This window comes from Eucalyptus grandis, chromosome 3, assembly GCF_016545825.1.
Source record: "Eucalyptus grandis isolate ANBG69807.140 chromosome 3, ASM1654582v1, whole genome shotgun sequence".
NCBI classification, from domain to species: Eukaryota; Viridiplantae; Streptophyta; class Magnoliopsida; order Myrtales; family Myrtaceae; genus Eucalyptus; species Eucalyptus grandis.
In genome coordinates this window covers 59,572,716-59,632,369 of record NC_052614.1, presented here as the reverse complement: position 1 = coordinate 59,632,369, position 59,654 = coordinate 59,572,716, and the positions used below count along the sequence as shown (strand labels likewise).

The 59,654-nt window shown below is 38.5% G+C and overlaps 5 protein-coding genes, 1 long non-coding RNA gene, 1 other non-coding gene and 2 pseudogenes across 7 annotated transcripts; 5 read left to right on the top strand and 4 right to left on the bottom strand.

Moving 5' to 3' along the window:
• Positions 1–16,600: 16,600 nt before the first annotated feature.
• On the top strand, positions 16,601–17,553 carry LOC104440120 (annotated as a pseudogene).
• A 1,836-nt stretch (positions 17,554–19,389) lies between these two features.
• On the top strand, positions 19,390–22,975 carry LOC120292236 (protein STRICTOSIDINE SYNTHASE-LIKE 4-like). Its single transcript, XM_039310472.1, has 6 exons — positions 19,390–19,709; positions 19,805–20,017; positions 20,113–20,183; positions 21,783–22,019; positions 22,149–22,281; positions 22,470–22,975. The coding sequence occupies exons 1-6, from the start codon at positions 19,536–19,538 to the stop codon at positions 22,734–22,736; spliced, it is 1,095 nt and encodes a 364-aa protein (XP_039166406.1). The 5' UTR covers positions 19,390–19,535; the 3' UTR covers positions 22,737–22,975.
• Positions 22,976–22,985: 10 nt separating this feature from the next.
• On the bottom strand, positions 22,986–25,061 carry LOC104438023 (ATP-dependent DNA helicase Q-like 3). Its single transcript, XM_039310470.1, is given in 8 exon segments — positions 22,986–23,561; positions 23,564–23,607; positions 23,814–23,920; positions 24,141–24,262; positions 24,394–24,488; positions 24,628–24,761; positions 24,860–24,931; positions 25,008–25,061. Coding segments are annotated over 7 exon segments (969 nt in total). The 5' UTR covers positions 25,008–25,061; the 3' UTR covers positions 22,986–23,166.
• Positions 25,062–30,459: 5,398 nt separating this feature from the next.
• On the top strand, positions 30,460–31,411 carry LOC108958735 (annotated as a pseudogene).
• Positions 31,412–33,250: 1,839 nt separating this feature from the next.
• On the top strand, positions 33,251–36,798 carry LOC104438022. The gene is made up of 6 exons (XR_005550018.1): positions 33,251–33,566; positions 33,662–33,874; positions 33,970–34,040; positions 35,638–35,873; positions 36,005–36,137; positions 36,326–36,798. It is a non-coding gene; the product is annotated as a protein STRICTOSIDINE SYNTHASE-LIKE 4 (transcript).
• A 44-nt stretch (positions 36,799–36,842) lies between these two features.
• Positions 36,843–58,531, bottom strand: LOC104438026 (ATP-dependent DNA helicase Q-like 3). Its single transcript, XM_039310469.1, has 20 exons — positions 58,397–58,531; positions 58,138–58,294; positions 57,832–57,939; positions 57,685–57,692; positions 57,512–57,595; positions 57,220–57,360; positions 57,075–57,109; positions 55,979–56,062; positions 54,810–54,898; positions 53,595–53,747; positions 53,421–53,517; positions 53,137–53,140; positions 52,882–53,031; positions 52,711–52,803; positions 52,558–52,629; positions 52,326–52,459; positions 38,253–38,347; positions 38,000–38,121; positions 37,672–37,778; positions 36,843–37,465 (listed from the first exon to the last, which is right to left on the bottom strand). Exons 2-20 carry the CDS (start codon positions 58,292–58,294, stop codon positions 37,024–37,026), a joined length of 2,175 nt encoding a protein of 724 aa, XP_039166403.1. The 5' UTR covers positions 58,397–58,531; the 3' UTR covers positions 36,843–37,023.
• On the bottom strand, positions 38,598–39,657 carry LOC120292237. The gene is made up of 6 exons (XR_005550020.1): positions 39,577–39,657; positions 39,293–39,296; positions 39,109–39,187; positions 38,867–38,959; positions 38,719–38,790; positions 38,598–38,619 (listed from the first exon to the last, which is right to left on the bottom strand). It is a non-coding gene; the product is annotated as an uncharacterized LOC120292237 (long non-coding RNA).
• Positions 47,134–50,605, top strand: LOC104438025 (protein STRICTOSIDINE SYNTHASE-LIKE 4). Its single transcript, XM_010051095.3, has 6 exons — positions 47,134–47,404; positions 47,501–47,713; positions 47,809–47,879; positions 49,458–49,694; positions 49,838–49,970; positions 50,159–50,605. Exons 1-6 carry the CDS (start codon positions 47,231–47,233, stop codon positions 50,423–50,425), a joined length of 1,095 nt encoding a protein of 364 aa, XP_010049397.2. The 5' UTR covers positions 47,134–47,230; the 3' UTR covers positions 50,426–50,605.
• Positions 50,701–52,180, bottom strand: LOC120292235 (ATP-dependent DNA helicase Q-like 3). Its single transcript, XM_039310471.1, has 4 exons — positions 52,093–52,180; positions 51,840–51,961; positions 51,511–51,617; positions 50,701–51,302 (listed from the first exon to the last, which is right to left on the bottom strand). The coding sequence occupies exons 1-4, from the start codon at positions 52,175–52,177 to the stop codon at positions 50,861–50,863; spliced, it is 756 nt and encodes a 251-aa protein (XP_039166405.1). The 5' UTR covers positions 52,178–52,180; the 3' UTR covers positions 50,701–50,860.
• Positions 58,532–59,654: the final 1,123 nt, after the last annotated feature.

Below are 59,654 nucleotides of genomic sequence, written 5' to 3'. Positions count from 1 at the left end.
ACACATTTCCATACAATGTAAATATAGTGACACATATCCTGCTCGACCTGACACATATTACCAAAACACTTCCACATTTAACTCAATCTAAAAAAACTCACACCCAAACTAAGAGGAAAACACGGAGTAAGTAAGCATAAGATTGAGCGCGGACAAGAGCAAGTCATAGCGGTGAATTGATTCTAAGTAAGTTGTGAACTTATTTAACATCATATTATTTTGGGCTTTATCATTCTAAACTTATCCATAACCTATTTACCGAGTATAATAGTTGCGACCCTCTTGATGCAGTCTAAGAATGACAGGTTTAGAGGTAATGCCCAAAATGTGGGTTGATAGCTCTCGATTAGGCACAGGTTCTCCCAAACTCTTACCTTATGCAACGTTGAGATTCATTTTAAGTTCCAAAGATTCTATATGAATTGAGTGTTGATAATTTGTTTTTAAAACAAGCTAAAAGGTGTCTTGTCCCTTATTAAAAAGATGTGAATGTGCATTTAGATCAGATTTGACACTTATCAATACTTATAATTATTTATTTATTAAAATTTGAAATTATAATTATAAAATATCATTTGTATCCTACTGAAATAGTGTGGCTATTTGCAATAGAGTTGCGGTTATTTTTTTATGTATAATTATATTATTATGCCTAAATTTAACAAAAAAGTACAGTGGTTTTGCACATTGACGCCCGACTTAATCTGTGGAATTTTAGTTTGACATCATATGAGTTCGCATACGAAATGACGTATGCAATCTTATCACTTGAATATGTTAGCATCTAATGATCATTGAGAAATTATGCATGTTGACCAAAAAATCGTAAAATTTAGTAATATATCTTTTTTTTTCATTATAAACAAAATTTAGTAATAAGTTGAGCGATCAAAGGTACACAGGACTCAATGAAATCATCGCCATTTGTTTAACCGTGGCCGGAAACTTTGAAGCTGTTAAAACTATTTGTGCATTAAAAAAAATTAGGTCGTCAGAAGATTAATTTAATTAGCATTATAAATATTAGTAGTTCTTATCCATGAGACTGGGACATTACGTAAGAGTGTTATATGGTGCCTTAGGGTGCGTTTGGCTGGCACCTATTTCTGTTCCCAGGAACAGAAATTTCTGTTTTTTTTTGTTCTCGGGAACAAAAAAAAGAAACAGCGTTTGGGTGCGTTTCTGTTCCTTTTTTGTTCTTTTGTTCCAGGAACAAAAAAAAACGTAAAACAAAACTTAGAAACACTTTTTTATTTTTCTTCTTTTTCTTCTTATTTTCTTTCTTTTTCTTTCGCCGGTCGCCGGCCTCGGCCATGGCCGGCGACTAGCCGACGAGGGCGGCGGCCCGCCCAGCACGGCGAGGCTCGCCGCCCCGGCGAGGCCGAGCTCGCCCGCCAGCCCGGCGAGGCTCGGCCTCGCCGGGCCACCGCCCGGCGACGCCGACCGCCGGGCGAGCTCGGCCTCGCCGGATCCGGGCGAGATCGAGCTCGCCCGGCCGGCGAGATGTCGGCGCGTCGGGGCCGGGCGAGCTCGAGCTCGCCCACCCAAGGCGAGGCCGACCTCGCCCGGCTACGGCGAGGCTCGGCCTCGCCGTGCCCGGGCGAGGCTGGCCCTCGTCGGCCGGTCGCCGGCCATGGCCGAGGCCGGCGACCGGCCAAAAGAAAAAAAAAAAAAAAAAAGGAAAAAGAAAAAGAAAAAAAGGAAAAAGGAAAAAGAAAAAAAGGAAAAAATAGAAAAAAATAGAAAAAATAAAAGAAATAAAAAAATTATACAAATTTACCAAATGTGTTTCTATTTATTTTTTGTTCAGGAGAACAAGTTTACCAAACGTGTTTTTTTGTTCGAAATTGTTCCCAGAACGAAACACTTTTTTATTTCGTTCCTGGAACAATTTTTAAACGAAACGCAAACAAACGCACCCTTAGTAAGCAACATTTTATAGTGAATAAGTATTGTGTTCAGTAAAAACAACTCATTCTTTTTTTTTCTATTACTCTAAGATAAAAAAAGGATCAGTAAAATATAATCTATCTATGTTTTTTACTAAAATTATTGGCATAGGTTTACAACAAGGAATTTCTTAAAAGACACCCAAAAAAGAAGAAGATAAAGCTTAAAAATCTTGATACTATAGGGATTATTGATTTTTTATTTAAAATATTGGCATAGTTTTAAAACAAGGATTTTTTTTTTTTTTAAAAAAGGCACCCAGAAAAAAAGATATAGCTTAAAATTGATACCATTCGGATAAAAAAATTTATAAGAATAAATATATTTGTCAGGTTTTCTAAAATTTTGTAAACTGAAAGGTCTTTAAAATGTCAGTTCAGTAAGTAAAAAAAAAAAGTCATAATTAAATGTTAAGTTAATACCAATTACTTATGTTCCGTGTGAAAATTTTAATTTTTCAAAAAAGAAATTAAAGTTCGTCTATATAATCTATGAAGAAAGCGAGAGATAGGACTACAGAACAGATATATTGATTGAGTTATTAGTTGTCTGATTGGATTTTAAAAAATTATTATAATTTTCTCAATTTATATATGTATTAACAAAATTTTCAATATACTATCTTAGGGAAAAGATCATAAAAATTGAAGGCTCACTTCTTATTATACAAAATATTAGTTTTACATATATGCTCGCGCACAAGACTTAAAAAAAAAAAAAAAAAAAAAAAAAAAAAAAAAAAAAAGTGCTGCATTCCAAAAATTTACTTAAACGGATGATATTATTTTAAAAATAATTATTTTATCAGACGCTTCAAATAATCTAACTGTTCTACGCAACAATAAAAGCAAAAGTCAATATCGTCTCGTCTCTTACCAAGTTCGACAATTGGCAATTTTGGTAGAGTATTCTTTTAAATTAAATATATGTAGTTCTCATTTGACTTGGGCGACTACAAATTGTCCGTGAAATAATGCATGTTTGTCGTTTTATTATTCTGAAAATGATAGCTTGCCATTTGTCGAACTTCCCCTTATGCTCACTTTATGCATGTACGTTTTGGCTTCCCATGACCACATCCATAGCATGAACCATTGATGCATAACCATGATTTTATGGATCCCCTTCGACGTTGGGTCCATCCACATTGTCTTAGCTAGAAGATGGGTGAATCATCTCCCCCCCAAAAAAAAAAAGAAGAAGAGAAAATGATACTCCAAATTTGGCACGAATGGTGGATCATTTAAGTATCAACGACAAGAAAATCAGGCCAAAACGCCGACGTGGTGATTTTCCGACAAAGCCTAATATAAAAAGATATTGTTTTGCATATTGATGTAGCTAGATAAGTGCCAAAACGACGTCATTTTACTGCTGACATGGTAAATAATTATTATAAAATTAATTTAATTTAATTTAAAACCAATTTTTCCTCTCTTTTTTAAGGAGGAAGATGAGATAGTAGGCGATGGCTGAGGGCTCAGCCCTCGCTGCCATTGCTACCCCCATTGTCGCCGAGAATGTGGGGAGGGTCGATTGGGGTCGGCGAGCCTTAGCTAGAGGTTGGTGACCATAGTTGATTGGTGAAAAGGGCCTATGAACCCTCGCCCAGATTTGTGGTGAGGTCCCAGCCCTCTCCCAGATTCGATGAGGGTTAGGCGCTGACCCCAACCGACCCTCCCCCCACCTTCTCGGCCATGACAGGCCCTCAACCGTTGCCTACTGTTCATCTTCCTCCTTCCTTCTTCTTCTTCTTAAAATTTTTTAATTTGGTTTTTAATTTAATTTAATTAATTTTTATATTAAGATTCAAATTGTGCCCAAACGACGTCGCTTTTGTGTTTATTTAGAGAGTCAGTTTTCCGGCAAGCCACATAAGCGAGCAAAATTAATAAAAAATTGCAATGTAGGATTTCCGGCGGGATTCGCTGAATGTGACACTCAAGTGTCTCATTAAAAAAAAAATGAATAGTTGAACATGATTGATAAAAAAAGGTTGATAACCTCATGTAATGGACAAAGTTGCAAAAAGTGTGTTGCTAAATCGTTCAACTACAAGATTTAACCAAGACATTTTGAGGTTGATGATCTTGTGCTAAGAAAGGTTTTACCCATTATTCCAAATCATCACTGGAAATTCACTTGGAATTATGAGAGACCTTATTTTGTCAAGAAGGTGCTACCCGGGGGAGCTCTAATTCTCTTAGAAATAGATGGTTGTGAATTGCCAAAACTTGTAAATACCGATGCTATCAAGAAATACTTTCCATTAATAAAGTGAAAGGCCTTTGAGCTGTTTTTGGAATGAATTTGAGCATTTTTTAGGTCATTTGCATCATGCATATCATGCATACATTGTATATTTGCATGTGTTCATTTTGCGAGTATTGGAGAATTCCCGAGGAAGACAATATTGACCTTTCAAGGGAAATACTTCAAAAGGATACAAGTAAAAGAGATCAACTGATAACTGTGATGCTTATAAATGCCATTTCTGTTCAAGAACTCCAAAGATGAACTCTTCATCAAAAGAGTGAATTTTTATCTTGAGAAGTTTTCAAAAGATTTTCAAATCAAAATCATCGATTCATCTCCCCAAAGGAGTCAAAAAATTTGGTATTTTCAAAAGAATTTGGCTAACATTTTTCATGTTTTAGTTTATGCATCTTGCATCAAGATTCCCTATGGAGGAAATTTAATCAAATGATTTGCGAACAACTAAAGTAATATTAAATGTGCCAAGTGGGAGCACCTAAGATGACAAAAGGCAAGCTTTGCCCAAACACTTCCTTATATCCATGTTGAAAGTTGAGTGAAAAGGAATCATGTCTTAGACATAGGATTCATTCGCATTTGATACATGGATCGAAATGATAAAGGCATTTCTTTCTCAATTTTTAATACCGGTTATCCTTTACAAGCTATTTTGAGCCAAATAGGGAGAATTTTTCAAAATAATCTTATCAAGAACAACCCCACATTGAGGCAAAAACTAGAGATAGTTGACAACTATGGAGCAAAAGATCAAGAAAGATTTTATTGCCTTTACTTGCATTAATTTTGTTGTGATACCTTCAAGTGAATTCTTATGAAAGCTTAGAACATCCTGAAATGAGGAAGAACATTCATTTTGCTAACCAAACACAATTACCTATTGTTTAGTTAATTTGAGCCTTATGCAATCATTTCTAAAGCCCGAGCGGTGATTATCTCTCCACACTAGGGCAATGTATGTGATTTACCAACGAAATGTAAAAAATGTTGGTAACTTATATAAAAATAAAAATAAAAAATCCAGAGAGCCCTAGATACTCAAAAGAATATGAATTTAGGGAGTATGAAAAAGTAGTGTGCGTCGTAAAAATAAGACAATTTTTTTTTATCAAAAGCAAGGTCAATGCTCATGAAAAAGTTATTGTGATTCGATATGTCGGGGTTATAATGCCTATTTTTAGCCCTAATTAGGGGTCCCGATGAGTTCTACATAGTTTGAGAGATTTCACTTTTAATCAACTTATTTTTCTTAATGTTGATTTAAATCCGATTTTAATTTTGGCAAACCACATAGGAACCTCTCATTTTGGCAAATTTGGCATATCCAAAGGTTGTGAAATAGGGTCAATATGTTCTGATCAAGCCAATTCGACTTGACCCATTTTAGACTAAGGTTTAATTTCATAAATTACAGTTTAATTTGAATATTGAACTTCAATTTCATTTTGGCATCTAGTTCACATCATCATATTAATGTTGATTTGAATGTGTTAGGCCACCTTGAGTGCAATTAATTGAACTAATTGATATTTTGTTATATTTATTGCATTCAATTTCAATCAATTTTGGTAATTGAGAGTGGGAATTGCGCAAATTGCACAAATTGTTCGGAAAGTCCGAATTCATGTACCCATTAAATTCATGAAAGATTTTTTTTTTTATGTTTGTGAGACGATTGGACCAATTTAATCAATCAAGATGTTGTTAAAAGTGTTTGATTGGTTTAATTTGGACGAATTTGGGCCATTTCACTTCAATTTAGCCAATTTCTCTTTCAATTGGACAGAAATTCTTTACAATTAGACCCCTATAGTACCTAATTGCATAATTTTTGGCCAACGACCGACCAAACTAGTCAAAATCAGCTTAGACCGATTCGACCAGTCTCCGGTGAGGAAATGGCCTATTCGGCTACTTTCCAACGGCTGGCAGAGGTGGCCAAGCCCATGGCGGACCCTTCCATGCCCTTGCTACATTGAAATTACAAAATTGTCCTTTGGGGCAAAGTGACTAAAATGCCCTTGGCTCCCTTTTTTATTAAAAAAGAAATGCAATCTTGGCCGTTCATTTGAGAAATCATTTTAGACTATTGGATGTGCCACATCATCAATTGATGTGATTGAAATATCAACCAATCACAAACTCGATTGGTCTCCAAGTCTCTTTGATCTTATCTTAAAAGATTGAATTTCAATCATTGATCAAATCAATGGTTGGGATTCAATCTTAGCATGACCATATAAGCATTTTCTCTACAAAATTTCAATATTCATCAAAAGCAAAAGAAATGCTTTGCAAAATATATATTAAAAATGCTTTCCAACAAAGTTGATGTCCTTGTTTTATCTCATTCAAAACGTGAAAATCTTTTTTTGAGGACTTGTTTGCAATTATTCAAAACTTGTGTCCTTAGTTGCAAATTTTTAAAGTTCAACCATTTGAAATGCGTTGTTTTCATTTTATTTGATTGGCTATGTTGTTTACATACTTGGATGATTGTAATTGCTTTGAATGAATAAATGACCCTCTTTGGTTCACTTTCTTTGGATGATTGCTCGAGAACCAAAGTCTCGTGGCCTAAGTGCATATTCGTGGGGTAAAAGAAAGGGCTACACTTAGACTTAAATTTAGGAGTGATTCGACCTTGACCATTGCTTATGAACATAATAAATGGCCAAGTATCAACAGCTAAAATCAATCAATTAGTAGACATAGGATGGCTCAATATGCCTGAACCTCAAAGACTAACCCAAAGGCTGTGATTTGTGTCATGAATTGTTTTGAGTTGCTTGAACTTGAGTGGCTGATATTATTGCATTTGGTTGCATTTTTAACGCTAGTTCAGCATTAGTTTATAGCTAGAATGGTCCAAAGGCGATTATTGGAGGAGGTGGCTAAAAAGACTTGAAGACGGAGGAATGATCGATGTCCAATCTAACCTTGTGCATTTGTATTTATTCATTTCCCCCACACATATATCTCAGATTTTCGATTCAATTGTATAAATACATGATGAGTTGTGGGTTTACTTTTTCCTCACACCTAGAATAATTGTCTATATTCTTTATTGAGCGTTTATTTCTTCATATTGCAATTTCATTTACTTATATGTTTTCCTTTATGTTTCAATTAGCTACTTTAGAAATGGCACGAATGAACCATCCATGTATGATCATTTAGCATTAAGATTCAAATTATACAAAAATGTAACAAGACTATTTAAGGCACGTTTGATAACACTTCTATTCCCGGGAATAATTTCTGAACAAAAATGATTCTTTTTTATTCAGTTCCAAAAACAATTTCTAAGTATTTTAAGTCATTTGGTAATTGTCCAAAATTTCAATTCTCGGAATAAAATTACGTTTGGCATTGTCCTCAAAATTTCTACTTCAAATCATTTTCTTTTAATTTTTAAATAATTTTATTACTTTTTTTTTCTTCTTCTTCTTTTTCCTTCTTTTCTTTTTTTTTTTCTTTCCTTACTCCTCTTCTTCTTCAAGGGCTGCCGGTTGCTAGCCATGTGATGATCTGGCGACCGGCCAAATGAGGGCTAGTGACCTTGCTAAAGCATCACCGGCCCTCACCGAGACCGCGTCTCGTCGACCAAGCCTCACCCGGTTAGGCGAGGCTCGCCAATGGCCGAGGGAGGCCCACCTAGCCAGTGGCGAGGCTCGGCCTTGCCAAATCTAGCGAGGCCGAGCCTCACTGGTGGCTGGGTGAGCCTCAAGCAACCTCACCGGACTAGTCATCGGTGACTGGCAGCGGTGGGCGACAGCGACAACAACGGTAGTAGCAACGATTAAAGAAGAGAAGAGAGGGAAAAAGAACAAGAAGAAAAAAAAAAAATTGGGTTGGCTTGATTCTGAAATTGTTCCCGGGAACAAAAAATCAACTTTTTTTTACTTCTCAATTATATGTTAAATCTACTTTCATGAACAAAAAAATAAAAATTTGTTCTCAGGAATAGGGATGTGCAACCAGTCGGGTCAACCCGGTTCCCGGATCGGCTCACCCGAAAAACAGGGTCGGGAACCGGTTCCGTTGAAATCGGTCCGGGAACCGGGTTCCCAAAAATCATACCCTGTTTGAACCGGTCCAGGAACAGGTTCTGAGGGATTACCACCGGGGAACCAGAGCGACCGGACCGGTTTAGGAACCGGTTTGAAGCCCCCAAAACGCACGCAAAAGCAAAACCTAATATGTTTCTTTCTCCTTTCTATCTTTACCTCCCGAAATCGCGAAACACCCAAGCACCGACGCCGCCTGCCGCTCTCATCGCACCCCTTGCGCTCGCACCACCGCCACCATTCCGCCGGTCATCGAAGCTCCACCGAGCCGCCGGCCCCCGCCGAGCTCGCACCCGAGCACCGACGCCACCTCCGTTCGATCTCGTCGTTCCACCTACTGCCGTTGCCTCGCCTACACCCCTGACCCATAAATCTCGCATCCATAAGCCCACCTTGTCTCATTGCGCGTTGTTTCCCGAGCTCCCGCTGCCGATCTACCACCACCCGAACGATGCCCCCTACTCTGCTCGCTGACACCAACTGAAGCCGCGTCGATCCTTGCCACCCTCACCAGCCGTGATACCAGCAGCCCGTCGAAACCACTGCTGTGCTGATCTGCGTCGACCCAACGTCACCGCGTCCCCTTGCCGAACCCCCTGCTGCAACGCCTCGCCTACACTGCCCTCCCCTGCGAAGCCACTGATGCCCTTGCTACTAGGTCCTCCTCTGCTCGACGCCCGACAGATCTGCTCCGAGGTTTACCTCTCTCTTTGCCTGAAATGAAGCTTCTCTATAGCTGTTTCTGTTATTTGGATGACATGGTATGAGATGATTATAATCTTCTTTTTGCAATTAAAAAGTGCTGGAGAGTTTTGAAAGCTCTTGTTGTTTCTTTGGTTGTTTAGATGTTTATTCCCCTACATTGTTAGATTCGTTGAAGCATGAGCAAGCTAAAGATAATACCAATTCATCTCTCATCTTGTCACATTTGGATCAATACATAAGCTATATTTCTAATGAAGGGTTCAGATCTGGTTAACTCTATAACCCTAGTATAACAACAGTTTATTGTTTTAAATAATGAGTTTTATCTCTATACTTTTAGAATATCGATTTTCTATTGAAGCTACAAAAATTCTCAGTTTTAGCCTTTGTTTTGTCTTGGTTTCTTTTAAATAACAATTGTTGTGCTTGTGATACCATTTGACAAAGATGGAGATGTACAAGATAGCATAAGATGTTCGCCCAAAAGAAGCCAAAAAGAACCTGTGTCTATGCTTTCAACAACCTAGAATAAGATTACATTATGAACTGTTCTACATAATATTTGTACTAGGTTACTTGATCGATCTCATCCCTTAACAGGACATTAAATTCATTTTAGATTTGCCATTGACTTCATTGGGAGTGGCATGCCTTGTGTTACCACTTATTGAAACTAATATTATCACACAAACTACCTAAATAGATTACAAAATCAATAACTCTGTCATGGGAAAACCTCCTGCATCAATTTGTATTCCATTAGCCATGGCTTTGGAACTGAGCCCAATGGTGGTAGTAGCAACTCGCTTGATGTCTGGTGACCACACTCATTTGTAGTGATATCTAGCTTGTACTTAAAATCTTACAAAATGACATGTTTCACAATAATCACTTAGCCGGTGTTTCTACTTACTGCATGATTTACCTGAGAATGTTTTTATTTTGACTAAGTTAAATATAATTTGACGGATGAGTTAATTATATTGCAGAGCACCTCTTTTTGAAGTCCAAACTGATAAGTGGGAGTGCTTCTGTTCTGTTTTCTAGGATCCAAGCCATTCTGATTATGCTGTCCATCAAGTAACATTAGTCATTTTTTATTCTTTTTTCACACTAGTATTATTTCTGTCCTTAAATCTGCATCGAGCATGAGATATCTTTGTCAATGCTTTAGTTAGAATGCATTATGCTGTAATTGGCTACTCATCATTTTCATACCTCACAAGTCGTTTCCACTTCAATACCACCTTTGTATTCCATATAATTCCAACTTCTCATTTAATTCGCATGACACCTCAAGCTTAGTCTTTTCTTGGACAGCATTCCTCAGCTTGAATTCAGTCTCTTTCAACTTCAACTTTGTTTTATCCAGATCTTTCCTCATACTCTCCCTTTCTTTTGCCAAGGTGGATGAGGATAAGCATGAAATTTCCTTTTGAAGATTCTGTATTTGGGATAAAAGTTCCATCTTTTCCAATTCAGTTTGCTCCCGAGTTCCTATGTAAAGACCGACGTCTAAGATAATGTTTAGCAATGTACCAAAGCCAAAGCATTACACTAAGAGTCCAAACTTACCACTAAGGCCCTTTCAGAACTTTCAGCATCAGTTTTCAATTCTTGTATTTGCCTCTGGAGACCATCAGAGAAATCTTGCAAAAGAATCTGCATTTCATATTCAGTTGCACAGAAAATAATTTAGATTAACCAAATAGTGACTACCATATTTTCCTAGTGAAGAAGTACAACACCTTCTCACTCTCAAATTTATGAACTTTCTCCTTGCTGAAATCACGCAACCTCCCATGGTGAATGGTAACTAATTTCTGCTTCTGAGATGTCTGACTTGAAAGGGTCTTAATATCCTGCATTCAACGCAACACTTATATATACCGGCCACTGTAGCACAAAAGGGCTTTAATTTTCAGTTAAATCGGATAGGATATATCAATAGAATGCCTAATCCAGATGCCAGGAGATCTAAAAGTTCAGAAGAGTGAGCCAACTCCAAGTGCCAAGAGATCTAAAAGTTCAAGAGAGTAATCTGCCACTATTCAGATTATGGGGTTGAATGCGCACCAATATTTGTAGGTGAGTGACTTAGACATCAGAAAATCTTTCTTTTGGGATGGTAAAATGCAACTAGTACTCACAAGAAGGGTGCTTGACACACTCGAAAAACTCTTGGAAAACTTCATCGACTAGCGAAAAGGCACCATCTACATAATTTTGCAAATTTTGGACTTCCATCATTATATCTTGAACCTCCATTGAAAGCTCGACCAAAGAATCAAAGTTGCCCTCCTGAAGAAGAGACAAAATTTGTTAAGTTCCAGTTTTTGTTTTGAGAACATTGGCGCAGCAAAAGCAATGCAAATATCCCTAGATCACAGAGATAGAAAAGTAGCAACAACATGCATTATTTGATACCAAAGATGCATTGTAAGCATGTCTTTCTTGAGCATTCCTTGCCTCCTTATCAATGTCGTTGATGCATTGTTTGTGATAACTTTTAGACATAAAAGTGTGAAATACATTATAAATCCAACTGCGAATGACTTCTTAGGATGAATGAATTACTTTCTATCTCCAAAGTTATGTTGAGAGATTTGATTTACTATGAAAACTAATATGTTTCTGTGGAATCCTAATGTTATATATATATAATTTATTTTTTTCATTTTTCAGTCAATGGATCAAGACAAAGACATATCAATGGAAGTAGAGGGACATGATGAAATGAGTCCACTCATGGAATTGCCATTACATGGAGCTGATGAAGTGGAATATGCAACCATGGGCACAACAAACAAGGTGAGGGTACCTAACTCTCATACTGCTTCGGGTAAAAAGCGAGCTAATCAATCAGATTGTTGGGATCATTTTTCGAGAATTATAGATGAGAAAACACAGAAAACAGTTAAAGTGAAGTGCATTCATTGCTGGATGGATTATGTGTATAATGCTGATCATGGAACCTCTGCTATGTGGAAGCACTTGAGAAAGTGCAAAAAGTATTCTCGCACAGATAAAAAGCAAATGTTGTTTGCATCACGTGACAAAAGTGTAGTTGGCAAGGTTGGGGAAAATACTACTAGCGATAGTGTCTTAACAACATGGAAGTTTGATCAAGAACGTTGTAGGCATATGCTTGCTCAAATGATTATTATTGATGAGTAGCCATTTTCCATGGTTGAGCGTGTTGGTTTTTGGGATTTTGTTACTGAATTGCAACCTCTTTTCCATCATCTTTCACGATTTACAATGGCAAGAGATTGTATTAAGTTATATCTTAGTGAAAGGGCTTGTTTGAAAGCTTACTTTGGTAAGCTTAAATCTAGGATTGCACTCACAACAAATATGTGGAGTTTCATTCAAAACTTGAACTATTTGTGTCTTACTGCACATTATATTGATGAAAATTGGCAGTTGCAAAAAAGAATAATCAATTTTGTGATGATGCATAGTCACAAGGGTAAGGAGATTGGTAAAATGGTGGGGAAATGCATTTATGGTTGGGGAACAGAAAGGAAGGTGTCCACAATAACAATAAAATAATGCAAGTTCAAATGATGTGGCCGTTAGTTATTTGAAAGAAAAATTTTCAGAAGAATGATTTTTGATTTTGAATGGTGATGCTTTACATATGAGATGCACTGCTCATATACTTAACTTGATAATAAGAGACGGATTGAATGAGATGCGTGATTCTATTGCACGCATCAAAACATGGTTAGGTATGTGAGGAGTTCTTCGGCTAGAGCTAAGACATTCAAAGGTTGCATTGAGAATGAGAGGATTGCATTCAATGGTTCCGTCTGCCTTGATGTTGCCACTAGATAGAACTCCACTTACATGATGCTAGACACCGCCATAAAATTCAAGAAAGCTTTTAAAAGAATGGAAGAAGAAGATTTATATTTCTTAAGGGAAATTGACAATGATTCTCCTGAAGATGAAGATTGGGAAAATGTCATCATTCTTTCTAAATTTCTGAGACGGTTTTATGATGCAACCAAACTGATGTCGGATAGTTCATATGTTACTTCAAACCATTATTTTGAGGAGATAGCTAAGTTGTACAAGTATTTGAATAATGCGGCGAATTCTTTAGACCCAAAGCTTCAAGCTATGGGTTTAAAAATGAAAAAGAAGTTTGACAAGTATTATGGGAGTTTGAATAAAGTTAATATGACGGCATTGATTGCGGTTGCATTGGATCCTACAAAGAAGTTGAATTATGTAAAGTTCTGTTTTGAACAAATTTATGATGATGAAGCAAAAATTGATGAGATGCATAATAAAGTGAAGGTCGCATTGGAGAATTTGTATAAATCTTATGAGCGATCTTTTGTTGGCTCTTCTAGTAAAGGAAATTTGGTGATTCAAGTGTGAGTAACAATAGTAGTGCTTCTAATGTTGATATTGATGACAATGATTGTGAATTCGATGCTTGGCACAAAAGCTTTCTCCATGTGAAGAAAAAAGTGTTGGATGAAAACAAATTTGAGCTTGATCGGTATCTTGAAGCTGAAAGTGAAGATATCCTTAATATTGATCTTTTGATGTGGTGGAAGAGTACTGGATCAAAGTATGAAATCGTATCTTTGATAGCTCGAGATGTTTTGTCTATTCCCGTGACTACCAATGCTTCAAAGTCGGCTTTTAGTACATCGGGACGTATACTTGATGGCTTTCGAAGTTCCTTGACTCCCAGAGTAGTGGAAAGTTTAATTTGTACGCAAGATTGGTTAAGAGTTGTTCGCGTGCCAATTAATGTTGAAGAATGCATCGAGAATGCGGAACAATTTGAGGCGGGTAAGTTATATATATATTTCTTTGTATCTTGTAATTCATTTGCATAACTATCTATTAAGCGCATGCCTTATTTAATCTCTCTTTTTTTCCCTTTTCTTTTTTATAGATTTGGATTATCTTACCAAGGACATTATTATTGGAAAATAAACTTCATTTTGTCGAAACTCCAATTTTGTGGTAGGTAAATAGACTTTATCAAATCCTAGAGTATGGATTCTTGTTGATTTTTCTTTATATATGAATTTTAGGTTTTTGTCAGAGATTTTGTACCACGTGGAATGCAAGGCCGAAGAAGGAGAACAAGATCGAGCACATGAAGGACAAGGTTGATATGTGATCAGCCAAAAATTGTACTACAACTGGTTAATTGGCTAAATTGCTAGCTTGTATATTACTAGAATATGAGAAATTCAATGTATCTTGTGGGATATGGGGATGCGAGATGGTCGAATTATATACTTGGTTGTTTTTTTCAAGGGGAGTCCAAATTTTATACATGTTGCCAATGAGTTTGGTCGAAAGATGTGCTTGGTCCGACCTTTTTGTTTCAGCAGATAACTCATCTAGACTTGCTTCTCTAAGGTTAATTTTTATGCAAAACAGATTCCAATATAAATAGGGTCAACCCTGTTCCCGGATCGGAAAAACAGGGTGGGCCGGGAACAGGGTCCAATGCAAACAAGGTAGGGAACATGGTTCAAAAAAGGATAACCGGTTATAATAGGGTAGGGAACAGGGTCCAGGTCTAGACCCTACCCACCCTGGACCCGCTCACCCCTACTCAGGAATAAAAGTTTTACCAAACGAATTTCTGTTCCAAATCTACTCCTTGGAAGAAAAGAACATAAATTGTTACTATTTAGCAAGTTGCCAAACACACCCTTAACCACCCCAACTCATAGGCATCGAAAGAGCGCTAATAGACATCCTTAGTGTAACCCAAGTCCCCGAACCCACGAAATCTCTGGTTCCATGAAAATCAAGGGAGATCTCCTGACCCTTGATTGGGTTTCTAGCTAACCCTCAACAAATAGGCTAGTGGTGACTTCTATATAATGTTTTCAAGTTGTCTAAAAACTGAAAATGAACCACTGTCATGCGAGGTACGGATTTGAGAGAACCCACGTTCTCAATTGATGGACCTCTTGGACGAACATTAAAGATGATGCTTTTGAGCCTTCTTTCTGTGATGTGCCTTGGGGACTACCACTTGAATAAGTATCTCTAAATCTATTTCTAGGGATTAAAGGCCCGAATGGGTAGGTCACGACATTTGTAAGTATCCAGATAACAACAAAGGTGTTGCAGTCATGTTTGTTGTTCTTTTCTCGATCGATTTGCATGGTTCTGAGATTTTTCTCGACCTCATCCTTACAAAGAGAAGGGAACAAGGGACCAGATGCGTGAAGGAATGCACGAGGCTGTGCATCATTATCTAATGAACTCCTTTTACTTGGACTTATAATTATTCAAGACATTCGAGTACTTTCGATTATAAGAATTTGGAAAGTTAATAAGGACAAAAAAGAGTTGACCTCTATTTAAATTTTGGCTAACATGTTATATAATATATAATATTAGCAGGTATTCTTAGGAAAAAATATCATGGGATTTTACTTGTTAAAATGAGTTATCCTATCATGGAAAAGACAAAAATGGCTGATTTTGCAATTAGACGAAATTACATTGTTCTTTAAAAAAAAAAAAAAAGGAAAGAAAAGAGTGCTGGGGATTTGTGAGAATAGATTGTCTTGTCCTCCTATTCCTACAAAAAAAAAAAAATCATGGGATTTTACTTATTAAAATGAGTTATCATGTCATGGAAAAGACAAAAATGGCTGAGTTTGCACTTAGGACAGCATTACATTGTTCTCAAATTAAGAAAAAGAAAAAAAAAAAAAGGAAGAAAAGAGTGTCGGGATTTGTGAGAATAGATTGTCTTGTCCTTGTATTCCTACAAAGGAAAAAATTCATGGGATTTTACTCATTAAAATGAGTAATTGTGTCATGGAAAAGATACAAATGGCTGAGTTTGCAATTAGGACGGCATTACATTGTTCTCAAATTAAGAAAAATAAAAAAGAAGAGAAAGGAAAGAGTGTCAGGATTTGTGAGAATAGATTGTCTTCGTATTCCTACAAAGGAAAAAATTCATGGGATTTTACTTGATAAAATGAGTTATCATGTCATGGAAAAGACAAAAATGGTTGAGTTTGCTATTAGGACGGCATTTTATTGTTCTCAAATTAAAAAAAAAAAAAAAAAAGGAATGCCGGGGATTTGTGAGAATAGATTGTTTTGTCCTCATATTACTACAACAATAATGTTGAAGATACCAAGAAAGTTTAGTAGCTCATGAGTAAATTATATGCTAAATTAGAGTTTGTCAGATTCTTTAGTAGACTAATTCCCAGAATATTACGTATACGTGATGTTGCTATATCTATAAATCCTGCATAATATGCTAGATGGTGCGGAATCATGAAACACTAGCAATTAGACTTGATCGACCAAACACAAATCGCACCTCAGGTAAAAAAATTATTTGCCCTAGTAATTGATAGGTTTAGAAAACCTTGGTAGATCATCAAGTTTGGCCAGAAATAGGCTAAGGTTGGAGGCTCACGGTGGACTTGAGCCCATGAGACTCCTTTTGTCATGAACATGTCTACCTAAGGGCAGCATGTTTATCTCAAAGCACACAAATTGACATAAGCATAAGGAGCGAGTTTTTCACAAAACCACACAAAATTAATGTATTTACTATTATTGCTACATATAGATTCATGGATGATGTCATTGAAGCATCAAATGGGAGTTTATATTTTAGCATAGCCAGCACCAATTTCGACCTCCACAATTGGTACTTGGACCTCCCTGAGGCGGAACCCCGTGACCAGCTTCTCAAATTCGACCCTTCATCATCACAAATTTTGATTGCTCTTGACGATTTATGTTTCGCCAATGGTGTTGCTCTCTCCAGGGACGGAGATTTTCTCATTATCTATGAAACTTGGAGGTGAGTATATCCCCCGATGCGCAATTTATAGAGCTCATACATTGGAATTTTCTCTTGAAAACAAAGCATCTTAGCACAGTTTAGCAGAAAGACAGGAAAAAATGCGGTGCAATTCTGCTTATGTGCATGTGTCTGTTTCGCAAATTTAGGTGTTTGAAGCATCAGCTAAAGGGAGATGAGGCAACGAAAATATAGATTTTCATTGACAATCTTCCGGATGGACCCGACAACTTCAATCTTGCCCCCGAAGAATCTTTCTGGATTGCCCTACAGCAGGTATATTTGCAAGATTTTCGCGAGATAACAACTGAAAATCTAAACCCAATGTGATTGGTGCTCTTAAGGAGACAATAGTGCCCCTGATTTTGGACAAAAATTGCATACATGCCATCGCGAAGGTTTCGACTTCTTTCGGACCATGTTTTGCGGAAGCTCCATCACTGCTCTTTTGCAAATTGATGCAGTTGATATGTGAAGGGTGGAGTTCGTGCACGCCTCCAAGGCAGCCAAGCACTTGATAGCAACATACCCTAGTTTGATCAAGAAAGCGAGTGGAGTGTACAGAAGAGCAAGTGTTTTGCATGTGGGAGCTGATGGCAAAATAATCAAGAAGCTCGACGATCCTGACGGGAAAGTCATCTCCTTTGTTACCTCAGCATTTGAGTTTGAGGGTCATCAAGTCTCAACTCCAACTTCATTGGAAAATTGCCCCTCATCTGATGAATATGCCTAGTGTAACGTTCACTCTAATTGTGTTACGCTGATATCGGTAGACGGGAGTAGTTCACATGGGGAGGTAGTTGAGCTTTTACATGTATTATCGCATCAATTGCTTCACTGGTTTTGAACTGCGAAACTTCAATGATTTCAAGAGGCAGATTCCATAACAATTTCAAGAAATTGTTGAGTAGACTGAATTTACCCGATGGTCATGCTTTAAGCAAACTATCATTTGAAAAGTATGAAAGACCTAAGGTGCCACTATGAAACTGAAAACAGAACCATAGACAAAATGAGGGAAAATTATTAGAAAAGTTTCAAATCTATTGTAATTATACCAATTTTGTTATAAATTATCTACATTTGTATCAGTTTAGTCCAACCAGCCAATTTAGCTAGCCAGCATTGACGTGGACCGGGAAAATTGTCCAAAAAGTCATAAACCTATTATAATTTTGCCAATTGAGTCCTAAACCTTTCAACCTTGCCGATTGAATCCTAAACCTTTTGTCAATTTGCCAATTGAGTCCATCCAGCCAATTTTTTACCGGAAAATGCTGACGTGGACGCCGGTGGTGCCACGTAGGACGGCCGAAGCTAACGTAGACAATTTTTAATAATATTTTAATATTTTAAAAAATTGATTTTTTTTTTTTTCTGATTTTTTTTCCTTTTTTATTCTTTTTTATTTTCCTTTTTGGCTTTTTCCTTGGCCTTTTCGGTGGCTGGCCACCAACCATAGGCGACGGCTGGTCACCAGCCACAACCCACCGGCTGGCCTCGCCCGCCACAGGCGAGGCCCGATCGAGCGACGGTGACGTCGGGCGAGGCCGCCCTAGCCCCGGCAAGGGCTGGCCTCACCGAGATCTAGCGAGGGAGCCCTCGCCTGGGGGTTGCCCTTGCCCGGGCGAGCGTCGGCCTTGCCCCCTGGCCGGGCGGGCGACGGCTGGCCATCGGCCACAAGCCGACACTCGGCCGGCTAGGCGAGGGCCCTCGCCGGGATCCGGGCAGGCGAGGGCAAGCCTTGGCGAGGGCTCCCCTCACCAAATCTGGCAAGGTCGGCCCTCGCCAGGCTGGCTGGCCTCGCCAACGGGTTGTGGCCAATGGTCGATTGTCGCCTATGGCCGGTGGTTGGCCACCGTAAAAGGCCAAGGAAAAAAAAAGAAATATATATAGTGGAAAAATATTAAAAAAAAATATTAAAATATTATTAAAAATCGTTCACGCGCCCAGCGAGTGGTATCGCCGGTATCCACATCAACATTTTCCGACCAAAATTGGCCAAATGGACTCAATTGGCAAACTGACAAAAGGTTTAGGATTCAATCGGCAAGATTGAAAAGTTTAGCACTCAATTGGCAAGAAACCGCAATAGATTTATGACTTTTGGACAATTTTTTCGATGTGGACCTAACCATCCAACCAATGATGACATGAACAATTTTTAATATTTTTTTTCTTTCTATCCTCCTTTCTTTAATTGATCGCTATTGGGGCCGATTAGCGGCAAGAGTTGGTGAGGCTCACTGGTCAATGATGAGGCTCCCCCTCACTAGCCACTAGTGAGGGTGCGGTCAAGCCTCGCCAAATCTCGCGAGGCCTTTTCCAACGATGGCTAGCTTGGCCTTGCCATGGCTAGGCAAGGCCAACCTCATCAACGGTGGCATAGGGGCCAAAGATGAAACAAATCTAGATATTATTCTTTTCCACTTCAAATAGAAACAAATCCCCATGCCTCCAAAAGGAATTCTAATCCAATTAAAACTTTTGGATTTATGTCCTAACCTATCTACATCGTTCAACCGGATCAAGTTTTGTATACGATTCAAATTCGAGTAATAATTGAACAATTTTCTTCATCTCCGCCGAAAACTCAGACCCGTCTTCTATTACGGTTCTCTCACAATAAGTGGACTTGTATTCCCGTCAAAAACATTTCTTCTTCTAGATTTCATCCTTGTCACTCTTTCCCTCTTATCACAATGGCTCTATTCGGCTTCTTGAGCCGCTTTTTGCCACCATTCTCGGGCTTCGTTTTGGCTTGTGTCCTCGCCGTAGTGCTTCAAATCTTTATCTTTTCGCCGATATCTCCCGACTTGCTCCATTTACCGCAACCATCGTCTTTAGCTTCTCTTCCCACAAACACCAACTTGCAGGTAATTGAAAAGCTTCGTCATACAGAAGGTTCCAACTATCATTTCTTTCATTTCTCGGTTCTTCATTCATGTGAAAAGCTTTCTGGTTCACGCAGGGTGTGGGTAAAGTTGGAGAGGGTGTAGTGAAAGACCCAGAGGACGTATTGGTAGACGAAAATGGCGTGCTCCACACTGCGACTAGAGATGGTTGGATCAAGAGGTTGCACCGAGACGGGTCCTGGGAAAATTGGACCATGTTGAACAGTCAGACCCTTCTGGGGATTACAGCGACCAGGAGAGGTGGTATCATTGTGTGTGATGCTGAAAAGGTATGCATGATATGATAAAGAGATGATGATCTTGGTTTATGAAATGAATTGTGAAGCGTTTATGGGTAAGCTCTCGATGATTGTGATTTGGCTAGGGCTTGATCTGGGTCGATGAAGATGGTCATCCGAAGGTCCTCTTATCGCATGTTAATGGATCTGAATTAAGGTAATGTTCTTAATCATCGTGATCAACAATAGTTCTTTTTAATTTCAACCTATTCCTCGGACACTCTTTCCACTCGCACCAGTAATTCCTGAAAACACGCACATCTATTCTCTTGGGTGGCCCCAAGAGCACACAATGAGCAAAGTACTAAACATGACAACTTATGAGATTTTATGGGACTATAAGCAACTGTTTTAAAAGCTTAAATTATTAAATGAATGCGTGATTATCATTCAAATATTATAACATTTTCACTTTAGTAAACTATTTTAAAAACTTAAATTGTTAGATTGAGTAATTTATCATATGTATATTATAACATTTCCTTTCACACTTAATTTGGTATTTTGTCTAGTATTAAGAATGAAAATTTAATTAATGAAGCAAATGAAGCCTGATAAAATTTGAATTTGAGATTTTATAGAACTACCGTCAATCATTTTAAAAATTTAAATTATTAGATGAATACGTAATTTATTATTTAAATATTATAACAAAATTCGAAACCAAGCCATGCGGAAGCATTTGCGGGAGATAACTTAGAAGAAAGGCGGCAGCTTTTCATTGGTATATGTGCTATGTGTGGCTGAGCTTTAGGAATCTCCCCCTTTTCTTCCTCACTTTGTCATTGACAACGACGTATGATGGGTGTTTGTTTGTAAGTAACCGGACAACAACAGAGATGCTGCAGTCGTGTAAGCTGTTCTTTTGTCTATCGATTTGCGTGGCTCTGAGATTTTCTCGAAGGGAAGTGGACAAGGGACCACAGTCTGTGAAGGGACGTACAAGGCTGCACATCCTTATCTGATGAACTCCTCCAACTTGAACTCATAATTAATTTAGACATTCGAGTGCTTTCGATTATAAGAATTTGGAAAGTTTATAAGGACAAAAAAGAGTTGAGCTCTAATTAAATTTATATGTAAGATTAGCGGGTATTCTTATGACAAAATTTCATGGGATTTACTTGTTAAAATGAGTTGTCTTGTCCTGGAAAAGACAAATGGCTGAGTTCGCAATTAGGATAGCATTACGTTGTTATCAAATGAGAAAAAGAAAAGAAAAGGACATATTGTTGGGATATGTGAGAATAGATTGTCTTGTCCTAGAATAGATTGTATTGTCCTCATATTCCTCCAACAACAATGTTGAAGATACCAAGAAGGTTTAATAGGTCATAAGTAACTCTCTTATATGCTAAATTAGAGTTTGTCAGATTATTTAGTAGACTAATTCCTAAAATATTACGTACATTTGATGTTGCTATCTCTATATATATACTGCATAATATGCTAGATGGAGCAAATTCACGAAACACTAGCAATTAGACCTGATCCGGGACCAAACTCAGACCGCATTTTGGGTAAAAAATTAATTGCCATAATGATTGATAGGTTTAGACAACCTTGGTAGATCAAATGCAATTATATTCATCTTGGTGGATCGAGCATGACACCGAATACCATCAAGTCTGGCCGGAAATAGGCCAAGGTTGGAGGATTATGGTGGACTTGCACACGAATTGACATAAGCACAAGGAGCAAATTTATCACAAAAACCGTCAAAATTTAATGTTTTTACTATGATTGCGACATATAGATTCGCAGACGACGTCATTGAAGCATTAGACGGGAGTCTATATTTCAGCGTAGCCAGCACCAAGTTCTCCCTCCACAATTGGTACTTGGATGTCCTCGAGGCGAAACCTCATGGCCAGCTTCTCAAATTCAACCCTTCATCGTCACAAACTTCCATTGTTCTTGATGACTTGTGCTTCGCCAATGGTGTTGCTCTCTCTAGGGATGAAGATTTTCTCATTGTCTGTGAGACTTGGAAGTGAGTATATCCCTCAATTCACAATTTATAGAGCTCATACATTGGAATTTCTCTTGGAAAATAAAGCATCTTAGGGTAAGACAGGAAAAAAAGTGGTGCAATTCTGCTTATGGCATGTGTGTTTCGTAGATTTAGGTGTTTAAGGTATTGGCTGAAGGGAGATGAGGCAGGGAAAACAGAGATTTTCATTGACAATCTTCCGGGCGGCCCTGACAACATCAATCTTGCCCCCGACGGATCTTTTTGGATTGCCCTATTGCAGGTATATCCGCAAGCTTTTCTCAAAACGATAACTAAAGATCTAAACCCAAAGAGATTAGTGCTCTCAAGGAGATAATAATGCCCCTGATTTTGGGCAGAACTACGTGCATGCCACTGCGAGGGGTTCAGCTTCTTTCGGACCTTGTGTTTTCGTACGCTCTGTCACTGCTCATTGCAAATTTGGTGCAGGTGACATCTGAAGGGTGGGAATTCGTGCACACCTCCAAGGCAGCCAAGCACTTGATAGCAACGTACCCAAGTATGATCAAGAAAGTGAATGGAGCGTACAGAAAAGCAAGCGTTTTGCATGTGGGAGCTGATGGCAAAATAATCGAGAAGCTTGACGATCCTGACGGGAAAGTCAACTCCTTTGTTACCTCAGCATTCGAGTTTGAGGGACATCTTTACCTGGGAAGTCTCAACGCCAACTTCATTGGAAAATTGCCCCTCATCTGATGATCTTACCTAATGTAACGTTCACTTCAATTGGCATCTCATGCAATACCAGTTCGCCAATCTCGGTAGAGGCGAGTATTTCACAAGGAGGCAGCTGAGCTTACATGTATCATGGCATCATTTGCTTCACGGTTCTGAATTATAGAACTTCGATGCTTCCAGGAGGCAGATTCAAGAAATTGTAGAATAGACTGTATTTCTCTGATGGTTAAGCATTTAGCAAACTATTTTTAGAAAAACCAAGAGATCTAAGGCACAACTATGAAACTCGAATGGAACCGCGGACAAAATGAGGTTTCCTCACATAATGACAGTTTTGGCAATCAAACCGTACGTATAATTCAATAAACAGAATTGCCATATAGTTGATAGCAAATGCTTCTAAGCTCAAGGAGGCAATTGATATGAGCAAAATTCATGAACAGAGATCCTACTGCAACCTCATTCTTTTCTCTATATTCTTCTCAGCTGTCTCCGGCAATTTATCAACTGCTCTATCCTTTGCCTTCCTGCTTTTCATAAACTCAGAGAAGGAATGAATTGCTGGCAGACTTGCGGCAGTAGTAGTAGAACTTTGCCCCGAGGAAACACAAGCAGAACTGATGACACTAGGACCTTCTTCATTTATGGCCTCCATTATTACCTGGTTGACTGAAGATGGAGCTGAGCCTGAAGGTTCTTGTTTAGGTGGCATAATCTCTGAAGGCGAGTTATCACTGATTCTGAGCCGATTTGTCAGATCTGTAGAATTGGTTGTTGAGAGCCACCTTACAGTGTTTGCCACTTGGGAAAGATAAAATGACTTCCTGCTCTTTCCATATTTTTGTAGCAGTCGTTCTCGAGGGAAGAAGCCGACTCTTCAATTTCATTCCTGCAAATAAAGTTTGATGAGAAAAGACTTCATTAATCCATTTCTACGGCTTGGGTGTTTCTTAAGACATTTTTATATTACACATCAGACTGAAGATTCAACCAGACAAAGCTCTTTTTGCAACCTTAAACTAGCAGTGAAATATACTGAGAAAAACGAAGTGGTGGTGAAATAATTGTGACAAGAATCAGAAATGAGTAATATACATTAAAGAGCCAAGACGTTGCTGAGCCAGCCTCAAGGCTTTGAACAATCTTTGCTTGCTAGTTTCTCTCAGCTCTTCCGATACTTCATTCTTGTCCACTTTATTCATCTGCAAGAAGTCATCATAGTATTTTAGTAACCGACCACAAGCTCAACTTCTTTCATAATAGAGGACAAAGTTGCAACAGTGACCCATCTGTTTCCCATTTCACTGATGCGTAGTTTTTGGTTTGTCAACAGCAGAAAAAGGAACGGCATTATTCACAAGTCACTATTACAACAGATAACAGCTAAATCCCTTGAACATGAAAAGACATACCATGGCCTACCTTTCTATCTAAGCCTTGCTTCTGGTTGTAGTTTTCCTCAGCATGCTCCCAGAAATCAATTTTGTCTTTTACTCCTGATTTGAATTTTGAGATAGTTGAGCTCTTCCTAACATCGATGCCATCTGCATTAGAATCTTCACACATCAGAGAACGTGACAACATCAGCCAGATCAGCCTGGAAAAGATTTACACCGACTATTTCTTCAAACATAATTGGATAGGTATCAGGTAAATATTGCCATGCACATATTACCATCGGAGTCAGAAATGTCTTCCTCCGAACAACTCGCTTCATCATCACGATTCCAAAATTCAGAATACTGTCCTTCATCACTCATATCTACCGCGCTGATCGATTAGAAAATGCATAAGAATTAGCATTGAACCTTATGAATAATGTCACTTCTAGCAACATAAAACTGAAAAGGTTGGATGCACGCTAAATTACTGAGGAGCTTCAAACAAAACGAAAAGCACAAAACAAAACCTGTGCATCAGGATTCTGGAGAACTGGTTTCTCTGACGAGAAACACAAGTAGTTGAAAGCTCCTCCAACTGCCTGGCAACCTGGTTTGGATGTTTGCATGTATCGCACGAGTTTTTACAGAGGGATGCAGGTACCTAAATTATGCATTGACACGACTTATGATTCAATTCAAAATTTAGCAAGCTCTAAAAACACATTAGCACCAGTTACATTATGAAGCACAAAATGTTACCAAAACCTGTTCACCAAAACTCTCAAGAATCTTTCTGCGCCGACACCCAGATCCTTCACAATATTCAACCATCTGCGCACCAATTGGTAACTAAAATCAGCATATACCTGGACAAGGTACATATACAACATCAATAGCTATGGATCACCTGATTGAAGTCAGCTAGTAACTTTTTGAGCAACCCATCCTGTGAACTGGAGCTTTGTGGTTCTTATCCTTAGCCTTGCTTAGAATAAATTCCTGAAAGAATGTGTGAGCTCATCAAGAAATTCCATTGACACATATAACAAATCAAAATCAAGAAGCCGAGACCTGACCATTCTCTTGCGATCATCGATCCCATAATACAATATACTTGTAGAGGGCAATTGATCGCGGCCGGCTCTACCTGATTCTTGATAAAATGCTTCCATTGATTTTGGAATGTTAAAGTGGCAAACAATCCTCACATCCTTTCTGTCAATACCCTGCGAGTATAGACCACATTCAACGATAGACAGGCATCAGCTGAACAGTCATGCAGGGTGATGAAACTAGAGTTAATTTGAGTGGATAGCCTCGCATTATCTTACCATCCTGAAGAAATATCAGAAGCAGAGTAACTGTGCATGCAGCAGAACAGCTCCCAAGTGGAACAACACAACCAAAATAAATAGTTACATCATATTCCTGATTGATTGAAGATTGTAAATCAAGGAGAAGCAAGAAAGCATCTCAAGAATGAAAACATTGAAAAATAGGAAAAGTAGTCAAGTACCTTCCTGACAAAATTCATCCATTGCAAACAAATGGTCATGTTGAATGAGCATAAAATTAAAAAATTTGAATAGTTGAAGCTATCAAGCGCTCTCTTACACAAAAGCCACTGTGGCCACAACAACTTGTATCTTAGAAGAAAGCCAATCATCTAAGATGGAACTCCGCAGCTTGTCATTCTGCCCCGCGTGGTAAGCTGAGAAGTAGAAACAGGATAGATATCAATGGCCACCTGACAATCCTGTACAGACTTATGAAAGAAAGTACAATTACCAGCACATGATATTCCATTTTCTGAAAGGTAAGCAGACAGGTTATCACACATTGTGCGTTCCAGGCAGTAAATAATCGAGCAAACAGCACCAGAACTTTTGTAGGCATACGCTTGCTCAAATGATTATTATTGTTGAGTAGCCATTTTCCATGGTTGAGCGTGTTGGTTTTTGGGATTTTGTTCTGAATTGCAACCTCTTTTCCATCATCTTTCACGATTTACAATGGCAAGATATTGTATGAAGTTATATCTTAGTGAAATGACTTGTTTGAAAGCTTACTTTGGTAAGCTTAAATCTAGGATTACACTCACAACGGATATGTGGAGTTCCATTCAAAACTTGAACTATTTGTGTCTTACTGTACATTATATTTGATGAAAATTGGTAGTTGCAAAAAAGAATAATCAATTTTGTGATGATGCATAGTCACAAGGGTAAGGAGATTGGTAAAATTGTGGGGAAATGCATTTATGATTGGAGAATAGAAAGGAAGGTGTCCACAATAACAGTGGATAATGCAAGTTCAAATGATGTGGCCGTTAGTTATTTGAAAGAAAAATTTTCAGAAGAATGATTTTTGATTTTGAATGGTGATGCTTTACATATGAGATGCACTGCTCATATACTTAACTTGATAATAAGAGACGGATTGAATGAGATGCGTGATTCTATTGCACGCATCCGAAACATGGTTAGGTATGTGAGGAGTTCTCCGGCTAGAGCTAAGACATTCAAAGGTTGCATTGAGAGTGAGAGGATTGCATACAATGGTTCGGTCTGTCTTGATGTTGCCACTAGATGGAACTCCACTTACATGATGCTAGACACCGCCATAAAGTTCAAGAAAGCTTTTAAAAGAATGGAAGAAGAAGATTTATATTTCTTAAGGGAAATTGACAATGATCCTCCCGAAGATGAAGATTGGGAAAATGTCATCATTTTTTCAAATTTCTGAGACGGTTTTATGATGCAACCAAAAAATGTCGGGTAGTTCATATGTTACTTCAAATCATTATTTTGAGGAGATAGCTAAGTTATACAAGTATTTGAATAATGCGGCGAATTCTTTAGACCCAAAGCTTCAAGCTATGGGTTTAAAAATGAAAAAGAAGTTTGACAAGTATTATGGGAGTTTGGATAAAGTTAATATGATGGCATTGATTGCGGTTGCATTGGATCCTACAAAGAAGTTGAATTATGTAAAGTTCTGTTTTGAACAAATCTATGATGATGAAGCAAAAATTGATGAGATGCATGATAAAGTGAAGGTCACCTTGGAGAATTTGTATAAATCTTATGAGCGATCTTTTGTTGGCTCTTCTAGTAAAGGAAAATTTGGTGATTCAAGTGTGAGTGATAGTAGTAGTGCTTCTAATGTTGATATTGATGACAATGATTGTGAATTCGATGCTTGGCACAAAAGCTTTCTCCATGTGAAGAAAAAGTGTTGGATGAAAACAAATTTGAGCTTGATCGGTATCTTGAAACTGAAAGTGAAGATATCCTTAATATTGATCTTTTGATGTGGTGGAAGAGTACTTGGATCAAAGTATGAAATCGTATCTTTGATAGCTCGAGATGTTTTGTCTATTCCCGTGACTACCAATGCTTCAAAGTCGGCTTTTAGTACATCGGGACGTATACTTGATGGCTTTCGAAGTTCTTTGACTCCCAGAGTAGTGGAAGGTTTAATTTGTACGCAAGATTGGTTAAGAGTTGTTCGCGTGCCAATTAATGTTGAAGAATGCATCGAGAATGCGGAACAATTTGAGGCGGGTAAGTTATATATATATATTTCTTTGTATCTTGTAATTCATTCGCATAACTATCTATTAAGCGCATGCCTTATTTAATCTCTCTTTTTTTTTCCTTTTTCTTTTTTATAGATTTGGATTGTCTTACCAAGGACATTATCATTGGAAAATAAACTTCATTTTGTCGAAACTCCAATTTTGTGGTAAGTAAATAGACTTTATTAAATCCTAGAGTATGGATTCTTGTTGATTTTTCTTTATATATGAATTTTAGGTTTTTGTCGAGATTTTGTACCATGTGGAACGCAAGGCCGAAGAAGGAGAAGAAGATCGAGCACATGAAGGACAAGGTTGATATGTGATCAACCAAAAATTGTACTACAATTAGTTAATTGGCTAAATTGCTAGCTTGTATATTACTGGAATATGAGAAACTCGATATATCTTGTGGGATATGGGGATGCGAGATGGTCAAATTATATACTTGGTTATTTTTTTTCAATGGGAGTCCAAATTTTATACATGTTGCCAATGAATTTGGTCGAAAGATGTGCTTGGTCTAGCCTTTTTGTTTCAGCAGATAACTCATCTAGACTTGCTTCTCTAAGGTTACTTTTTATGCAAAACAGGTTCCAATATAAATAGGGTCAACCCTGTTCCGGACCGAAAAAAAAACAGGGTAGGCCGAGAACAGGGTCCAATGCAAACAGGGTAGGGAACAAGGTTCAAAAAAGGATAACCGGTTATAATAGGGTAGGGAACAGGGTCCAGGTCTAGACCCTACCCACCCTGGACCCGCTCACCCCTACTCAGGAATAAAAGTTTTACCAAACGAATTTCTGTTCCAAATCTACTCCTTGGAAGAAAAGAACATAAATTGTTACTATTTAGCAAGTTGCCTAACACACCCTTAACCACCCCAACTCATAGGCATCGAAAGAGCGCTAATAGACATCCTTAGTGTAACCCAAGTCCCTGAACCCACGAAATCTCTGGTTCCGTGAAAATCAAGGGAGGTCTCCTGACCCTTGATTGGGTTTCTAGCTGACCCTCAACAAATAGGCTATTGGTGACTTCTATATAATGTTTTCAAGTTGTCTAAAAACTAAAATTGAACCCTTTGTCATGCGAGGTACGGATTTGAGAGAACCCACGTTCTCAATTGATGGACCTCTTGGACGAACATTAAAGATGATGCTTTTGAGCCTTCTTTCTGTGATGTGCCTTGGGGACTACCACTTGAATAAGTATCTCTAAATCTATTTCTAGGGATTAAAGGCCCGAATGGGTAGGTCACGACATTTGTAAGTATCCGGATAACAACAAAGATGTTGCAGTCATGTTTGTTGTTCTTTTCTCGATCGATTTGCATGGTTCTGAGATTTTCTCGACCTCATCCTTACAAAGAGAAGGAACAAGGGACCAGATGCGTGAAGGAATGCACGAGGCTGTGCATCATTATCTAATGAACTCCTTTTACTTGGACTTATAATTATTCAAGACATTCGAGTACTTTCGATTAAAAGAATTTGGAAAGTTAATAAGGACAAAAAAGAGTTGACCTCTATTTAAATTTTGGCTAACATGTTATATAATATATAATATTAGCAGGTATTCTTAGGAAAAAAAATCATGGGATTTTACTTGTTAAAATGAGTTATCCTGTCATGGAAAAGACAAAAATGGCTGATTTTGCAATTAGGACGGCATTACATTGTTCTAAAAAAAAAAAAAAAACAAGGAAAGAAAAGAGTGTTGGGGATTTGTGAGAATAGATTGTCTTGTCCTCCTATTCCTACAAAGGAAAAAAATCATGGGATTTTACTTATTAAAATGAGTTATCATGTCATGGAAAAGACAAAAATGGCTGAGTTTGCACTTAGGACAGCATTACATTGTTCTCAAATTAAGAAAAAAGAAAAAAGAAAAGGAAGCAAAAGAGTGTCGGGGATTTGTGAGAATAGATTGTCTTGTCCTTGTATTCCTATAAAGGAAAAAATTCATGGGATTTTACTCACTAAAATGAGTAATTATGTCATGGAAAAGATACAAATGGCTGAGTTTGCAATTAGGACGGCATTACATTGTTCTCAAATTAAGAAAAATAAAAAGAAGAGAAAGAAAAGAGTGTCAGGGATTTGTGAGAATAGATTGTCTTCGTATTCCTACAAAGGAAAAAATTCATGGGATTTTACTTGTTAAAATGAGTTATCATGTCATGGAAAAGACAAAAATGGTTGAGTTTGCTATTAGGACGGCATTTTATTGTTCTCAAATTAAACATAAAAAAAAAATGAATGCCGGGGATTTGTGAGAATAGATTGTTTTGTCCTCATATTACTACAACAATAATGTTGAAGATACCAAGAAAGTTAAGTAGCTCATAAGTAAATTATATGCTAAATTAGAGTTTGTCAGATTCTTTAGTAGACTAATTCCCAGAATATTACGTATACGTGATGTTGCTATATCTATAAATCCTGCATAATATGCTAGATGGTGCGGAATCATGAAACACTAGCAATTAGACTTGATCGACCAAACACAAATCGCACCTCAGGTAAAAAAAATTATTTGCCCTAGTAATTGATAGGTTTAGAAAACCTTGGTAGATCATCAAGTTTGGCCAGAAATAGGCTAAGGTTGGAGGCTCACGGTGGACTTGAGCCCATGAGACTCCTTTTGTCATGAACATGTCTACCTAAGGGCAGCATGTTTATCTCAAAGCACACAAATTGACATAAGCATAAGGAGCGAGTTTTTCACAAAACCACACAAAATTAATGTATTTACTATTATTGCTACATATAGATTCATGGATGATGTCATTGAAGCATCAAATGGGAGTTTATATTTTAGGGTAGCCAGCACCAACTTCGACCTCCACAATTGGTACTTGGACCTTCCTGAGGCGGAACCCCATGGCCAGCTTCTCAAATTCGACCCTTCATCATCACAAATTTTGATTGCTCTTGACGATTTATGTTTCGCCAATGGTGTTGCTCTCTCCAGGGACGGAGATTTTCTCATTATCTATGAAACTTGGAGGTGAGTATATCCCCGATGCGCAATTTATAGAGCTCATACATTGGAATTTTCTCTTGAAAACAAAGCATCTTAGCACAGTTTAGCAGAAAGACAGGAAAAAATGCGGTGCAATTCTGCTTATGTGCATGTGTCTGTTTCGCAAATTTAGGTGTTTGAAGCATCAGCTAAAGGGAGATGAGGCAACGAAAATATAGATTTTCATTGACAATCTTCCGGATGGACCCGACAACTTCAATCTTGCCCCGAAGAATCTTTCTGGATTGCCCTACAGCAGGTATATTTGCAAGATTTTCGCGAGATAACAACTGAAAATCTAAACCCAATGTGATTGGTGCTCTTAAGGAGACAATAGTGCCCCTGATTTTGGACAAAAATTGCATACATGCCATCGCGAAGGTTTCGACTTCTTTCGGACCATGTTTTGCGGAAGCTCCATCACTGCTCTTTTGCAAATTGATGCAGTTGATATGTGAAGGGTGGGAGTTCGTGCACGCCTCCAAGGCAGCCAAGCACTTGATAGCAACATACCCTAGTTTGATCAAGAAAGCGAGTGGAGTGTACAGAAGAGCAAGTGTTTTGCATGTGGGAGCTGATGGCAAAATAATCAAGAAGCTCGACGATCCTGACGGGAAAGTCATCTCCTTTGTTACCTCAGCATTTGAGTTTGAGGGTCATCAAGTCTCAACTCCAACTTCATTGGAAAATTGCCCCTCATCTGATGAATATGCCTAGTGTAACGTTCACTCTAATTGTGTTACGCAGATATCGGTAGACGGGAGTAGTTCACATGGGGAGGTAGTTGAGCTTTTACATGTATTATCGCATCAATTGCTTCACTGGTTTTGAACTGCGAAACTTCAATGATTTCAAGAGGCAGATTCCATAACAATTTCAAGAAATTGTTGAGTAGACTGAATTTACCCGATGGTCATGCTTTAAGCAAACTATCATTTGAAAAGTATGAAAGACCTAAGGTGCCACTATGAAACTGAAAACAGAACCATAGACAAAATGAGGGAAAATTATTAGAAAAGTTTCAAATCTATTGTAATTATACCAATTTTGTTATAAATTATCTACATTTGTATCAGTTTAGTCCAACCAGCCAATTTAGCTAGCCAGCATTGACGTGGACCGGGAAAATTGTCCAAAAAGTCATAAACCTATTATAATTTTGCCAATTGAGTCCTAAACCTTTCAACCTTGCCGATTGAATCCTAAACCTTTGTCAATTTGCCAATTGAGTCCATCCACCAATTTTTGCCGGAAAATGCGCGTGGACGCCGGTGGTGCCACGTAGGACGGCCGAAGCTAACGTAGACAATTTTTAATAATATTTTAATATTTTAAAAAAATTGATTTTTTATTTTCTGATTTTTTTTTTTCCTTTTTTATTCTTTTTTTATTTTCCTTTTTGGCTTTTTCCTTGGCCTTTTCTGGTGGCTGGCCACCAACCATAGGCAACGGCTGGTCACCAGCCACAACCCACCCGGGCGGCCTCGCCCGCCACGGGCGAGCCCGATCGAGCGAGCGGTGACGTCGGGCGAGGCCGCCCTAGCCCGCAAGGGTGGCCTCACCAGATCTAGCGAGGAGCCCTCGCCGGGGGTTGCCCTTGCCCGGGCGAGCGTCGGCCTCGCCCCTGGCCGGGCGGGCGACGGCTGGCCATCGGCCACAAGCCGACACTCGGCCGGCTAGGCGAGGGCCGGCCTCGCCAGATCCGGGTCCGGGCGAGGGCAAGCCTTGGCGAGGGCTCCCCTCACCAACCGGCAAGGTCGGCCCTCGCCGGGGTGGCTGGCCTCGCCAACGAGTTGTGGCCAATGGTCGATTGTCGCCTATGGCCGGTGGTTGGCCACCGAAAAGGCCAAGGAAAAAAAAAGAAATATATATAGTGGAAAAAATATTTAAAAAAAAATATATTAAAATATTATTAAAAATCGTTCAAAAATATTAAAATATTATTGGTATCGCCGGTATCCACATCAACATTTTCCGACCAAAATGGCCAAATGGACTCAATTAAGCAAGCGACAAAGGTTTAGGATTCAATCGAAAGATTGAAAAGTTTAGCACTCAATTGGCAAAACTGCAATAGATTTATGACTTTTTGGACAATTTTCTCGATGTGGACCTAACCATCCAACCAATGATGACATGAACAATTTTTAATATTTTTTTTTTCTTTCTATCCTCCTTTCTTTAATTGATCGCCATTGGGGCCAGTTAGAGGCAAGAGTTGGTGAGGCTTACTAGTCAATGATGAGGCTCCCCCTCACAAGCCACTAGTGAGGTGCAGTCAAGCCTCGCCAAATCTGGCAAGGCCTTTCCCAACCATGGCTAGCTTGGCCTTGCCATGGCTGGGCAAGGCCAACCTCATCAACGGTGGCATAGGAGCCAAAGATGAAACAAATCTAGATATTATTCTTTTCCACTTCAAATAGAAACAAATCCCCATGCCTCCAAAAGGAATTCTAATCCAATTAAAACTTTTGGATTTATGTCCTAACCTATCTACATCGTTCAACCGGATCAAGTTTGTATACGATTCAAATTCGAGTAATAATTGAACAATTTTCTTCATCTCCGCCGAAAACTCAGACCCGTCTTCTATTACGGTTCTCTCACAATAAGTGGACTTGTATTCCCGTCAAAAACATTTCTTCTTCTAGATTTCATCCTTGTCACTCTTTCCCTCTTATCACAATGGCTCTATTCGGCTTCTTGAGCCGCTTTTTGCCACCATTCTCGGGCTTCGTTTTGGCTTGTGTCCTCGCCGTAGTGCTTCAAATCTTTATCTTTTCGCCGATATCTCCCGACTTGCTCCATTTACCGCAACCATCGTCTTTAGCTTCTCTTCCCACAAACACCCACTTGCAGGTAATTGAAAAGCTTCGTCATACAGAAGGTTCCAACTATCATTTCTTTCATTTCTCGGTTCTTCATTCATGTGAAAAGCTTTCTGGTTCACGCAGGGTGTGGGTAAAGTTGGAGAGGGTGTAGTGAAAGACCCAGAGGACGTATTGGTAGACGAAAATGGCGTGCTCCACACTGCGACTAGAGATGGTTGGATCAAGAGGTTGCACCGAGACGGGTCCTGGGAAAATTGGACCATGTTGAACAGTCAGACCCTTCTGGGGATTACAGCGACCAGGAGAGGTGGTATCATTGTGTGTGATGCTGAAAAGGTATGCATGATATGATAAAGAGATGATGATCTTGGTTTATGAAATGAATTGTGAAGCGTTTATGGGTAAGCTCTCGATGATTGTGATTTGGCTAGGGCTTGATCTGGGTCGATGAAGATGGTCATCCGAAGGTCCTCTTATCGCATGTTAATGGATCTGAATTAAGGTAATGTTCTTAATCATCGTGATCAACAATAGTTCTTTTTAATTTCAACCTATTCCTCGGACACTCTTTCCACTCGCACCAGTAATTCCTGAAAACACGCACATCTATTCTCTTGGGTGGCCCCAAGAGCACACAATGAGCAAAGTACTAAACATGACAACTCATGAGATTTTATGGGACTATAAGCAACTGTTTTAAAAGCTTAAATTATTAAATGAATGCGTGATTATCATTCAAATATTATAATATTTTCACTTTAGTAAACTATTTTAAAACTTAAATTGTTAGATTGAGTAATTTATCATATGTATATTATAACATTTCCTTTCACACTTAATTTGGTATTTTGTCTAGTATTAAGAATGAAAATTTAATTAATGAAGCAAATGAAGCCTGATAAAATTTGAATTTGAGATTTTATAGAACTACCGTCAATCATTTTAAAAATTTAAATTATTAGATGAATACGTAATTTATTATTTAAATATTATAACAAAACTCGAAACCAAGCCATGCGGAAGCATTTGCGGGAGATAACTTAGAAGAAAGGCGGCAGCTTTTCATTGGTATATGTGCTATGTGTGGCTGAGCTTTAGGAATCTCCCCTTTTCTTCCTCACTTTGTCATTGACAACGACGTATGATGGGTGTTTGTTTGTAAGTAACCGGACAACAACAGAGATGCTGCAGTCGTGTAAGCTGTTCTTTTGTCTATCGATTTGCGTGGCTCTGAGATTTTCTCGAAGGGAAGTGGACAAGGGACCACAGTCTGTGAAGGGACGTACAAGGCTGCACATCCTTATCTGATGAACTCCTCCAACTTGAACTCATAATTAATTTAGACATTCGAGTGCTTTCGATTATAAGAATTTGGAAAGTTTATAAGGACAAAAAAGAGTTGAGCTCTAATTAAATTTATATGTAAGATTAGCGGGTATTCTTATGACAAAATTTCATGGGATTTACTTGTTAAAATGAGTTGTCTTGTCCTGGAAAAGACAAATGGCTGAGTTCGCAATTAGGATAGCATTACGTTGTTATCAAATGAGAAAAAGAAAAGAAAAGGACATATTGTTGGGATATGTGAGAATAGATTGTCTTGTCCTAGAATAGATTGTATTGTCCTCATATTCCTCCAACAACAATGTTGAAGATACCAAGAAGGTTTAATAGGTCATAAGTAACTCTCTTATATGCTAAATTAGAGTTTGTCAGATTATTTAGTAGACTAATTCCTAAAATATTACGTACATTTGATGTTGCTATCTCTATATATATACTGCATAATATGCTAGATGGAGCAAATTCACGAAACACTAGCAATTAGACCTGATCCGGGACCAAACTCAGACCACATTTTGGGTAAAAAATTAATTGCCATAATGATTGATAGGTTTAGACAACCTTGGTAGATCAAATGCAATTATATTCATCTTGGTGGATCGAGCATGACACCGAATACCATCAAGTCTGGCCGGAAATAGGCCAAGGTTGGAGGATTATGGTGGACTTGCACACGAATTGACATAAGCACAAGGAGCAAATTTATCACAAAAACCGTCAAAATTTAATGTTTTTACTATGATTGCCACATATAGATTCGCAGACGACGTCATTGAAGCATTAGACGGAGTCTATATTTCAGCGTAGCCAGCACCAAGTTCTCCCTCCACAATTGGTACTTGGATGTCCTCGAGGCGAAACCTCATGGCCAGCTTCTCAAATTCAACCCTTCATCGTCACAAACTTCCATTGTTCTTGATGACTTGTGCTTCGCCAATGGTGTTGCTCTCTCTAGGGATGAAGATTTTCTCATTGTCTGTGAGACTTGGAAGTGAGTATATCCCTCAATTCACAATTTATAGAGCTCATACATTGGAATTTCTCTTGGAAAATAAAGCATCTTAGGGTAAGACAGGAAAAAAAGTGGTGCAATTCTGCTTATGGCATGTGTGTGTTTCGTAGATTTAGGTGTTTAAGGCATTGGCTGAAGGGAGATGAGGCAGGGAAAACAGAGATTTTCATTGACAATCTTCCGGGCGGACCTGACAACATCAATCTTGCCCCCGACGGATCTTTTTGGATTGCCCTACCGCAGGTATATCCGCAAGCTTTTCTCAAAACGATAACTAAAGATCTAAACCCAGAGAGATTAGTGCTCTCAAGGAGATAATAATGCCCCTGATTTTGGGCAAAACTACGTGCATGCCACTGCGAGGGGTTCAGCTTCTTTCGGACCTTGTGTTTTCGTACGCTCTGTCACTGCTCATTGCAAATTTGGTGCAGGTGACATCTGAAGGGTGGGAATTCGTGCACACCTCCAAGGCAGCCAAGCACTTGATAGCAACGTACCCAAGTATGATCAAGAAAGTGAATGGAGCGTACAGAAAAGCAAGCGTTTTGCATGTGGGAGCTGATGGCAAAATAATCGAGAAGCTTGACGATCCTGACGGGAAAGTCAACTCCTTTGTTACCTCAGCATTCGAGTTTGAGGGACATCTTTACCTGGGAAGTCTCAACGCCAACTTCATTGGAAAATTGCCCCTCATCTGATGATCTTACCTAATGTAACGTTCACTTCAATTGGCATCTCATGCAATACCAGTTCGCCAATCTCGGTAGAGGCGAGTATTTCACAAGGGAGGCAGCTGAGCTTACATGTATCATGGCATCATTTGCTTCACGGTTCTGAATTATAGAACTTCGATGCTTCCAGGAGGCAGATTCAAGAAATTGTAGAATAGACTGTATTTCTCTGATGGTTAAGCATTTAGCAAACTATTTTTAGAAAAACCAAGAGATCTAAGGCACAACTATGAAACTCGAATGGAACCGCGGACAAAATGAGGTTTCCTCACATAATGACAGTTTTGGCAATCAAACCGTACGTATAATTCAATAAACAGAATTGCCATATAGTTGATAGCAAATGCTTCTAAGCTCAAGGAGGCAATTGATATGAGCAAAATTCATGAACAGAGATCCTACTGCAACCTCATTCTTTTCTCTATATTCTTCTCAGCTGTCTCCGGCAATTTATCAACTGCTCTATCCTTTGCCTTCCTGCTTTTCATAAACTCAGAGAAGGAATGAATTGCTGGCAGACTTGCGGCAGTAGTAGTAGAACTTTGCCCCGAGGAAACACAAGCAGAACTGATGACACTAGGACCTTCTTCATTTATGGCCTCCATTATTACCTGGTTGACTGAAGATGGAGCTGAGCCTGAAGGTTCTTGTTTAGGTGGCATAATCTCTGAAGGCGAGTTATCACTGATTCTGAGCCGATTTGTCAGATCTGTAGAATTGGTTGTTGAGAGCCACCTTACAGTGTTTGCCACTTGGGAAAGATAAAATGACTTCCTGCTCTTTCCATATTTTTTGTAGCAGTCGTTCTCGAGGGAAGAAGCCGACTCTTCAATTTCATTCCTGCAAATAAAGTTTGATGAGAAAAGACTTCATTAATCCATTTCTACGGCTTGGGTGTTTCTTAAGACATTTTTATATTACACATCAGACTGAAGATTCAACCAGACAAAGCTCTTTTTGCAACCTTAAACTAGCAGTGAAATATACTGAGAAAAACGAAGTGGTGGTGAAATAATTGTGACAAGAATCAGAAATGAGTAATATACATTAAAGAGCCAAGACGTTGCTGAGCCAGCCTCAAGGCTTTGAACAATCTTTGCTTGCTAGTTTCTCTCAGCTCTTCCGATACTTCATTCTTGTCCACTTTATTCATCTGCAAGAAGTCATCATAGTATTTTAGTAACCGACCACAAGCTCAACTTCTTTCATAATAGAGGACAAAGTTGCAACAGTGACCCATCTGTTTCCCATTTCACTGATGCGTAGTTTTTGGTTTGTCAACAGCAGAAAAAGGAACGGCATTATTCACAAGTCACTATTACAACAGATAACAGCTAAATCCCCTTGAACATGAAAAGACATACCATGGCCTACCTTTCTATCTAAGCCTTGCTTCTGGTTGTAGTTTTCCTCAGCATGCTCCCAGAAATCAATTTTGTCTTTTACTCCTGATTTGAATTTTGAGATAGTTGAGCTCTTCCTAACATCGATGCCATCTGCATTAGAATCTTCACACATCAGAGAACGTGACAACATCAGCCAGATCAGCCTGGAAAAGATTTACACCGACTATTTCTTCAAACATAATTGGATAGGTATCAGGTAAATATTGCCATGCACATATTACCATCAGAGTCAGAAATGTCTTCCTCCGAACAACTCACTTCATCATCACGATTCCAAAATTCAGAATACTGTCCTTCATTACTCATATCTACCGCGCTGATCGATTAGAAAATGCATAAGAGTTAGCATTGAACCTTATGAATAATGTCACTTCTAGCAACATAAAACTGAAAAGGTTGGATGCAAGCTAAATTACTGAGGAGCTTCAAACAAAACGAAAAGCACAAAACAAAACCTGTGCATCAGGATTCTGGAGAACTGGTTTCTCTGACGAGAAACACAAGTAGTTGAAAGCTCCTCCAACTGCCTGGCAACCTGGTTTGGATGTTTGCATGTATCGCACGAGTTTTACAGAGGGATGCAGGTACCTAAATTATGCATTGACACGACTTATGATTCAATTCAAAATTTAGCAAGCTCTAAAAAACACATTAGCACCAGTTACATTATGAAGCACAAAATGTTACCAAAACCTGTTCACCAAAACTCTCAAGAATCTTTCTGCGCCGACACCCAGATCCTTCACAATATTCAACCATCTGCGCACCAATTGGTAACTAAAATCAGCATATACCTGGACAAGGTACATATACAACATCAATAGCTATGGATCACCTGATTGAAGTCAGCTAGTAACTTTTTGAGCAACCCATCCTGTGAACTGGAGCTTTGTGGCTTCTTATCCTTAGCCTTGCTTAGAATAAATTCCTGAAAGAATGTGTGAGCTCATCAAGAAATTCCATTGACACATATAACAAATCAAAATCAAGAAGCCAGAGACCTGACCATTCTCTTGCGATCATCGATCCCATAATACAATATACTTGTAGAGGGCAATTGATCGCGGCCGGCTCTACCTGATTCTTGATAAAATGCTTCCATTGATTTTGGAATGTTAAAGTGGCAAACAATCCTCACATCCTTTCTGTCAATACCCTGCAAGTATAGACCACATTCAACGATAGACAGGCATCAGCTGAACAGTCATGCAGGGTGATGAAACTAGAGTTAATTTGAGTGGATAGCCTCGCATTATCTTACCATCCTGAAGAAATATCAGAAGCAGAGTAACTGTGCATGCAGCAGAACAGCTCCCAAGTGGAACAACACAACCAAAATAAATAGTTACATCATATTCCTGATTGATTGAAGATTGTAAATCAAGGAGAAGCAAGAAAGCATCTCAAGAATGAAAACATTGAAAAATAGGAAAAGTAGTCAAGTACCTTCCCTGACAAAATTCATCCATTGCAAACAAATGGTCATGTTGAATGAGCATAAAATTAAAAAATTTGAATAGTTGAATCTATCAAGCGCTCTCTTACACAAAAGCCACTGTGGCCACAACAACTTGTATCTTAGAAGAAAGCCAATCATCTAAGATGGAACTCCGCAGCTTGTCATTCGCCCGCGTGGTAAGCTGAGAAGTAGAAACAGGATAGATATCAATGGCCACCCGACAATCCTGTACAGACTTATGAAAGAAAGTACAATTACCAGCACATGATATTCCATTTTCGAAAGGTAAGCAGACAGGTTATCACACATTGTGCGTTCCGGGCGAGTAAATAATCGAGCAAACAGCACAGAACTTTTGTAGGCATACGCTTGCTCAAATGATTATTATTGTTGAGTAGCCATTTTCCATGGTTGAGCGTGTTGGTTTTTGGGATTTTGTTACTGAATTGCAACCTCTTTTCCATCATCTTTCACGATTTACAATGGCAAGATATTGTATGAAGTTATATCTTAGTGAAATGACTTGTTTGAAAGCTTACTTTGGTAAGCTTAAATCTAGGATTACACTCACAACGGATATGTGGAGTTCCATTCAAAACTTGAACTATTTGTGTCTTGTACATTATATTGATGAAAATTGGCAGTTGCAAAAAAGAATAATCAATTTTGTGATGATGCATAGTCACAAGGGTAAGGAGATTGGTAAAATTATGGGGAAATGCATTTATGATTGGAGAATAGAAAGGAAGGTGTCCACAATAACAGTGGATAATGCAAGTTCAAATGATGTGGCCGTTAGTTATTTGAAAGAAAAATTTTCAGAAGAATGATTTTTTATTTTGAATGGTGATGCTTTACATATGAGATGCACTGCTCATATACTTAACTTGATAATAAGAGATGGATTGAATGAGATGCGTGATTCTATTGCACGCATCCGAAACATGGTTAGGTATGTGAGGAGTTCTCCGGCTAGAGCTAAGACATTCAAAGGTTGCATTGAGAGTGAGAGGATTGCATACAATGGTTCGGTCTGTCTTGATGTTGCCACTAGATGGAACTCCACTTACATGATGCTAGACACCGCCATAAAGTTCAAGAAAGTTTTTAAAAGAATGGAAGAAGAAGATTTATATTTCTTAAGGGAAATTGACAATGATCCTCCCGAAGATGAAGATTGGGAAAATGTCATCATTTTTTTCAAATTTCTGAGACGGTTTTATGATGCAACCAAAAAGATGTCGGGTAGTTCATATGTTACTTCAAATCATTATTTTGAGGAGATAGCTAAGTTGTACAAGTATTTGAATAATGCGGCGAATTCTTTAGACCCAAAGCTTCAAGCTATGGGTTTAAAAATGAAAAAGAAGTTTGACAAGTATTATGGGAGTTTGGATAAAGTTAATATGATGGCATTGATTGCGGTTGCATTGGATCCTACAAAGAAGTTGAATTATGTAAAGTTCTGTTTTGAACAAATCTATGATGATGAAGCAAAAATTGATGAGATGCATGATAAAGTGAAGGTCGCCTTGGAGAATTTGTATAAATCTTATGAGCGATCTTTTGTTGGCTCTTCTAGTAAAGGAAAATTTGGTGATTCAAGTGTTTCTAATGTTGATATTGATGACAATGATTGTGAATTCGATGCTTAGCACAAAAGCTTTCTCCATGTGAAGAAAAAAGTGTTGGATGAAAACAAATTTGAGCTTGATCGGTATCTTGAAGCTGAAAGTGAAGATATCCTTAATATTGATCTTTTGATGTGGTGGAAGAGTACTTGGATCAAAGTATGAAATCGTATCTTTGATAGCTCGAGATGTTTTGTCTATTCCGTGACTACCAATGCTTCAAAATCGGCTTTTAGTACATCGGGACGTATACTTGATGGCTTTCGAAGTTCTTTGACTCCCAGAGTGGTGGAAGGTTTTATTTGTACTCAAGATTGGTTGAGAGTTGTTCGCATGCCAATTAATGTTAAAGAATGCATCGAGAATGCGGAACAATTTGAGGCGGGTAAGTTATATATATTTCTTTGTATCTTGTAATTCATTCGCATAACTATCTATTAAGCGCATGCCTTATTTAATCTCTCTTTTTTTTTCCCTTTTCTTTTTATAGATTTGGATTGTCTTACCAAGGACATTATCATTGGAAAATAAACTTCATTTTGTCGAAACTCCAATTTTGTGGTAAGTAAATAGACTTTATTAAATCCTAGAGTATGGATTCTTGTTGATTTTTCTTTATATATGAATTTTAGGTTTTTGTCAGAGATTTTGTACCATGTGGAACGCAAGGCCGAAGAAGGAGAAGAAGATCGAGCACATGAAGGACAAGGTTGATATGTGATCAACCAAAAATTGTACTACAATTAGTTAATTGGCTAAATTGCTAGCTTGTATATTACTGGAATATGAGAAACTCGATATATCTTGTGGGATATGGGGATGCGAGATGGTCAAATTATATACTTGGTTATTTTTTTTCAATGGGAGTCCAAATTTTATACATGTTGCCAATGAATTTGGTCGAAAGATGTGCTTGGTCTAACCTTTTTGTTTCAGCAGATAACTCATCTAGACTTGCTTCTCTAAGGTTACTTTTTATGCAAAACAGGTTCCAATATAAATAGGGTCAACCCTGTTCCCGGACCGAAAAAACAGGGTAGGCCGAGAACAGGGTCCAATGCAAACAGGGTAGGGAACAAGGTTCAAAAAAGGATAACCGGTTATAATAGGGTAGGGAACAGGGTCCAGGTCTAGACCCTACCCACCCCAGACCCGCTCACCCCTACTCGGGAATAAAAGTTTACCAAACGAATTTTTGTTCCAAATCTACTCCTTGGAAGAAAAGAACATAAATTGTTACTATTTAGCAAGTTGCCTAACACACCCTTAACCACCCCAACTCATAGGCATCGAAAGAGCGCTAATAGACATCCTTAGTGTAACCAAGTCCCCGAACCCACGAAATCTCTGGTTCCGTGAAAATCAAGGGAGGTCTCCTGACCCTTGATTGGGTTTCTAGCTGACCCTCAACAAATAGGCTATTGGTGACTTCTATATAATGTTTTCAAGTTGTCTAAAAACTAAAATTGAACCACTGTCATGCGAGGTACGGATTTGAGAGAACCCACGTTCTCAATTGATGGACCTCTTGGACGAACATTAAAGATGATGCTTTTGAGCCTTCTTTTTGTGATGTGCCTTGGGGACTACCACTTGAATAAGTATCTCTAAATCTATTTCTAGGGATTAAAGGCCCGAATGGGTAGGTCACGACATTTGTAAGTATCCGGATAACAACAAAGATGTTGCAGTCATGTTTGTTGTTCTTTTCTCGATCGATTTGCATGGTTCTGAGATTTTTCTCGACCTCATCCTTACAAAGAGAAGGGAACAAGGGACCAGATGCGTGAAGGAATGCACGAGGCTGTGCATCATTATCTAATGAACTCCTTTTACTTGGACTTATAATTATTCAAGACATTCGAGTACTTTCGATTAAAGAATTTGGAAAGTTAATAAGGACAAAAAAGAGTTGACCTCTATTTAAATTTTGGCTAACATGTTATATAATATATAATATTAGCAGGTATTCTTAGGAAAAAAAAAATCATGGGATTTTACTTGTTAAAATGAGTTATCCTGTCATGGAAAAGACAAAAATGGCTGATTTTGCAATTAGGACGGCATTACATTGTTCTAAAAAAAAAGGAAAGAAAAGAGTGTTGGGAATTTGTGAGAATAGATTGTCTTGTCCTCCTATTCCTACAAAGGAAAAAAAATCATGGGATTTTACTTATTAAAATGAGTTATCATGTCATGGAAAAGACAAAAATGGCTGAGTTTGCACTTAGGACAGCATTACATTGTTCTCAAATTAAGAAAAAAGAAAAGGAAGAAAAGAGTGTCCGGGATTTGTGAGAATAGATTGTCTTGTCCTTGTATCCCTATAAAGGAAAAAATTCATGGGATTTTACTCACTAAAATGAGTAATTATGTCATGGAAAAGATACAAATGGCTGAGTTTGCAATTAGGACGGCATTACATTGTTCTCAAATTAAGAAAAATAAAAAAGAAGAGAAAGAAAAGAGTGTCAGGGATTTGTGAGAATAGATTGTCTTCGTATTCCTACAAAGGAAAAAATTCATGGGATTTTACTTGTTAAAATGAGTTATCATGTCATGGAAAAGACAAAAATGGTTGAGTTTGCTATTAGGACGGCATTTTATTGTTCTCAAATTAAATATAAAAAAAAAAATGAATGCCGGGGATTTGTGAGAATAGATTGTTTTGTCCTCATATTACTACAACAATAATGTTGAAGATACCAAGAAAGTTAAGTAGCTCATAAGTAAATTATATGCTAAATTAGAGTTTGTCAGATTCTTTAGTAGACTAATTCCCAGAATATTACGTATACGTGATGTTGCTATATCTATAAATCCTGCATAATATGCTAGATGGTGCGGAATCATGAAACACTAGCAATTAGACTTGATCGACCAAACACAAATCGCACCTCAGGTAAAAAAAAAATTATTTGCCCTAGTAATTGATAGGTTTAGAAAACCTTGGTAGATCATCAAGTTTGGCCAGAAATAGGCTAAGGTTGGAGGCTCACGGTGGACTTGAGCCCATGAGACTCTTTTTTGTCATGAACATGTCTACCTAAGGGCAGCATGTTTATCTCAAAGCACACAAATTGACATAAGCATAAGGAGCGAGTTTTTCACAAAACCACACAAAATTAATGTATTTACTATTATTGCTACATATAGATTCATGGATGATGTCATTGAAGCATCAAATGGGAGTTTATATTTTAGGGTAGCCAGCACCAACTTCGACCTCCACAATTGGTACTTGGACCTTCCTGAGGCGGAACCCCATGGCCAGCTTCTCAAATTCGACCCTTCATCATCACAAATTTTGATTGCTCTTGACGATTTATGTTTCGCCAATGGTGTTGCTCTCTCCAGGGACGGAGATTTTCTCATTATCTATGAAACTTGGAGGTGAGTATATCCCCCGATGCGCAATTTATAGAGCTCATACATTGGAATTTTCTCTTGAAAACAAAGCATCTTAGCACAGTTTAGCAGAAAGACAGGAAAAATGCGGTGCAATTCTGCTTATGTGCATGTGTCTGTTTCGCAAATTTAGGTGTTTGAAGCATCAGCTAAAGGGAGATGAGGCAAGGAAAATATAGATTTTCATTGACAATCTTCCGGATGGACCCGACAACTTCAATCTTGCCCCGAAGAATCTTTCTGGATTGCCCTACAGCAGGTATATTTGCAAGATTTTCGCGAGATAACAACTGAAAATCTAAACCCAATGTGATTGGTGCTCTTAAGGAGACAATAGTGCCCCTGATTTTGGACAAAAATTGCATACATGCCATCGCGAAGGTTTCGACTTCTTTCGGACCATGTTTTGCGGAAGCTCCATCACTGCTCTTTTGCAAATTGATGCAGTTGATATGTGAAGGGTGGGAGTTCGTGCACGCCTCCAAGGCAGCCAAGCACTTGATAGCAACATACCCTAGTTTGATCAAGAAAGCGAGTGGAGTGTACAGAAGAGCAAGTGTTTTGCATGTGGGAGCTGATGGCAAAATAATCAAGAAGCTCGACGATCCTGACGGGAAAGTCATCTCCTTTGTTACCTCAGCATTTGAGTTTGAGGGTCATCAAGTCTCAACTCCAACTTCATTGGAAAATTGCCCCTCATCTGATGAATATGCCTAGTGTAACGTTCACTCTAATTGTGTTACGCTGATATCGGTAGACGGGAGTAGTTCACATGGGGAGGTAGTTGAGCTTTTACATGTATTATCGCATCAATTGCTTCACTGGTTTTGAACTGCGAAACTTAAATGATTTCAAGAGGCAGATTCCATAACGATTTCAAGAAATTGTTGAGTAGACTTAATTTACCTGATGGTCAAGCTTTAAGCAAACTATCATTTGAAAAGTATGAAAGACCTGAGGTGCCACTATGAAACTGAAAACAGAACCATAGACAAAATGAGGGAAAATTATTAGAAAAGTTTTAAATCTATTGTAATTATACCAATTTTGTTATAAATTATCTACATTTGTATCAGTTTAGTCCAACCAGCCAATTTAGCTAGCTAGCATTGATGTGGACTGGGAAAATTGTCCAAAAAGTCATAAACCTATTGCAGTTTTGCCAATCGAGTCCTAAACCTTTCAACATTGCCGATTGAATCCTAAACCTTTTGTCAATTTGCCAATTGAGTCCATCCAGCCAATTTTGGCCGGAAAATGCTGACGTGGACGCCGGTGGTGCCATGTAGGATGGCCGAAGCTAACGTAGACAATTTTTATAATATTTTAATATTTAAAAAATTTGATTTTTTTTTATTTTCTTATTTGTTTTCCTCTTTTTTTTTATTTTTTTATTTTCCTTTTTGGCTTTTTCCTTGGCCTTTTCCGGTGGCTGGCCACCAACCATAGGCGATGGTTGGTCACCGCCCACAGCCACTGGCGGCCTCGCCCGCCACGAGCAAGGCTCGGTCGAGCGACGGTGACGCCGGGCGAGGCCGCCCTGGCCCCGGCAAGGGCTGGCCTCGCTAGATCTAGCGAGGGGAGCCCTCGCCGGGGGTCGTCCTTGCCCAAGTGAGTGTCGACCTCGCCCCTGGTCGGGCGGGCAACAGCTGGCCACCGGCCACAAGCCGACACCGGCCGGCCGGCGGGCGAGGGGCCTCGCCCCGATCGGTTTGGGCGAGGGCAAGCCTTGGCGGGCTCCCCTCGCCAAATCTCGCAAGGTCGGCCCTCGCCGGGCAGTGGCCGGCTCGCGACGAGTTGTGGCCGGTGGCCGATTGTCGCCTATGGCCGGTGGTCGGCCACCGTAAAAGGCCAAGGAAAAAAAGTAGTGGAAAAATATATATATAGTGGAAAAAATATAAAAAAAAAATATTAAAATTTTAAAAATTATTAAAATATTATTAAAAATTGTTCACGTCAACACCGGCAGTGGTATCGCCAGTGTCCACATCAGCATTTTCCGACTAAAATTGGCCAAATGGACTCAATTGACAAAAGGTTTAGGATTCAATCGACAAAATTGAAAGGTTTAGAACTCAGTCCAAGAAAACCGCAGGTTTATGACTTTTTGACAATTTTCTCGATGTGGACCTAACCATCCGACCAATGATGACATGAACAATTTTTAATATTTTTTTCTTTCTATCCTCCTTTCTTTAATTGATCACCATTGGGGCCGATTAGCGGCAAGAGTTGGTGAGGCTCACTGGTCAATGATGAGGCTCCCCCTCACTAGCCACTAGTGAGGGTGTGGTCAAACCTCGCCAAATCTGGTGAAGCCTTTTCCAATGATGGCTAGCTTAGCCTTGCCATGGCTAGGCAAGGCCAACCTCATCAACGGTGGCATAGGGGCCAAAGATGAAACAAATCTAGATATTATTATTTTCCACTTCAAATAGAAACAAATCCCCATGCCTCCAAAAGGAATTCTAATCCAATTAAAACTTTTGGATTTATGTCCTAACCTATCTACATCGTTCAACCGGATCAAGTTTCGTGTACGATTCAAATTCGAGTAATAATTGAACAATTTTCTTCATCTCCGCCGAAAACTCAGACCCGTCTTCTATTACGGTTCTCTCACAATAAGTGGACTTATATTCCCGTCAAAAACATTTCTTCTTCTAGATTTCATCCTTGTCACTCTTTCCCTCTTATCACAATGGCTCTATTCGTCTTCTTGAGCCGCTTTTTGCCACCATTCTCGGGCTTCGTTTTGGCTTGTGTCCTCGCCGTAGTGCTTCAAATCTTTATCTTTTCGCCGATATCTCCCGACTTGCTCCATTTACCGCAACCATCGTCTTTAGCTTCTCTTCCCACAAACACCCACTTGCAGGTAATTGAAAAGCTTCGTCATACAGAAGGTTCCAACTATCATTTCTTTCATTTCTCGGTTCTTTCATTCATGTGAAAAGCTTTCTGGTTCATGCAGGGTGTGGGTAAAGTTGGAGAGGGTGTAGTGAAAGACCCAGAGGACGTACTGGTAGACGAAAATGGCGTGCTCCACACTGCGACTAGAGATGGTTGGATCAAGAGGTTGCACCGAGACGGGTCCTGGGAAAATTGGACCATGTTGAACAGTCAGACTCTTCTGGGGATTACAGCGACCAGGAGAGGTGGTATCATTGTGTGTGATGCTGAAAAGGTGTGCATGATAAGATAAAGAGATGATGATATTGGTTTATGAAATGAATTGTGAAGCGTTTATGGGTAAGCTCTCGATGATTGTGATTTGGCTAGGGCTTGATCTGGGTCGATGAAGATGGTCATCCGAAGGTCCTCTTATCGCATGTTAATGGATCTGAATTAAGGTAATGTTCTTAATCATTGTGATCAACAGTAGTTCTTTTTAATTTCAACCTATTCCTCGGACACTCTTTCCACTCGCACCAGTAATTCCTGAAAACACGCACATCTATTCTCTCTGGGTGGCCCCAAGAGCACACAATGAGCAAAGTACTAAACATGACAACTCATGAGATTTTATGGGACTATAAGCAACTGTTTTAAAAACTTAAATTATTAAATGAATGCGTGATTATCATTCAAATATTATAATATTTTCACTTTAGTAAACTATTTTAAAAACTTAAATTGTTAGATTGAGTAATTTATCATATGTATATTATAACATTTCCTTTCACACTTAATTTGATATTTTGTCTAGTATTAAGAATGAAAATTTAATTAATGAAGCAAATGAAGCTTGATAAAATTTGAATTTGAGATTTTATAGAACTACCGTCAATCATTTTAAAAATTTAAATTATTAGATGAATACGTAGTTTATCATTTAAATATTATAACAAAACTCGAAACCAAGCCATGCGGAAGCATTTGCGGGAGATAACTTAGAAGAAAGGCGGCAGCTTTTCATTGGTATATGTGCTATGTGTGGCTGAGCTTTAGGAATCTCCCCTTTTCTTCCTCACTTTGTCATTGACAACGACGTATGATGGGTGTTTGTTTGTAAGTAACCGGACAACAACAGAGATGCTGCAGTCGTGTAAGCTGTTCTTTTGTCTATCGATTTGCGTGGCTCTGAGATTTTCTCGAAGGGAAGTGGACAAGGGACCACAGTCTGTGAAGGGACGTACAAGGCTGCACATCCTTATCTGATGAACTCCTCCAACTTGAACTCATAATTAATTTAGACATTCGAGTGCTTTCGATTATAAGAATTTGGAAAGTTTATAAGGACAAAAAAGAGTTGAGCTCTAATTAAATTTATATGTAAGATTAGCGGGTATTCTTATGACAAAATTTCATGGGATTTACTTGTTAAAATGAGTTGTCTTGTCATGGAAAAGACAAATTGCTGAGTTCGCAATTAAGATAGCATTACGTTGTTATCAAATGAGAAAAAGAAAAGAAAAGGACATATTGTTGGGGATACGTGAGAATAGATTGTCTTGTCCTCATATTCCTCCAACAACAATGTTGAAGATACCAAGAAGGTTTAATAGGTCATAAGTAACTCTCTTATATGCTAAATTAGAGTTTGTCAGATTATTTAGTAGACTAATTCCTACAATATTACGTACATTTGATGTTGCTATCTCTATATATACTGCATAATATGCTAAATGGAGCAAATTCAGGAAACACTAGCAATTAGGCCTGATCCCGGACCAAACTCAGACCGCATTTTGGGTAAAAAATTAATTGCCATAATGATTGATAGGTTTAGACAACCTTGGTAGATCAAATGCAATTATATTCATCTTGGTGGATCGAGCATGACACCGAATACCATCAAGTCTGGCCGGAAATAGGCCGAGGTTGGAGGCTTATGGTGGACTTGCACACAGATTGACATAAGCACAAGGAGCAAATTTATCACAAAAACCGTCAAAATTTAATGTTTTTACTATGATTGCCACATATAGATTCGCAGACGACGTCATTGAAGCATTAGACGGGAGTCTATATTTCAGCGTAGCCAGCACCAAGTTCTCCCTCCACAATTGGTACTTGGATGTCCTCGAGGCGAAACCTCATGGCCAGCTTCTCAAATTCAACCCTTCATCGTCACAAACTTCCATTGTTCTTGATGACTTGTGCTTCGCCAATGGTGTTGCTCTCTCTAGGGATGAAGATTTTGTCATTGTCTGTGAGACTTGGAAGTGAGTATATCCCTCAATTCACAATTTATAGAGCTCATACATTGGAATTTCTCTTGAAAAATAAAGCATCTTAGGGTAGTTTAGCGGAAAGACAGGAAAAAAAGTGGTGCAATTCTGCTTATGGGCATGTGTGTGTTTCGTAGATTTAGGTGTTTAAGGCATTGGCTGAAGGGAGATGAGGCAGGGAAAACAGAGATTTTCATTGACAATCTTCCGGGCGGACCTGACAACATCAATCTTGCCCCCGACGGATCTTTTTGGATTGCCCTACCGCAGGTATATCCGCAAGCTTTTCTCAAAACGATAACTAAAGATCTAAACCCAGAGAGATTAGTGCTCTCAAGGAGATAATAATGCCCCTGATTTTGGGCAAAACTACGTGCATGCCACTGCGAGGGGTTCAGCTTCTTTCGGACCTTGTGTTTTCGTACGCTCTGTCACTGCTCATTGCAAATTTGGTGCAGGTGACATCTGAAGGGTGGGAATTCGTGCACACCTCCAAGGCAGCCAAGCACTTGATAGCAACGTACCCAAGTATGATCAAGAAAGTGAATGGAGCGTACAGAAAAGCAAGCGTTTTGCATGTGGGAGCTGATGGCAAAATAATCGAGAAGCTTGACGATCCTGACGGGAAAGTCAACTCCTTTGTTACCTCAGCATTCGAGTTTGAGGGACATCTTTACCTGGGAAGTCTCAACGCCAACTTCATTGGAAAATTGCCCCTCATCTGATGATCTTACCTAATGTAACGTTCACTTCAATTGGCATCTCATGCAATACCAATTCGCCAATCTCGGTAGAGGCGAGTATTTCACATGGGAGGCAGCTGAGCTTACATGTATCATGGCATCATTTGCTTCACGGTTCTGAATTATAGAACTTCGATGCTTCCAGGAGGCAGATTCAAGAAATTGTAGAATAGACTGTATTTCTCTGATGGTTAAGCATTTAGCAAACTATTTTTAGAAAAAACCAAGAGACCTAAGGCACAACTATGAAACTCGAATGGAACCGCGGACAAAATGAGGTTTCCTCACATAATGACAGTTTTGGCAATCAAACCGTACGTATAATTCAATAAACAGAATTGCCATATAGTTGATAGCAAATGCTTCTAAGCTCAAGAAGGAGGCAATTGATATGAGCAAAATTCAAGAACAGAGATCCTACTGCAACCTCATTCTTTTCTCTATATTCTTCTCAGCTGTCTCCGGCAATTTATCAACTGCTCTATCCTTTGCCTTCCTGCTTTTCATAAACTCAGAGAAGGAAGGAATTGCTGGCAGACTTGCAGCAGTAGTAGTAGAACTTTGCACCGAGGAAACACAAGTAGAACTGATGACACTAGGACCTTCTTCATTTATGGCCTCCATTATTACCTGGTTGACTGAAGATGGAGCTGAGCCTGAAGGTTCTTGTTTAGGTGGCATATTCTCTGAAGGCGAGTCATCACTGATTCTGAGCCGATTTGTCAGATCTGTAGAATTGGTTGTTGAGAGCCACCTTACAGTGTTTGCCACTTGGGAAAGATAAAATGACTTCCTGCTCTTTCCATATTTTTTGTAGCAGTCGTTCTCAAGGGAAGAAGCCGACTCTTCAATTTCATTCCTGCAAATAAAGTTTGATGAGAAAAGACTTCATTAATCCATTTCTACGGCTTGGGTGTTTCTTAAGACATTTTTATATGACACATCAGACTGAAGATTCAACCAGACAAAGCTCTTTTTTGCAACCTTAAACTAGCAGCGAAATATACTGAGAAAAACGAAGTGGTGGTGAAATAATTGTGACAAGAATCAGAAATGAGTAATATTACATTAAAGAGCCAAGACGTTGCTGAGCCAGCCTCAAGGCTTTGAACAATCTTTGCTTGCTAGTTTCTCTCAGCTCTTCCGATACTTCATTCTTGTCCACTTTATTCATCTGCAAGAAGTCATCATAGTATTTTAGTAACCGACCACAAGTTCAACTTCTTTCATAATAGAGGACAAAGTTGCAACAGTGACCCATCTGTTTCCCATTTCATCTGATGCGTAGTTTTTGGTTTGTCAACAGCAGAAAGAGGAACGGCATTATTCACAAGTCACTATTACAACAGATAACGGCTAAATCCCCTTGAACATGAAAAGACATACCATGGCCTACCTTTCTATCTAAGCCTTGCTTCTGGTTGTAGTTTTCCTCAGCATGCTCCCAGAAATCAATTTTGTCTTTTACTCCTGATTTGAATTTTGAGATAGTTGAGCTCTTCCTAACATCAATGCCATCTGCATTAGAATCTTCACACATCAGAGAACGCGACAACATCAGCCAGATCAGCCTGGAAAAGATTTACACCGACTATTTCTTCAAACATAATTGGATAGGTATCAGGTAAATATTGCCATGCACATATTACCATCGGAGTCAGAAATGTCTTCCTCCGAACAACTCGCTTCATCATCACGATTCCAAAATTCAGAATACTGTCCTTCATTACTCATATCTACGCGCTGATCGATTAGAAAATGCATAAGAATTAGCATTGAACCTTATGAATAATGTCACTTCTAGCAACATAAAACTGAAAAGGTTGGATGCAAGCTAAATTACTGAGGAGCTTCAAACAAAACGAAAAGCACAAAACAAAACCTGTGCATCAGGATTCTGGAGAACTGGTTTCTCTGACGAGAAACACAAGTAGTTGTAAGCTCCTCCAACTGCCTGGCAACCTGGTTTGGATGTTTGCATGTATCGCACGAGTTTTTACAGAGGGATGCAGGTACCTAAATTATGCATTGACACGACTTATGATTCAATTCAAAATTTAGCAAGCTCTAAAAACACATTAGCACCAGTTACATTATGAAGCACAAAAAGTTACCAAAACCTGTTCACCAAAACTCTCAAGAATCTTTCTGCGCCGACACCCAGATCCTTCACAATATTCAACCATCTGCGCACCAATTGGTAACTAAAATCAGCATATACCTGGACAAGGTACATATACAACATCAATAGAAAAGCTATGGATCACCTGATTGAAGTCAGCTAGTAACTTTTTGAGCAACCCATCCTGTGAACTGGAGCTTTGTGGTTTCTTATCCTTAGCCTTGCTTAGAATAAATTCCTGAAAGTATGTGTGAGCTCATCAAGAAATTTCATTAACACATATAACAAATCAAAATCAAGAAGCCAGAGACCTGACCATTCTCTTGCGATCATCGATCCCATAATACAATATACTTGTAGAGGGCAATTGATCGCGGCCGGCTCTACCTGATTCTTGATAAAATGCTTCCATTGATTTTGGAATGTTAAAGTGGCAAACAATCCTCACATCCTTTCTGTCAATACCCTGCAAGTATAGACCACATTCAACGATAGACAGGCATCAGCTGAACAGTCATGCAGGGTGATGAAACTAGAGTTAATTTGAGTGCATAGCCTTGCATTATCTTACCATCCTGAAGAAATATCAGAAGCAGAGTAACTGTGCATGCAGCAGAACAGCTCTCAAGTGGAACAACACAACCAAAATAAATAGTTACATCATATTCCTGATTGATTGAAGATTGTAAATCAAGGAGAAGCAAGAAAGCATCTCAAGAATGAAAACATTGAAAAATAGGAAAAGTAGTCAAGTACCTTCCCTGACAAAATTCATCCATTGCAAACAAATGGTCATGTTGAATGAGCATAAAATTAAAAAATTTGAATAGTTGAAGCTATCAAGCGCTCTCTTACCCAAAAGCCACTGTGGCTACAACAACTTGTATCTTAGAAGAAAGCCAATCATCTAAGATGGAACTCCGCAGCTTGTCATTCTGCCCCGCATGGTAAGCTGAGAAATAGAAACAGGATAGATATCAATGGCCACCTGACAATCCTGTACAGACTTATGAAAGAAAGTACAATTACCAGCACATGATATTCCGTTTTCTGAAAGGTAAGCAGACAGGTTATCACACATTGTGCGTTCCAGGCAGTAGATAATCGAGCAAACAGCACCAGAACTTTTGAGTTTCTTCAATAAGTCAGCGTATGCATCATCCAGAATATCTTTGTACCGGACTGCACCAGGAGAGACTTGTTCAGATGCAAAAGTACTGCAAATGAACTTTAGTAGAGTAGTCTGTAGCAAAATGACAATAATAGTTGCAAAAATAACCTTTATTATGTTGATTATAAAAAAGGATCCGGAATCCTTATGCCTTTTCATCCATTACAAAATGTCAGTCCTGAGCTATCAGGATTTGCTGATAATAATACTCAATGCCAACTCTCCAAATTAAAACTTCCGTTGGAACCAGATCTTTTCACTTAATATTCTCACAAAAGCCAACCAGCAAATTTGCACAAGAAATGTTGGCCCCCAGAGAAAGATTATACAAGAAAAAGGAAAAACAAGAGTTCTTAAGTATTTTATAAGCAGCCCATTAAAGTGGCCCTTTTCTGTAGCAACCTAGAGAACCTTAACAGATCTTTGATCAGGACTTTCTCCTAGACTTCAGAAATCACAGGAATCATGGTAAAGTGATAACTCATTGAAGCTGAGACTGAGGACACAGAGAGAGAAAGAGGGAGGAACGATTCATTTGTGGCTTTTGATCGTTGAGAGTTACTCTTAACCATAATTATCCTAGGAGACGTAACTCAAACCTAGAATGCCAATAGAAAAGGTACATTACATTCAGAGACTAACATGTGCATATGAGATGTGCCTCCACATTATCCCATTTATTTTTTACCGAAGTGCCTCCACATTATCTACACTTTAGGAGAATAATTTTTTTTCCAGGCCTTGCATCAACAGCCGAGCAATTTGTAAGAAACAAAGAATGAAATCCATAGGCTACAGTAAATACATTCATATTCTTGTGTTTTCTCTGAATCAGCTAGCTGAGCCAAAGATTATCCTAGAGAAATTGGTTATTGCCAGCCAATGCTGAAAGAAATTTTCCCTCACAAGCTTTCTCTGACTCCAATAACCTTCATCTGATAGCAGACTAAATAATTTTAATTCCATGCAAATTAAAGTCCAAAGGATCCTTTAGATAATGATTTATGTCTCTACCTCTCTTTAGTTATATGAGATGAACTAGAGGCATAACATATGAAACTTGAGGGGCCAACCTTCATAATATATATTTGGACGGTTGAAAGATGATGTTAGAACCAGAGGGTTTTGCATTCCTAAGGATTGCATGACATCATTCTGCACCCTGAAAAAAAGAAAAAAGGAATTGATTGATTCTGGTAAAAAATAAAATGTGAAAAAACATAATGGAATAGCCACTACATCTGATGCTACAAAAATGCCAACATCACGCCCTCTGACAGGCTTCTACTACAAAAGAAAATGGAAAATAATTAACAGTTAACAAAAAATCAACCGCCGAAACATCTGGTAATCAGAATTGACTGGAGTCATTTAGATAAAAGAACAGATTGTCGATGTATCCAAAACCACAGAGGTACAACAGTCTTTGAGAAGTTCAACAAAAGGTACAATTCTTTAAGAAGTTCAACAAGAGGTACAAGTCTTTGAGAAGTTCAACAATGACTTTCCAGTCAAAAAAGGTCTTGGGTCTCTCCAAACATGACCACAACTAAAGAGTTGAACAATTCAAAAATTGTTTACAGGATATTTATTAGGTGTACTTCCAGCATAAAAGATAGTTTGTACATCCACTATTGGATTGTTATCATGGTTGATATATGGAAAATTTCAATAAAAAAACCAACTCCAAACGCACATCACTCACCCCACGATGAATGTGTAAACTATCTACACTAGCAGTCAACAAAACAGTATTTCTTTTTCAAATCATCCTGAACCACTAGCAGAACATTGGAACGTCAACACCAATCAATGCACCCATTTTTGTTCAATCAGATTGGGTTTCACTCGCAGCATAATTGCCAAAAAGTACCTGCTTCTCAAATAATACAAGCTTGAGCACAAACAATGTTGACAATATTTGTCAAGGGAAAAATATGCATGCTATCTTATTACATTCATTCACAAATATCAATGCTCCCATATGATGCATGTCTTAATCAGGTTGATTGATTTTGCTTTGGTTATTCCACTTCTATAAATGAGATATGGTTTGAACAAGTGACAAGCCATGCCACATAGGAAACCAAGACACATCCATAAACAAAGCCCTTCAAGAAATATGAGGCCAAAACATGGAGAACTATAGACTAGACATGTCAGTTATCTTATATAAGAAATCCGGATCTCTCCCTGTAGTAAGTAAGGTCAATTCTTCCATAATTCAGTCAAGACCACTTACTTAGGAACAGCAGTTGCTGTCAATGCCAGTATTGGTATGCCATGCAGGCGATTCCTCAAAGAGGAAAGCTTCCGGTAGCTCGGCCTGTTTGAACCAGATCAAACACAAAAAAAGGATGAAAAACTGTTTCTAGTTTGAAACTTTGATGAAAAAAAAGGTAAATGTGTGTGGGTGATCCAACCATCAAAGTTCACAAAGTTAAGAGACAGACATTCAAGCGCTTGCTCACACTCATATAATGCGCATCGACAACTGCAAATAAACATGTCTCAATGTGTGTGAAGTGATTGTCCATACTCATGTATATATATCAAGTTTAAAGAAAGCTAAAATTGACAACAGGTGTCTGCATTTGGACAGCCTCATGATCACTGCAGCATAAATTCCAATTACATGTTCACATATACCACTAAAGAGTCCATAGATACTTCAAGATATCATTTAAGGAGGTAATTCATAAAGCTATTCAGGATACTAAGCCTATTATAACACTATAGAAAATTTACTTCTTATACGATGCATTAAGTTTGTGCAATATCCCAAAGCTTTTTATGCAAGCTTATTCACTTATTCACTAGAACTATTAATAAACAATAACCAAAATCAATAAGAAAGAAATTTTCTTTTATGCCTCCAATAAAATATTTTTTAGTTTAAAAAAAAACTAAAAAAAAAAAAAAAGATTAGTTCTTTACCAAAAAAAAAGATTTTTTAGTTAAGATTCTTACAGAATCTCTGCTGCTTGACCTATTTTGTCATAAAAGCAAGACCATCCGGTTGATATACTAAGATGTCTCCTTAGTGGCATCACTACAGACACCGCACCCATTAGGAACAGTAACATCAACAGGCATGAGTCAAATTGATAATAATGTCCTAGATATACACAGTAAAACACTCGGAAATAGAACAAAACCAACAGAGGGGAGATATAAATAAAATGAACAGTCAAAGACATCCAAGCACAAGCAAAAAACACATCAACGTGTCAATTTCTGAATGTGGTGCAAGTATAAACTGAAAGCAATAAATAAAATTCCCCTTTCAGTTCAAAAGACGTATCCATATTTGTTGCTCAAAACAAATAAACAAGTACCTAAAATCATGACCCCATGTTGAGATGCAATGTGCCTGAAATACCACAAAGAAGATGAGAAATCCATTTTTAGGGATCGAGATTCTTTCATTGGAACACAAGACACCACAACTTTCCTCATGAATATCCTACACAAAACTCACACCTCATCGATGGCAATCAAATTAAGCAACCCTCTAGAGTGAATTTTCATCAGCTTTGACATAAACCCTGCTGTGGCAATCAATTCCGGAGTCACATACAGCAGCCTCAAGGAAGGTTTCCCAGACTCAAGGTCTTCATATATCTGAAAGCAAAACGTAAAAGTTAAGGGGCCTTGTTAATTGCTTTTTTAACATAATGTGCATCTTAAACTGATTAATGTTATGTCTCTCGAGCTCCACAAATCCTCAAGCATGATCATATCTCTCATTGTCAATGCAAGACTCCAGATTCACCTTATTCTTAGTTTGAGTTGTTTGGGTAGAGGAGAGAAATTCGGCAGAAACTCCCTTCTCCTTCAATGCACTCACCTGGTTTTCCTAAACAAAGAAAATTCGGTAGCATACACTTGAGAATTTACAAAGATCACAGTAGTAACTACTAATGATAAGCTACCTCTCATGCTTACCATCAAAGCTGTGAACAAATTGAAGATCACCAATTAACACATATCAGTCTGATCATCCTGTGCCAATAAAAACTCAACCAAATTCTCATGCAGATGAAAAGAACCATTTAGGAACTTAATTGTTTACGAGGGCAAGAGGGCATTCACCTATTAAAGGACACACAACAAGCACAATCCCTGTTTTGGCCAGTGCAGGTATCTGGTAACACATTGACTTCCCTCCTCCAGTAGGCATCAGACAGAAACAATCTCTTCCTTCACTCACCAACACGGAGCATATAAAGCATCAGCAAAACCCCAATTGACACCATTTTCCCATTATTCTTTCTTACAAAAATCTAAGAAAACCCATCTGCATTCGTCGGTTTGCAATGGTTTTACCAAGGAAGCAGAAGCACATTCACTGCTTATCAGAAAAGAATCAAGGGTTATGCATGTTGTCATGAATTTGACCTGACAGAACAGCTTCAATGGCCTCTAGCTGCTTGCCTCTGAACTGGGCATGCCCAAAATGCCACCGCAGGAGCTTCACCAGAGCCTCTCTGCCCCATTTCTTATTCCTGCCCTCGCCGATGCTCGCGCTTTGCAATGGCAACGGCGACTTCTTCATCTGCAAGTTCTCCACTTGATCAAGCAAACCGATGCCCAAAAAATTCCAACTTTCCAGGAAACAATAGCACAAATCGAGGCAAAACGAAACGGTGGCACTTGCCTCGTCCTCCGGTTTCGCTTCCCGCGGCTAAGACTGGCGAAGGTTTACTTGATGATCCCGGAGACGGACCGGCGTTGGTGGGTCGCCGTCGCTCTTGCGATTAGTCCGGAGAGCAAGCTAAATTAAAATGAGGGATATGTGCCATCCTAAAACTTATTAAAGTCTTAAATCTTAAAATTTATGATGAAAGTATAACTAAATTTTAAAATTTACATAATATATAATCAAGTTCTAAAAATTTTTAACTTGTTGATTAACGAAGATAAATGGTTTTTTATTTAATTTTTTTCTCCTTTTATGTGGAGATGCAAAACATAAGACTAAAACGGTATTTTTTTAATCTAAATATGATTTTTTTATACAAATTTTATTAAATTAAATAAAAAATTTAAAATTTTATATATATTAAAAAAGAAGAAACAAGAAACAAGGGCGTTGCTACTTAGCAATGATGGGGGAATAGTTGGCAATGGTCGCTAGATTTGGCAAGTGAGGGTCGCTAACCCTCGCCCAATCCAAGCAAGGGTTGCCACTCGACCACTCGACCCTCGTTATTGTAAAATGTACAATTAAACTCCAAAACTTGTCAAATTAAAGTAATCGGATCCTTTTATTTAATATTGACATTGTTTTTTATTTAATATTTCCTTCTCCTATGTGGTGATGATGTGGTTAAAATGACATTATTTTGATCTAAATATGATTTTTTTATACACATCTTATTTAAATTAAATAAAAATAAACTAAAATTAAAAAAGAAGAAGAAGCAAGTAACAAGTAGCAAGGGCATTGCCAACTAGTGATGATGGGGGAATGGTTGGCGAGGGTTATGGGGTCCAGCAAGTAAGGGTCGCTAACCCTCCGCCTAGTCCTAGTCAAGGGCTGCCACTTGATCCTCACAATTGCAAAATATCCAATCAAGTCATAAAATTTATCAAATTAATAAAATTGAGTCATTCTATTAACTCTACTTAGCTTGGCTAACGAAAGATGTCGACGTGGATTTTTTTTATTTTTTAATGAGAATGAGAGAAGATGAAGTGATGAGATTTCAACAAGAAGAATAATGGAGAAGCTTGATTTTTATATTGGAGACTGGAGAGAGAAACCACGGAACAACAGGTAATGCCCAAAACAGAATTGATCGGCCGAAAGAGGATTGATAGAAAGATCGCATGTGCCCTCCGTTTGCTTTAATCTATACCATTAATGCATAATACATTAGTGTGTGATGAGAATTGGCGCACTAATATATCAT

Excerpts from the sequence above, each read along its gene's own strand:
- LOC120292235 (XM_039310471.1), bottom strand. The coding sequence starts at position 52,177 with ATGAGTAATGAAGGACAGTATTCTGAATTTTGGAATCGTGATGATGAA. Across the intron at positions 51,962-52,092 it reads AGACATTTCTGACTCCGATG|ATGGCATTGATGTTAGGAAG; the intron begins GTAATATGTGCA and ends ATTCTAATGCAG. Across the intron at positions 51,618-51,839 it reads AGCAAGGCTTAGATAGAAAG|ATGAATAAAGTGGACAAGAA; the intron begins GTAGGCCATGGT and ends GACTTCTTGCAG.
- LOC104438025 (XM_010051095.3), top strand. The coding sequence starts at position 47,231 with ATGGCTCTATTCGTCTTCTTGAGCCGCTTTTTGCCACCATTCTCGGGC. Across the intron at positions 47,880-49,457 it reads GTTAATGGATCTGAATTAAG|ATTCGCAGACGACGTCATTG; the intron begins GTAATGTTCTTA and ends TGCCACATATAG. Across the intron at positions 49,695-49,837 it reads ATTGTCTGTGAGACTTGGAA|ATTTAGGTGTTTAAGGCATT; the intron begins GTGAGTATATCC and ends TGTGTTTCGTAG.
- LOC104438026 (XM_039310469.1), bottom strand. The coding sequence starts at position 58,294 with ATGAAGAAGTCGCCGTTGCCATTGCAAAGCGCGAGCATCGGCGAGGGC. Across the intron at positions 57,361-57,511 it reads CAACTCAAACTAAGAATAAG|ATATATGAAGACCTTGAGTC; the intron begins GTGAATCTGGAG and ends TTTTGCTTTCAG. Across the intron at positions 56,063-57,074 it reads ACATGGGGTCATGATTTTAG|GCCGAGCTACCGGAAGCTTT; the intron begins GTACTTGTTTAT and ends TGGTTCAAACAG.
- LOC120292236 (XM_039310472.1), top strand. The coding sequence starts at position 19,536 with ATGGCTCTATTCGGCTTCTTGAGCCGCTTTTTGCCACCATTCTCGGGC. Across the intron at positions 19,710-19,804 it reads CCACAAACACCAACTTGCAG|GGTGTGGGTAAAGTTGGAGA; the intron begins GTAATTGAAAAG and ends TGGTTCACGCAG. Across the intron at positions 22,282-22,469 it reads TTTGGATTGCCCTATTGCAG|GTGACATCTGAAGGGTGGGA; the intron begins GTATATCCGCAA and ends AATTTGGTGCAG.